The 65,468-nt window shown below is 37.9% G+C and overlaps 1 protein-coding gene and 6 pseudogenes across 2 annotated transcripts in view; 5 read left to right on the top strand and 2 right to left on the bottom strand.

Annotated features, from left to right (window-relative positions):
• Window positions 1-81, bottom strand: part of LOC102186417 — a 1,534-nt pseudogene extending 1,453 nt beyond the window's left edge. Inside the window, exon 1 of the transcript XR_001296604.2 lies at window positions 1-81. This exon is cut by the window's left edge and continues 1,453 nt beyond it. The product of XR_001296604.2 is annotated as a nuclease-sensitive element-binding protein 1 pseudogene (transcript).
• Window positions 13,030-14,085, top strand: LOC102186138 (olfactory receptor 10AG1-like). The gene is given in 3 exon segments (XM_013969991.2): window positions 13,030-13,462; window positions 13,572-13,760; window positions 13,763-14,085. Coding segments are annotated over 3 exon segments (945 nt in total).
• Window positions 21,088-21,976, bottom strand: LOC106502932 (annotated as a pseudogene).
• Window positions 31,594-32,524, top strand: LOC102185853 (annotated as a pseudogene).
• On the top strand, window positions 37,085-39,201 carry LOC102185586 (annotated as a pseudogene).
• Window positions 43,913-44,850, top strand: LOC102185292 (annotated as a pseudogene).
• On the top strand, window positions 51,628-52,554 carry LOC102180521 (annotated as a pseudogene).

Raw genomic sequence — 65,468 nt, 5'->3', positions numbered from 1 at the left:
GCCGGCGGCGGCGGTGGGGCTGCTCAGGGCTCTCTGGGGTCCGCTCTCCGCTCCCGCTACCGATCGAACTGGGGACCTTAGTTTCAAAGAATTAAGGGTTTCTGGGTTATCAAAACACAAATTATCTCCATGGCAATGATCTATTCTGAAGACCTATCTTTCCTCTCACTGGGAAAGAGTGAGTTAAGATTTCCTGAGCAATAAAATGATAGTTAACTGCAATATAACCAATGATCATGGTCATGCCTGTAAGAAATTTGCCTGAAACTTCCCATTCCTTCAGGCATATTCACTGTCATTTTCTGTACTTACGACTGGATTTAGACGATGAGAAAATAACAACCGCATCCAAGCTGGTGGGAGTAGGGGAATCTGAGTGTTTTCTTGCAGTTTTTCCTTCTTTCTCTGTTTTGCAACTGTCCATAACCCTTTCAGAGAACAAACCCTGAAAGGATCCTTTGTTACCTCAGTGCTGGTTGTTCTCTAGTGACGTCATTTCCTCCAGCTTGTCGCTTCAAGGTTTACTTTTGTAGTGTCTCCTTAGTATTAGGAATATTAGGAATTTAAACTATAAACTGCTTTGGGGTGAATGTTGATCCCTCTAAATATGTCAGGTTACAACGTGCAAACCTGAACTTATTAGGAAAATAAAAGCCTTTGCAGGTGTAATTCAGTTAAGGACTTTGAAATAAGATTATCTTAATTTAAGGAAAGGGCACTATATCCTATGATCATTGTTCTTAGTTCCTATAAGGTGGGAAGAGCGATTAAGTTAAAAATAGAGACGCAGCGACACATAGAAGAATATCACGTGAAGATGGAAGAAGCAACGGGAGTGACACAGCCATGAAGCGAAGGAGGTCAGGCACCATCAAAAGCTGCAAGAAGTGAGGGGGGACCATCCCTTCAGAGTCTGTGGAGGAAAACCCTGTCAACACTGTGATTTGGGACACTGGCTTTTAAAGATGTGAGAAAGTCAACTTCTCTTACACCACTCAATTTGTGATAATTTGTTACAATAGATCTAGGAGAGTAATACACTGTGAAAGCAGTTTTTTTTTTTTATGGTGTTTTTATTCTAATCATCTGGAATAAATTCTGTATCTTTTGGGAACAGTGGTTTAAAAAATATGTAGAATTTTTTGTTTGTTTTTACTTCAAAAACTATATCAATGAAGCCTCATAAAAGTATTTGCCCAAGAATGATGGTTAATCGTGTTTTTTCAAGGATGTTTATTAAAAGCTTTTTTTAAATACTGCAAAAGACAACACTAGCAAAGCAAAGGAAAGCTGTTCTCATTTGGAACATAGTAGACACGGGCGCCCGTGTACCATGTGATGCTGCACAGTCTCTTAGGACAATGTTTTAGAGCCACGCCAGTGAGGAAATCCCAAGCTTTTCAGGCATTTAATAAGTACATAAATGTATGTATAAATATAACTCTATTTTTGTAAAACAAAGGAAGATAGCATCCATGTATTCATATAACATTTCACATGAGCATCTTTCTAGTTGGTGTGTATGTATGTCAGCAATATCTGGATGTGTATTAGAAGAGAGAATGGGCTTCTTTACAGTGACAGGAGTTCAGATAATGTCTGACTTATTTACTTATTTATACTTTTTTGCAGTATGGATTTATTACAAAGAGAATACTATGCACATCACAAAAATAATAAATTTTATTCAGAAAGTAAAAACTATATATGGAAGAAAATTACTGCATTTCTTCTTATTGCCTCCCAACATTTTACAGAATATTTAGTAGCTAACAGAAATTTCAGTATCAGCCAAATAATATTTGATGTTTGAAAGAAATAGCACATTTGTTATGAACTAAACAGAGCCAGAATATATAATGTTTGGTCAAGTCTCAAAAAGGACTAAAATGGCTTTAGTCTCATTTTAGTCTCAAAAAGGACTAAAATGGCTTTAATAATAGTTACAAATGAGATAAATTAAAGATTATGATACATATGTATCATAGGATACATATGTACATAGGCACTTTTACATATGTATAATATATATTTTATATAATATAAAGGCATATATTTCAATATTCATTGGAAGGACTGATGCTGAAGCTGAAGCTCCAATACTTTGGCCACCTGATGCAAACAGTTGACTCACTAGAAAAGACCCCGATGCTGGGAAAGACTGAGGGCCAGAGAAGAGGGCATCAGAAGATGAGATGGTTGAGTGGTATCACAGATGCAATGGACATGAACTTGGGCAAACTCCGGAAGATGGTGAGGGACAGGGAGGCCTGGACTGCTGCAGTCCATAGGGTTGTGAAGAGTTGGACATGACTAGAAGACTGAACAGCAACAACAAATATATGTATTTATATATAGCTATACTATATAAAATAAAATTACTATAGAAAATAAAAATAAAAATTGCTGATTTCACTCTTTTCACAGAGAGAACATCAAACACACACACATACACAACCAAAAAGCACATCTCATTTCAATGATAACACTGGTTTTTTTCGATTTTTCTGATTTCCAATGTCTGAGTGTTTCTCTTTGTAATATTTTTCTTTTTTATGTGATTATTCTGGTGAGAAGCAAGAACAATACTCTTATAATCAGAGTTGACAAGGCTCTCAAATTTCCATGTGTTTTTTCCTCAGTAACTTTTCCTTCCTGGAAATCTAGAATATTCATAAACCTTCACAGTCAGAAAAAAAAATATATATATATATAAAATTTTGCATGCTTGGTCTTGACAGTTATGGCCCGTGACTGCTATGTGGCCAACTGTAACTTCCGCAACTTCCCCTACTTATAAACCAGGAGCTGTGTATTCAGCTGATGACGCTTGGCTCTTGGATCAGTGGTGTTACAGTCAGGATAAGGCAAGCATGCCAATTTTCCCTCTGTCATTTTTGGATCTAACTACAAGCTGGCTTGTGGCGATGTTTTTCTGAATGAGATGTCAGTCTCTGTAGTTGTACCATTAGTGAATTGTTTGTCATGATCCCTTTTCAGTTGACACTTGGCTCCTACAGTAAAATCACTTCTTCATCCAGTGTTGCTATCAGCAACAGGATGAGCTAAAGTTTTCTCCACCTGCTCACCACACATCACGCGTGTGCACTAAGTTGCTTTGGTTTTGTCCAATTCTCTGCAACCCTGTGGACCGTAGCCCAGCCGGCTCCTCTGTCCACAGGATTCTCCAGGCAAGAACATGGGAATGGGCTGCTGTGCCCTTCTCCAGGGGATCTTCCCTACCCAGGGATCAAACCTGTATCTCTTATGTCTCCTGCATTGGCAGGTAAGTTCTTTACCATTAGCGCCACCTGGGAAGACCCATAGTTGAGCCTTTATTTTGTGGACCCAGAACCATTACATATTTATGACATGATTCCAACATTTTTGCAGGAAAGATTTTTTTCTCCTTTTTATACCATGTTACCCTGATGTTTAATCCCATGATATATACTCTGAGGAATAAGGATGTCATGACAGCCTTGAGAAAATGACTGCCTTAATGTTTAACATCTTATCCTCTGCTTGGAGCTAGTGATCTTTTCCCCCCACTTAGTTCTACAATTATCTTAATCAGACATTATTTGAAATTTTGCTTCCTGTAGTAATATAAATTGATTATCCTCATGATCCTGCCATTTTATGCTTAACTTTCTGATATCAAGATTATCTCCCTAGTGTTTGTATTTATAAGAAATTATTATTTTTTGTTTTGCTGATCTCATATTAAATGGACTAGTCTCTGTCAGCAAAAATTCACTGCTTATTTGATTTGTTGTTCAGTTGGTAAGTCATGTCCGACTCTGTGTCTTCATAGACCATAGCATGCCAGGCTCGTCAGTCCTCCACTATGTCTGGAATTTGCTCAGCTTCATGTCCATTGAGTCAGTGACATGATTAATATCCAACTGTCTCATACTCTGTTGTCCTCCTTTTTGCCTTCGTCCTTACTAGCATCAGGGTCTTTTACATTGAGTTGGCTCTCTGCATCAGGTGGCCAAAGTACTAAAGCAATATAGTATATTATATCTATCTAATTGGCCTCCCAATATTTTCATCCGAAATTCATAATGTGTATTCTATTTTGTCTCCTTCTGTATTGTTACAACTTACTTAAAACCAAAAGATTTCAGCTAGCAAAATTAGTGCATATGGAAAGCTTTAGAGAATACTTGTTGAATGACTATAGAACATGGGCACACTAGAATAAGCAAAAGTTCATACTGCAGAAAATGTAGAAAATATAGCATTTTAATAAATTATATTAATTTAATTATTAATAATGGTGCATAAAAAGAGAGCTTGACCCTCACTTCACAAAATTTATTTTAAAATGTAATCTCAGATAATTTGTAAACTTAAGTAAAATGCATAACATGAGTCTTTTCCAAGATAATGTGTATTAACTTCATGACGTTGGTTGAGAAAAGTGTTTTTGATAAAATTATTAGTCATAATGTAAAGATTAATCTGTTGCACTTCCTGGACTAAGGAATACTGGTATTCAGAGTGAAGTTTTTCAACATAAAATGTTTAAATACACTATAGTTAAAGGAGTGCTCTAAATCAAAAGCATTAAAAATTCAGGAGAAAAATTGACAACAGACTTAAAGATGCATTTCACAAGACAGAATAATCTAAATGCCCAGAAAAAAGAAGGAAATAACCCATTAGCAACCAGTGAAAGAAAATTAAAACCAGATTAAAATCAAATGAAATCTATGACACATTCATTACAAGGATGAAATAAACAAGAAGACTAACCCTATCACATACGTAAAGGACGTGGAGTAATGAAAGCTCTCCCCTGATGCTGATGTGTGAATTGTACAGCATATTAGCACACAGCCTGCCTTCACCAAGAAAAGCTTACCCTTAGCCAGGTACCAGAAGAAATGTGTGCACATGTGTGCCAAGGGACGCATCTGAGAATGCTCATTTCACATCATTCATAATGTCAGATCTTTATCAAACTAGAATTGACTGTAATTGTGATAATTTCACACAGAGGAAAACCAAGGAGTTATAGAAATGAATAAAATGCAATTACATAGAGCAATGATGAAGCATATTTTTAAGCAAACCAAATCATAATCATAATGTACATATCCTTTTTGTTAAGGTAAAAAGCAGTATTTAGAACACCATTTATCATACCTATATACATAATTCCATTTCTTAAATTTTATTTAATGAGCATATTCTATCATGGAAAAAAGCATAATACTGTCTTACTTTTGGCTATGCTTTTATTTTTTTATGAAACTAATTTAGAAAAATGAATTACCTTTTATTATAAAAAAGTAGTAATCAAGCAACAAAAATATGATTCAAGACTGGTGATGTTACAGAATTGCTTTGTAAAATAAATCAACATCTTTATAAAAGGACATACTTAAAGCCAAGTTTAATTTTCCAACCTCTAAAACAATTAAAAACAAATAACTTTCATTTGTGGTTAAGAGGCACTGGGTCACAATAAGCCAGTCTACTTTCAAGCACTAGAAATTTTTAATAAATTATAGAACATATTTTAAAGATATATAACTGTGGGAGAAAAAAGAATAGATGACAGTATCAAAATCAAGGCTCATTAAGTCATAAAATATTCACACTTTTTCAAGCACAAATTTGTTGCAATATCATGCTACTGCATAACTTAGTATGCATGCATGCTTACTGATTGATTCAAAGAGTGAGCACAATTGTGATACTGGTCAATTGGATATTCCTCTCCACACATACACAATGCATAGGAAAATGTCTCAGATTTTTAACACTGTATCATTATTCAGATTACAATTTACTTTTTATTTTTTTCCTACAAATGAAGCTGTTGTCTGTAGTTGAAGAAATAATTTTCTTCTGTGAATTGTTAATTCATCTGTTTTACCCATTTAAAAAATTTATTCTCTGGACTTTTCCTCTGTATTAAAGAAGGAGCTTTATTTGATTTCAGTTGTAACAATTTTTTCCATTATATTAATTATATTAGATACTTATGGGGTTTGCTACATTTTAGCATCTAGAATCATTTATTTTTACAATTTTTTTTTGTTTGTGTGTGTGTGTGTACTGCCTTCTAAATTTTAATGAGTTAAACTTTTCTTACTCCAAAATTATAAAACCCATTTCTTAGAATACTGTCATCATTTCACTCTAAAATATACAAAATTGTGTATCATTCAGGGTTTATCTTGCTGTGGGATAGTTATCAAAAATACATATACTGTTTTTTTCCCTCTAAGGCTGCCCAATTGTCCAAATAACAGGTATTTTAAATGCCCACGCCTTACCAATTTGGTAGGCTATTTTCAGTTCAGTTCAGTTCAGTTGCTCAGTTGTGTCTGACTCTTTGCGATCCCATGAATCGCAGCATGCCAGGCCTCCCTGTCCATCACCAACTCCTGGAGTTCACTCAGACTCGTGTCCATCGAGTCAGTGATGCCATCCAGCCATCTCATCCTCTGTCATCCCCTTCTCCTCCTGCCCCCAATCCCTCCCAGCATCAGAGTCTTTTCCAGTGAGTCAACTCTTCTCATGAGGTGGCCAAAGTACTGGAGTTCCAGCTTCAGCATCATTCCCTCCAAAGAAATCCCAGGGTTGATCTCCTTCAGAATGGACTGGTTGGATCTCCTTGCAGTTCAAGGGACTCTCAAGAGTCTTCTTCAACACCACAGTTCAAAAGCATCAATTCTTCGGCGCTCAGCCTTCTTTACAGTCCAACTCTCACATCCATACATGACCACAGGAAAAACCATAGCCCTGACTAGATGAACCTTTGTTGGCAATGTAATGTCTCTGCTTTTGAATATGCTATCTAGGTTGATCATAACTTTTCTTCCAAGATTTAAGCGTCTTTTAATTTCAGGGCTACAATCACCATCTGCAGTGATTTTGGAGCCCCCAAAAATAAAGTCTGACACTGTTTCCACTGTTTCTCCATCTATTTCCCATGAAGTGATGGGACCGGATGCCATGATCTTTGTTTTCTGAATGTTGAGTTTTAAGCCAACTTTTTCACTCTCCTCTTTCACTTTCATCAAGAGGCTTTTTAGTTCCTCTTCACTTTCTGCCATAAGGGTGGTATCATCTGCATATCTGAGGTTACTGATATTTCTCCCGGCAATCTTGATTCCAGCTTGTGCTTCTTCCAGTCCAGCGTTCCTCATGATGTACTCTGCATGTAAGTTAAATAAGTAGGGTGACAATATACAGCCTTGACGTACTCCTTTTCCTATTTGGAACCAGTCTGTTGTTCCATGTCCAGTTCTAACTGTTGCTTCCTGACCTGCATATAGGTTTCTCAAGAGGCAGGTCAGGTGCTCTGCATTCCCATCTCTTTCAGAATTTTCGTCAGTTTATTGTGATCCACACAGTCAAAGGCTTTGGCATAGTTAATAAAGCAGAAATAGATGTTTTTCTGGAACTCTCTTGCTTTTCCCATGATCCAGCGGATGTTGGCAATTTGATCTCTGGTTCCTCTGCCTTTTCTAAAACCAACTTGAACATCAGGAAGTTCACGGTTCACGTATTGCTGAAGTCTGACTTGGAGAATTTTGAGCATTACTTAACTGGCTATTTTAGTCAATGACAAATGTTCATGTATATTTGAGCCTTTTCTGGAATTTCTATTCTAATCCAGGAGAAGGCTTCTTTATTTACGCATGATATTGGGCTGAGCTATGCTCAGTCGCTCAGCTGTGTCGGACTCTTTGTCAGAAGCCATGGACGACAGCCCGCCAGGCTGCCCTGGCCTCTCCTGCCTCGGTAGGCAGATTCTTTACCACTGAGCCGCCTGAGAAGCCCTTGCATAATACTGCACTCTGCGAATCACGAGGTCTTGTGACTCCTTCCCAGTACTAGCTATTTCTTGGATGAGCCCCTGCAGGAGCTCAGCCTGGCTGGCCTCTCACTCCCCTTCTGTCCTTTATCACATCCGGTCCCCGTGAGAAGCCTGTCCCACCACCCACTACTCACGGGCCTTCCGTGATATTTGCCGTGAGGCTGCTGATACTTTTTAATTAACCTTCCAAATCACTCGCACTGACACATACTATATGTGTTCCTTCTTGTAAATGTTTTCTCTTCACAATCATAAACCTTGCTGCTGCTGCTGCTGCTGCTGCTGCTAAGTCGCTTCAGTCGTGTCGACTCTTGTGTGACCCCATAGAGGGCAGCCCACCAGGCTCCCCCGTCCCTGGGATTCTCCAGGCAAGAACACTGGAGTGGGTTGCCATTTCCTTCTCCAGTGCATGAAAGTGAAAAGTGAAAGGGAAGTCGTTCAGTGGTGTCCGACTCTTCGTGACCCCATGGGCTGCAGCCCACCAGGCTCCTCCATCCACGGGATTTTCCAGACAAGAGTACTGGAGTGGGGTGCCATTGCCTTCTCCAAATCATAAACCTTGAGTGAGTGAAGTCGCTCAGTTGAGTCCAACTCTTTGCGACCCCATGGACTGTAGCCTACCAGGCTCCTCCCTCCATGGGATTCTCCAGGCAAGAGTACTGGAAAAACCGCTATTTACTAAATAATTGGAACCAATATGGAGAAGGAAATGGCAAACCACTCCATATTCTTGCCTGGAGAGTCCTGTGGACGGAGGAACCTGGTGGGCTGCCGTCTATGGGGTCGCACAGAGTGGGACAGACTGAAGCAACTTAGCAGCAGCAGCAGCAGGAACCAATATCCAATTTTCGGGGTCATGAGAAACTGGCTCTAATTTTAAACAGTCTTTATGTTGGAGAAATTTCTCCATATTTGAAAACATATAACTCACAAACTTTTTGCTTAGCATCTTTACTATGATCTCAGCTGGACTTATTGCAGATTCTCATTTTATTGTAACTAGAGTCTGAAAGTATTCACACCTTGAACACTGTAAAATAAATTTGGGAAAATTTGGTGGTAGGCTGCAAAAGAGAGGAAAAATTTTCTCCTACTATGGTTAACCTTGGGTTAAATTTTAAATTTTTGATGTATGTTTAATACATTCATCAGCTAAATCTCAGGTTGCTGAAGAAATCAACACCACACGAATTTTGCACATAAAAATATTTGCCATCAGAATATGTATTATAACTATTACACAGATCTGTCCTCTAACTAAGAATCAAGAAACATACAGAGACTCTGCATAATGCGTTCATAATAGTTAAGAATTGGATGCATGTCTGTTTTGGATCAACCCAAATAATGCTGTGTGAGTGTACGGGCTCAGTCATGTATGACTCTGTAGCCCACCAGGCTCCTTTGTCCATGAAATTCCCCTGGCAAGGATTCTGGACTGGGTTGCCATTTCCTACTCCAGGTGAATTTCCTGACCCAGGGATCAAACCTCTGTCTCTTGCATCGCCTGCATTGGCCTCTTGTATCTCCTGCACTGGCAGGCCAATTCTTTGCCAGCTGTACCACCTGGGGAGCCCGCAAATAATATTACTTAGCACCCTGTTCACATTTGAGAAATAAAATGCTCTGTGTCCTCTAGTCCCTCTAGAGGCTGAAGAAAAAAATATTCTGAGTAGAGTGAGAGCTATCTGGGAAAATTAAAAAAAAAATGCAAGTCAGAAAATTCACGAAGTGATGATTTAAATTGGAAATTTAAATGTGCTAGGTGGCAGAGATCCCTTGGGTAGAGATAGCTACTTTTAAAGAGTACTTTATGTATAGAAAGAACAGAATATTTAAAGTCCAGTTGAATAATTTTGATGAAACAAGTAATTTCAGTTACAGGAACTTAAATATTCTGACCTTCTCTAGTGAGAAAAATCAGCAACATCTCAAGTAAGAAAGGTAAATATGAAAATAATTATAGTAAAGTTTAATTCTTATTTTAAATTTAAAATTAATAATTTTAAATTTAAATGTGCAAATTTTAAATTTTAACATGGTAGCAAATGTTTCAATTCATTAAAGCATCTTTTATATATTTCTTATTCTATTAAATAAAATTTGCAATTAAATAATAATAAATAATGGTACTAAGTCCCTTTGAAATGTCAAAAATATAATAATTAAAGTGTAGGTATAGATGATATTAAAGAAAACTTCATTTGAGTCAACATATTGTATCAAAAAAGTTAAATATGTTTCTTCAGTTTGATATTACAATGAGAGATTTTAAATAACATAACACATAAAATAAAGTTACAACCATTGAGGAGTTCAAAGAACAATTATTTTGAAGAAAGAAACTTTTTGAATTCAGGATTTATAAAATAATAAAGATAGCTTTAAGTCCAACATTGTTTTTAAATCATTTTCAAGGATTACATTGCTAATTTTTATCAGATATACAAATATACTTGAAATACACCTTGTTCTACTCTTGAAAAAATTCAAACTCAGATATTACCTATTTCATGTCATACAAGAGTTGATCACCAAAATGTCTTATCTGTACAATTACAAACTGTAGTTTATATAGCACTGGAAATAATTTTATTCAAGTAATAGGTGAAATTGCTCATACTAAATGTTTTTATTCATAAAATGATAAAGATTAAAATTGTATTCTTTTGTATATTAATCTTTTCTCCCTTTTCAGATTGACAATTTTAAAAGTGTCTGTTTCTTTTCTCAATTTCAGAACCAAATAATGAACACCATAGTAAGTAAGCAAGCGTTTTCTATGTTCTATACTGTTCCCAAGTAGGAAAATAGCCTCAGTGCTTCCATCTCAGATCATGTAATATCAGTGGGAAAATAAAAGTAAATGAAAGGACTGAGCCAAATTGCAGCACTATGTGCTACAAAGTTGTGTGTGTTCTCCCTATTAGTTCTACAGAGTGGAGGTGATACTATTATTGCAATTACTGGCAGAAAATTCTTGGAGAATTCACATCTAAGAGTCTTGGATTTTTATATCACTGTGATGATTGTTTTAATATCTTATTTTATTCCCTCATTAACCATGTGATACAAAGTCAAGGTAAATTAGAGAGCAGTTTTTCATAATGGTAAGACAGAGAGTGAAATTTAGAAGAATAAAATTTAGTTTTTAATGAAAAAATAATAGCTAGCTTTTGAATAGACTTTCTATGAATGCCAAAACATCTTTAATTGGCTTTACATGTATCAAATGAATTAATTCATATAGCAATCCTAACTGCTGGTACAACTGTTAGTCAGTTTTACAGCCAAGTGATCTATGGCATGGGGAGATTAAGCAATTCACATTGTCAAAAAGCAGGCAAGTGAAGCCATGATTCGACTGCAGGCCATCTTGTCAGGATTGTATTTTCTGTCCATGACACAATATTTAGACTATGCTTGCATGGAAAAACTCAAAACATAAAGGATGGGGAAATGAGAAGCAAGGCTGGGAGTGATGTTGAGTCAAGTGATGCCTGGAGTGTAATATTTAAGGAGGCAGTCACTTTAACAATGGTACAATGCAGAGTCAGCCCTGAAACTCTGAAATTCTGTACTAGAGGAGTCTCATTCCTTATTTAGCTAAGACCGTATTCTACTCCAGGCTCTGATGAAAGGAAAAAAATGCAAAAATGTAATCATCAGCAAGTAACTCAATAGCTCTACCAAAAACAATTTTTCTAGAGAGTGTGTTATAACCCTGGCAACTAAAGATTTAAGAACATTGTACCATATTAATAATTATAATCATAGGACCATAACTTATACATAAACATATTAAAAGTGATAGGTAATTTATCAATAATATCATATCTAATTATCTCAAATAAGAAAGCAAAGAAAATTTAAACAATTACTTAATATAACAGATGATAAATAATGGAGTTAGGATTCAAACTTCAGTATGATTTAAAAAATAAGCACTGATTTGCAATCACAAAACCAATGCGCAAATGATCAATGTATCCATCATTGCTAAATCTCAGTATCCTAGCTCAAGAAAAGTGAGTTTAGAAACTGTTATCTGAATTATTATTATTTTCTGAGGAACAACAAAGGCATCAGAGAGGCGCGCTGAGCACAGGGTAAAGCATGGCAGGCAGCATCTCACACAGCTAGTGAACACAGCCCGGTGACCCGTTTTCCCAGAGTGACCCTCTTAATTGCTTCTATCTGTATCTATTCCCACACGACTTTTCCAGAATGAAACCCTCTGATAGCCCCCACATAGTATCTTACTGAAACATGTATTTTATTCCCCTATGTACAATTAAATAAAATATTCTCTCATTTTTTAAAAACTGCCTGATAATGTGAATTGTATATAAGAACATGTATGGTCAAGATCATCAAGTGACGGGAGGGAAATGAAGAGTTGAAATATGTAGCTGAAAATATATAAGGAAGATAATTTCTGTTATATTAATAGTTCTACTGACATATGTAAAGAAAAGTTATAGAGAAATACAAAATTGCCAAAATTGCCGGAAAAATGTAAATATTTAAGGGAATTCCCTAGAAGTCCAACGATTAGGACTTTGTACTTTTGCTTCAATCTCTGGTTGAGGTACTAAGATCCCATTAGCCATGAGACATGGCCACAAAATAATGTAAGTATTTAAAACTGAGATAACATAGCAAGACTGTGGGTCTACCTTCAGTGATTATCAATTTGTCCAATGCCTGTGCTGATCAGGGCATTTGGGGCTTCCCTGGTAGCTCAGCTGATAAACAATCCACCTGCAATGCGGGAGACCTAGGTTTGATCCCTGGGTGGGGAAGATCCCCTGGAGAGGGGAATAACAACCCACTCCAGTATTCTTGCCTAGGAAATCCTATGGACAGTCAAGCCTGGTGGGCTACGGTCCATGGGATCACAGAGTCAGACAGGACTGAATGACTAACACTTTAACTTTTTTGACTTTGGACTGTATTCAGAAAGAATGCCCTAAAAGATATTTCAAGGGAGAGTGTATGGTGATAACACATGGATTATAAACTGAGAAAGGAGAAATGCATAAATAATAAAATTCTTAAATTAGAAACAATTGCATTGATCATAGAAATCAATCTGGATATCCTGATACAATTTATAAAACAGGCACTGACCCTTGATGGTAAAAATAAAAAGCAGATAATACATTTCTGCCTTTTCACAGATGCAACACCAAGAAAAAGCACCAGAAGGTAATCTCACTAAATTGACGGAATTTGTTCTCCTGGACTTTGCTGATGTTCCTCATCTCCAGGGGTTTTTATTTGGACTGTTCTTACTCATCTATATAATTATCTTGATAGGCAATGGGATCATATTTCTGATAACAAAACTAGACCCTGGTCTCCAGGCCTCCATGAATTTTTTCCTTGGAAATTTTTCCCTTTTGGAAATCTGCTATGTGTCTGTTACGCTCCCCAGAATGCTCACGAGTCTTTGGACACAAAGAACGATTTCTTTAGTTGCTTGTGCCACACAAATGTGCTTCATTCTTATACTTGGGGCCACCAAGTGCTTCCTTCTGGCCGTGATGGCCTATGATTGCTACGCGGCCGTTTGTAGCCCTCTGCACTATCCTCTGGTCATGTCGCTCAGTCGTGTTCAACTCTTTGCGACCCCATGGACTGTAGTAGCCTACCAGGCTCCTCCATCCATGGGATTTTCCAGGCAAGAATACCGGAGTGGGTTGCCATTGCCTTCTCCAAGTCATGAACTACAAGGTGTGTATCCAGCTAATGGCTGGCTCCTGGATCAGTGGAATCCCAATCCAAATAGGCCAGACAGGCCAGATTTTCTCTCTGCCATTCTTCTGTGACATCCCTCCCATACTCAAGCTGGCCTGTGGGGACGCTTTTCTGAATGAAATGCTGGTCTTCACAGTTGCTGCGCTGTTTGTTTGGCTCCATTTCTGTTGATACTTGTCTCTTATGGCAAAATCATCTCCACAATCCTTAAATTGCCATCAGCCACAAGCCGAGGCAAAGCCTTTTCCACCTGCTCCTCTCATCTTACGGCTGTGGCATTGTTCTTCAGATCAGGCCTTGTCACATATTTAAGACCCAAGACCCAAGGCTCAGCAGAAAGTGACAAAGTGCTTTCTCTCTTCTACACGATTGTGACGCCTGTGTTTAACCCCATGATATACAGTCTAAGGAACAAGGATGTCATGATGGCACTGAGACAATGGCCATGCAAATATCTTAGTTCATTGAAAAACTGACTTGTATTTCAGAAGTTGATTTCTTATATATTTGTTATAAATTTTCAATATTTATCTTAACTCAATTTATCTGTCTATAAAGTGGTAGTTATTACCAAAATAAAAATTCCTTGTAACACTGAGAAACCTTTCTGTCTCCAGTTATACAGTTTTGTATGGGTCAACAAATAGCAAATCATTCACTTGGGAATTCTATAACCTTCTTGTGAAATGTTCTCTTGTAGTAAGAACTTTAGACAAGAATTGCTATAATAGGCCCAGTTGTAATACAGACTCAAGTTATATCACTTATTTGAAAGCATATTATTCAGTTCCACAGAGTTGTCACAGGAAATTTTTAAAACTAAGTTAGTAATGGGCATTAATTAAAATGTTATGTATAGTTTGGCCTAGCAATTATTCTACAGAGAAATAATTTCTTAGAGTGAAAAATGCCTCTCATTGGGAATGTAGTTTAATAAATGATGTTGTACAATGATATTAGTAATTATTAGGCATCATTTATGTGTATATCAGATTAAATAATAATATGATTTGTTGAGTTGATAAAAGATATTGAAGTCTTTACATATAATAAGATGAGCTTGGAAAAAGTGATGGGAATATTCACAAGTCATGATTTTTTTAATATATTTTCCTAGAGATGATAGTGAGGATAGGAAAGTTAGGGGAAAAGGGAAAGGATTTAAATTTTTGTAAAAGTAAGTATCTGCCATAAAAGCACAAGTATTATACACCTTAAACCTTACATACATACACATATTAGAAATGGTCAATAAAAAAATAATCATCGTTAATTATGGAAATCACAGAGTAAATCATTCTATTTTTCCTTTGTTTTATTGAAATTGTGCAGTTTATTACAATAAGCTTGTGCTATTCAGGTAATCAAAATAACAAACAATTTGTATTCATTCTGGACAAGGAAAATCACAATTATTAGTCGTGTCTGCTATTTCTGTAGTTATATAATTTTCAAAATTCCATATATATATATATATATAATAATAATCCTTCCTATAGACAGGCAACAGATCATTGCAGAAATATGACCTGTAACCAGTACTCAAAGTTAAAAAATATGATGAAGCTTGAACAGTTGCTTTTAAAGTTTATTCCCATAAAAATATATGTCAGTTTTGTTCACATTTATATGGAGCTGGCTATTTCCAGATGGATAGGGAGGTGCAGTACCACTTTCTCCTTGGGAAAGCAACCAGATGACATGTGACCATTTCTGATAATAAAGTGAAGAAGGAAAAACCAACTGTTACTGAGAACCAAGTAAACAATCAATCACCAAGATTCTCAGATAATACAGCCATCATAACCTACTAAAATCTAATGGGGATGATTGAACACAGGGGAGATTAAGAGAAAGAGAACTATAACAACAACAACAATAATAACAAAATTCCAGGAAAATTTCTAGGCAGAAGTTGGATAAATCCTGAAACTATCATATACTGAAAAGATTGAGACAAAAATTAAGAAATCCTCTCTTTTTTCTCTCCCTCCTGCCTAATTAAAAAAAAAAAAAAACCTTTTTAGAGAGAAGAGATAACTAATTGGGGGTGGGCAACATTTAAAAATATTGATAAATTGAACAGATGTGATTGGATCTCTCTCCTTTTATAGAGAAGGGCAAATAAGAGTGATATCTTGGAGCATTATGACTTTTTTTGGGTAGATACTGAAGTTCCAAGCTAAAATTGTCAGTGGACAGCCTCAGAAATTATTTTCTCTCTGGCTTGGCAACTAACAAACCATATCTAAACTAGTTACCACATTTAGTGGTAATAGCTTGCCAAAAATCTGTATCACTTGTTTTTAAAACACAATGAATGTGTGCAAATACTACCACTGCTTTGTAAATCATAAATATCTTTATTAGCAAGATAATCTTTTGTTACTACTTTGCATTGTACTATTTCCAGATTTCCAGAATTATAAGGCACTTATAATTCTGAGAAACTAAGCACACACAATTTTATTATTTAGAAACATGAAAACAGATATTCATTTACATAGGTATGCACGCTTGTCTGTGTGTGTCAGTGTGTGCACTTTAGGAGAATATTGCTCTTGTGGACTGAAGTCAACTGACAACGAAGGACGGGAAGGTCAATAATATGTGCAAAATCTTTCCGAGATTAATAGCCTGATTCGGGGAAAGTGAAAAGTGAATATGTCTTCATTGTGCATCTGGGTTGTGTTAATAGCTTGGATTCTTTGCTGGAAAGGAATATTCAGGGAATAATGGTAGACATCTTCTGTTTCTTTCCTTCTTTTAAAGGTATCTGCATATTTCTATTTATATAGGTATCATACCTATAATTGTTTCTTGGAATAGTGTTTTGCTCTATGTAACCCTTATATCGATAAACTATTTCTTTAGCTGTGACATGAAAGCATGTAAGCTTATTTCACTATCATATAATTAGTATAGAGAACATATATAGAAATAGAATAATAGAACTGGAAGATAAAGAGAAGGTGAACATATGGTCTAAGGGAAGAGTTGGAAAAAATATAAGTTATGAAACAAACTTTTAGAGAGATAATGTTGAAATTTCAAAAAGGAAGATGATTGAGCTTTGCCATAATAAGCTTTACACACAAAAGATATACATATTTATATATGTACATTTACATTTTGTGTTTAAAGCATTTAGATAGATGATACATAGATAAAAAGTTTGTGTATGTGCATGCAATAACACAGATGTGAACTTTTCCAGGTGGATTCATTGAAGTAATTATATTTAGAATGATTAAGGTTGTCATATATGGCCTTCCCCAGTGGCTCAGCAGTAAAGAATCTGCCTGAAGTGCAGGAGCTGCAGGAGACATGGGTTTGATCCCTGGATTGGGAAGATATCTTGTAGAAGGGCATGGCAACCCATTCCAGTATTCTTGCCAGGAGAATCCCATAGATAGAGGAGCCTGGCTGGCCGCAGTCCATAGGGTGGCACAGTCAGACACAATTGAAGTGACTTAGCATGCACACACAAGGTTGTCACAGATTTATATTTTTGTTGCTATTCAGTTGCTCAGCTGTGTTCACTCTTTGTGACCCCATGGACTGCAGCTTGGACTTCCCTGTCCTTCACCATCTCCCGGAGCTTGTTCAAACTCATGTCCATAGAATTGGTGATGCCATCCAATCATCCTGTCCTCTGTCGTCCCCTTCTCCTCATGCCCTCAATCTTTCCCAGCATCAGGGTCTTTTCTAATGAGTCGGCTCTTCGCATCAGGTGGCCAAAGTATTGGAGCTTTAGCTTCAGCATCAGTCCCTCCAATGAATAATCAGGACTGATTTTGTTTAGGATGGACTGGCTTGATATTCTTGCAGTGCAAGCTACTCTGAAGAGTCTTCTCCAACACCACAGTTTAAAAGCATCAATTCTTCGGCACTCAGCCTTCCTTATAAAATGTGTCCTTGAGGGTCATTATTCTGTGACAGCCAACATACTTGAAAAAACAGAGAATCAATTAATAACTGCCTCATATATTGCATTTCCATACTGAAAGTATGGGTAAACATTAGCAAACCACTGAATATCTGAGATTAAATAAAAAGAGAAAGAGCCTTGAGATAATCTCTGTTTCTTTCTTTCACGTGAGGTCTCGTTTAGAATTGTAAGTAAAATCAAATGACTAACAAAGAACTATCTACTCTTTATCAGTGTGATAAAGAATGATAGATGACAATGAAAAACATATTAGGAAAAAATAGTTAATTGAATTAAAGAATGTTTCTAGAATCTTGAAAATCAAGTGATGAGAATCAAGAAAGGAAAGGAGATAGAGGAATATGCGTTCTATGTAAATTCAGAGCCAAATTAAATGTTCCATGTCAGCAAATAGTGGCAGGTTCTGTAAGCCAAGGACAGAGCAAGTATTTATTCATGCATGTGTAGATCATGAGACACCAAGGCAGAATGAACTCTGCCTGAAGGTTTAAGAAGGCAGGGAAGTGTGAACATTGTTGTAAGAGAATTTGTATTAATAATATTGTTAAAATAATTTCAATATTTAAATGAGTAGCCTTTATTCTATGGAAAACTAGATGTTGACAAATGCTTCCTTCTCCAAGATTTTTAAAACTTCTGAAAAGGCTCCTTGAATCCAAGATATTGTGTTCATTGCTTTGACATACTTAATGATAGTAGATGTTATTGCTATTTTATAGACAGAGAAATTGATACAAAAGAACAGTTGAGATACTTGAGAATGCACAGATGATAATAAATTCAAAACAAAAATCAGTTATCTTAATTATAGGACTGATACTATTTCATTTCATTACAATTTGCTTATCTAAGAGTTCAGGGAAAGAATGACTTTGTTGTTCAGTCTCAAAGTCATGTCCAACTGTTTGTGACCCCATGGACTGTAGTATGCCAGGCTCCTCTGTTGTCCACTGTCTCCCAGAGTTTGCTCAAGTTCATGCCCATTGAGGCCATGATGCTATCTAATTATCTCATTCTCTGCCACTTCCTTTTCCTTTTGCCTTCAATCTTTCTCAGCATCAGGGTCTTTTCCAATGAGTTGATTCTTTGCATCAGGTAGCCAGTACTGGAGCTTCAAATTTAGCATCAGTCCTTCCAATGGATATTTAGGGTTGATTCCCTTTAGGACTGATTGGTTTGACCTCCTTGCATCCAAGAGACTTCTTTAGCATCACAGTTTGAAAGGGAAAGAATAGCACTCCCATAATTATTATATCTTCACTTTCTTTATCACCATCAGTAATGTATTTAATTTTTGACACATTAAAAAAATAGATGAAGTAGGTTAAGGTATTTACACTCGTGTGTGCCATGTGTGTGTACTCAGTCACTCAGTCATATCTGACTTCTGCTAACCCGTGGACTATATAGCCCACCAGGCTTCTCTGTCCATGGAATTTTTCATGCAAGAATATTGCAGTGAGTTGCTATTTACTTCTCCAGGGGATCTTCCCAACCCAGGAATTGAACCTGCATCTCCTTCATTGGCAGGCAAATTCTATACCAATGCACCACCTAGGAATCCCCACAAGCCCTAGAAAAACAAAAATCCAAATTTATAAATCAAATGTTATAATTAAACTGTTAACTCTTTTAAAGAGAAATTAACCTGAAGGAACAAAATCTACAAAAAAAAATTAAACCTATAAAGTGACAGTATCATTAAATAAATAAATGATGTTTACAAGTATTAGCAATAATTTTTAGTTATAGAGACTGAGTATCCCTTGAGTTACACATTTGAAAGAGAGAAGCAGGTGTATAGTGAAGTGTTGATTTTTTTTTCTTTCCTGTCAGGATATTTATGATGGATTAATTCTTGATTTTATCTGTCAGTTCAGTTAAGTCGTTTAGTTGTGTCCGACTCTTTGCAACCCCATGAATCGCAGCATGCCAGGCCTCCCTGTCCATTACCAATTCCCACAGCCTACCCAAACCCATGTCCATCAAGTTGGTGATGCCCTCCAATCATCTCATCCTTTTTCCTCCCTTTCTCCTCCTGCCCTCAATATTTCCCAGCATTAGGGTCTTTTCAAATGAGTCAGCTATTCACATCAGGTGGCCAAAGTATTGGAGTTCCAGCTTCAACATCAGTCCTTTCAACGAACACCCAGGACTGATCTCCTTTAGGATGGACTGTTTGGATCTCTTTGCAGTCCAAGGGACTCTCAAGAGTCTGCTTCAACACCACAGTTCAAAAGCAGATTTTATCTGTACCCTCTGGTTAATTTCATATACATTACTGAAAGATCAGCCGGTAAGGATTAGTTGTATTCATACTAATTTAAATACAGCTTATAGACAGACAGTGTTAGGCATTTTTTATGGCTATATTACTATTTGTGATATTTAGTAATTGTGTGTGAATCTTTGCTTGGAAAGTGAAAGTCACTCAGTTGTGTCGGATTCTTTGCAACCCCATAGACTATACGGTCCATGGAATTCTCCAGGCCAGAATACTGGAATGGGTTGCCTTTCCCTTCGTCAGCGGATATTCCCAACGTAGGGATTGAACCCAGGTCTCCCGCATTGCAGGCAGATTCTTTATCAGTTGAGCCATAAGGGAAGCCCAAGAATACTGGATTGAGTAGCCTATCCCTTCTCCAGGGTATTTTCCTGATCCTGGAATCAAATTGGGGACTCCTGCATTGCAGTGGATTCTTTAACAACTGAGCTATCAGGGAAGCTCTTAATTTTCATCTAAATTACTAATCTGTTCCTTGATATTAAGTGTAAAAAAAATCCATACATAGATTTTTTTTCTTTGCAACTCTGTTAATTCAAGTAAGCTCCAGCAAAGATTCTAAGTAGGAAATGCATTTTGGAAATCGGTATGAAGCACAGTAATGAAAGCTGTATGACAGCGCTGTGTCAGATGTTTGGTATTCAGTTTTTATCACTCTTGGAAGAAGTGGGAAGAAAAGAGCCAGATATTCAGCTCCCTCTGGTTACACATGGAACAATTTTCTTAATTTATACTGAGAAAATAGATGTAATGAAAGGTTTTCATTCTATTTTAAAATTATTGTTCACAAACATATGACTTATAATTTAGTCTTGTGTTCATTCCTCATCACATATCTAATAAAAATTCTCCCATTTGAAATGAATGTGTCACAAATACATATGGCGGTACCAGCATATTTGTAAATAATTTATCAGTTTTCAAGGCAAAGTATTTTTTTTCTACACATTTTAAGCAAAATTCTAGCGATTTGCTTATCTGAAAGTGTTAGAGTTGGGTAAAATTTAAATGGCTATGAAAAAGTGGATTTGTTTTAAAGAATAAAACAAAATTAATTGATTTTCTTATTTAAAATGTAGTCAAACTGACTTCAGACAGAAAACCTCAAAATGCGTAATAATAGTAAACGACAACATAATAATTGGGAATAATTACGCTATCAGTAAACAATGGAAGAGTGAAATTAAATCGTATTTCTGTGCGTCCTCTGAGACAAACATTAAAAAGCGACCTTTCACATCTTCACAGTGTTTTCTTAAGTAATAATTTTTTCAAAGCTGCAAAGACATCCTTAGTCCTAAGACTGTATAGCAAGGTGTTAAACACTGGCGTCGCAGCAGTGTAGGAAACAGAGGGCATTTTGTCGGTTCCTGTGGAATGATTTGGTTTGGGGTGTAAATAGGCAATAGTCACGGAGCCAAAGAGTAAAAGCACAACGGTGAGATGGGAAGAGCAGGTGGAGAAGGCTCTGGACCGGCCTGTAGCTGAGCGCGGCTTTCAGACGGCAGAAATGATTTTGACATTTCAGGAGGAAACGAATCAGGAGGAAAGGAATCGTGGCAAACAGCGCAGCAACCGCATAGACACAAATTTATTAAGCGCAGTGTCCCCACAGGCCAAGGTGATCAACGGGGGATGTCACAGAAGAAGCGGTCGATCTGGTCTGAAGCACAAAGGGGCAGTGAGGACACCCGGCGTGTCTGTGCTGTCGGGACTGGAATTCCCGCACCCAGGCGCCAGCAGCCGACTGCGGGCCCGTCCTGTGATTCGTGAGCAGAGGGCGGCGCAGAGGCTGCGCGTGGACGCACAGGGCTCAGGCCTCGCTCCCAAGAGGAGCGTCCCCGGAGCAAGGAAGAAGCGCGTCCGATGGCGCAGCTCAGTGAAGAAACGCTTCTGTCCTGAGTCCAAAGGGTCACTAGAATCCTAGAGTGACAGATACGTAACAGATTTCCAGTGACGAGAAATTTGCAAGGGAAAAATACAGGGGCGTCTGGAGCATAGGGTCTACCTTCGTGATTATTATGATAAGACTATTTCCTGTTAAGATGAATATGAAGATGAGAAAGAAAATTCCAAATAGAAGTCCCTGGAGGTTTGGAAGATCCGAAAATCCCAGGAGAACAAACGCCATGACTGAAGAGAAATTGCCTTCTGCTGTTTGGTCTCCTGGAAGCATCTGCTATATGTATAATTAATGTAAAGTCCTCTATCTCTCTGAGTTGCAGTTTGCCAAGTGATAAAATGCGTGCACTGCACTTTCGAAACTCACCAATTTGAGTCCTAGAAAAGCATCTAAATTTGATATTAAGCCGTAATTTAAAGAAGTTCATTCTTTCACAAAAAGTAATCCATCAGAAAAGAGTAATATCAGGAATTGGGTCTGCTGATAGATGGCTGTATTTTCCTGTTACTGATAATGAAATAATTGATGCTGCATTTTGTTATTCAGCTTTGTGACATGAATATATAGCTATAGCAAGAAATTTGACAATTTTATTTAGAATGACCTTTCCATCAATTCTTTCTCATGTTATTTCTTTTAAATTAATTGTATTTATTTATATTTTGATTTAAGCTATCCAAATATTTTTGAGTCATCATGCAACTATAATTTAAAAATAAGCCAGAAAAAGTGATTTGGGGGATGATCTTTGTGATTTTTTTTGTGTTATAATAGTTGGTATAGCCAGTTTATTTCAATTGAAAGAGTCATAAAGAACTCAGCCAAAGAGGTTTTTATCAAATCTCAAACACTGCTTTTGCATTAGTGATAATTCCTGCAATCGACAGCCATGCTTTCAATAAATTTCAACATAAAAATGTTATATAAATCGGCTAAGATCAAAGCAAGTAAAAGGCATTATTAAAGACTGAATTTTAGGCATGTACAACTCAAAATCTGTTACTTTTACTGCAACAGATAATTTCAGGGGAACATAGAATGTATCATTTATATATACTTCTCCTTCCTGGGAACTAACATATATAAATAACCCAATAAGTATTTGATTTACAAATGGATAACAATATTCAATATTAATTAGATTACTATATCCTCCACTAATGATTGGTATGGGATGCACTATTCTCATTATTGTGTTTTGTGTTCACCTCTCTCTCTCTGCACATTGAAATCTTGTCTTAATTCTTCTCCAATATTGTGATAATATCCTTCTTTCATATTTTTCTTAAGTATTTTGGGGAAAACAAATCAGAGAAAAGAAAAAATAACAATTGAAAAACAAATTGGAAATTAGCAGTCTATAACTGAGTATGAATTTGCTTGACTAAGATTTGTGACAAGTTCTTAATAACATGCAATGATAAGTAATTTTTGAAATTTCCACATGTATTGTGAATATTAAATAGAAATTGCATGATAAAACCTTTTGAAATGTAGAGAAGTTATTAAGCAATTTCTATCCAATTTCTAATTCCCTCCTTAAATATTATAGTAGCATAAAATCTTTCCTTCATATAAAGATACTGAGGATTTCCTCCATGAATTTGGAATGTTTTCCAGGTGGTGTCAGGGATACCATTCATGCATGGCTTAATTATAATACTGAAAAATATTATGTATTCATCTATGACAGTTAAAGACATATATACTGACAACACGTTGTGTTGGACTCATATTATTTCTGTTTTAATAACCTAAAAAAGTGTACAAACCAAACAGTTGGTGACTACAAATTCCATTCTAAGTCCACTTTTCATTTCAGACTTTAATTAACAGTTTCTATTTGTGTTAAATGATTTTATGTTTACTTTCCAAAACAATTTAATTGAAATTACAGTGTTCTGCAATACAGAGGGGTTTCCCACATGCCGTTAGTGGTAAACAATCTGCCAGTGCAGGAGATGCAAGAGTTGCAGGTTAGATCCTGGGTCTGGAAGAGCGCCTGGAGGAGGAGATAACAACCTTCTCCAGCATTCTTGCCTGGAAAATTCCATGGACAAAGGAGCCTGATGGGCTACAGTCTAGGAGACTGCAAAGAGTCAGACACAGTTGAGCACGCATTCATGCATGCAATACAGAGATGGTGTTATTATCCACCACATCTACTATAAGGCTCTCCACATTTTATCTTCTCAAATGATACTTAAGCAATAAAACGATTATGAGCTGGATGAAATTCAAGCAACATAAACAGAGAAGAGAAAGAAGAGGATGAGAGAAAGAGAGGGAGAGGGAGGAGGAAGGAGGAAAGAAAGAGGGAAGAAGGGAGGGAAGGAGAGAGGGAGGGAAAGAAAGAAGGAAGAGAGAGAGATATGGAAAGTCAACCTATGAATTATTCTCAATATTTTCATAACAAAATATTCACCTTAGTGAATCCCTGGTGGCTCAGAGACAAAGAATCCACCTGTAATGCAGGAGACATGGGTCCAATCTCTGGGTCAGGAAGATCCCCTGGAGAAAGAAATGGCAACCCGCTCCAGTATTCTTGCCTGGGAAATCTCCTGGATAGAGGAGCCTGGTGGGCTGCAGTCCATGGGGATCGCAATCAGACAGGACAGTGACTAAACCACACCAGTGTTTTCAATCTACGCCTAATACTGGAGATGAGATTAGTATTGTGATTTGATTGTATACTTATATCCCTTCACTATAGATAGAGAAAGGCAGTATCATATCACTACTCTAAAATTAATTCTACTCAAACTTTTCTTTCGCAGAAGTCCTTCCAAGTGAACAGTAAACAGGCTTGATTCTTTTGAGGCTTTTTGTTCGTTTGTTTGTTTGTTTTTCCTTTAGGCTGGCTTCTTTTCTTAGGGACACAGGCCAATTTCTCTTTTACTTAGCTAATGACCTCAAGGCTCTAACTCCCTCTGGATGAGGACAAAGACAGTTATATTTGTAGTCTGATTTTGTAGTATTTGTTTAATCAGAAAAGTATAACATCAATGATTTTTCTTTTAATGCCCTAAAATGTTAGCTTCCTTTTCAAGAGGACTTTCCTGTTGGTTCAGATGGTAAAGAGTCTGCCTGCAGTTTGACCTGGGTTTGACCCCTGGGTCAGGTAGATGCCCTCGAGAAGGGAATGGCTACCAACGACTCCAATATTCTTGTCGGAAAATTCCATGGACAGAGGAGCCTGGCGGGCTACAGTCCATGAGAACAAAGAGTTGGACACAACTGAGCAACTAATACTTTTCAAAGTAGTGTTTCTTCAGAAATAATACTGTAGTTCATTGATTGTAGTATGCAAACACTTTTAAAACATTTAAAAAGAAGCCAGTTACTGCTTTCTTCAGTAAGTTTTCCTACATTTAGAATTTTCTTCAAAACTGCCTCAACTATTTTAATAACTTGTTACATTAAAACTAATAATACATTTTAAAATTCTTTTAGTCATTTATCTCACTAATTTTCTAACAGAATAATGAAGATGTTGCCTGAAATATAGTCTAACTATATATATTATCTTAATAGCCTATAAATATTTGGGTTTATAAACTTTGATATTTAAGATGTGATTAGCTAAGAGAATCAATCTAAAATGTAAAGAACACTTTTGATGTAAGAGTTCACACTTACCTTCCTGGATTGGAATGAAGTTATTTCTTTCTTTGATACGGAGTATTTTAAATGTTCTATTGATATTCAACTTTAAATAATTTGAATGTTAGGTGTTGCAAATGTCTTTCTAAATCATTTTTTCCCTCCAAAGCAAATAGTGCTCTTTAAGTAGAAATAGATTTCTTTCGGCCTTGGGAATTAGTTCCCTCCCGTATAAGTGTAAAATTGAACCAGCTCATTGTACTAGCTATTCAGAAATTTTGGAAAGCAACCAAAAATGTCCCTGGCCATAGCATTCCTTTTCAGTGATGTCTTACTCTATTCTGTAGTGCTTTAAATAACAAGGCAACTGACTTCAGGATTCTTGCTGGGAGAATCCCATGGACAGAGGAACCTGGCGGCCTACAGTCCACTGGGTCACAAAGAGTCAGACATGGCTGAAGCTACTTAGTGCACAAGTACATAAATATCCTAGGGGAATTAAGACATCTAATGTTGATGGAGCAATGGAATCTAAGACATTTTAAAAAATTCCCAACACAAATATGACTAACTGATTTTTGACAAAGGTTCAAAATCATTCAATTTATTTAAGAAAAAATATATTGTCTTAAAAAAGTTATTAAAACATTGCACATGCAAATCCAAAGAAATAAACAACAACAAACCCTGAAGTTCTATATAAACCATAAAACCTTATTTAAAAATTAACTCAAAATTGATCAAATGAGGGAGAGAAATGGTGATGCCATCCGCCCATCTCACCCTGTGGCTCCCTCTCCCTCTTGCCCTCAGTCTCTTGCAAACAGGCGCACAGACACACAAGCGCACAGAGACGCGTCTCCAGAAAGTGGGTGTGTGATTCCAGGGGCTGTGTGCGCGTGCATGTGTGCTCAATTGCTTCAGTCGTGTCTGATTCTTTGTGATCCTCAGGCTGCCCTAATTGGTTTGCTGTAGTTTCTCATTAAATTTAACAATTGAATATTTTAAAATTAATATATATGAACAGATATAGACATAGATTAGATATACAGATACAGATACTGATATAAATATCCTGCAGCTTCCCGGGTGGCGCTAGTGGTAAAGAATCTGTCTGCCAATACAGAAAACCTAAAAGATGCAGGTTCAATCCCTGGGTTGGAAAGATCCCCTGATAGTTTGTGAGTTTTGAGGAATCAGTCCATTTCATCTTATTGGCAATTTTATAGACATAGAGTTATTAAAAACATCTTTATTAATCCTTTAATAATATCTATAGATTTCAATGTGCCAACTCATTCTTTGTGTTTAATACACGTGATATGTCTTTTTTCATTGTCTATTTTTTAAAAGTCATATCTACTTTATAAAATTTACAAAGTATCAGCTTTTTACTTGATTGCCTTTCTCTATTTTTTTTTTTTTTTTAGTTTTGGTGATTTCTATTCCGTTTTTTTCTTCCATTTGATTAGATTTATTTCACTATGACTTTTAGAATTTATTGTGGTGAAAATTTAATCTATTGACTTAAGATGTTATTTTAATGTTCTAAATGTTCAGTGCTATGGTATTTTAATGTTCTAAATGTTCAGTGCTATAATATTTTGTTTAAGTACTGCTTTGGCTGGATCTCATAGATTGTGATATGTGATATTTATATTAAGTAAAAATGTAGATCAATAAGAGGAAGACCTCAGATACTTGAAAAGTTACATAACATATAACTCTTCAATAGTGATAGCTTTCAATGCATGGATGAAATATCTCTGAAATGTGTTGTTCTAACTCTCTTTCCATTATTCTTTATACAAGTCTGTTTATTCCTGCTTACATGTGTGCATGCTTAGTCGTCTCTGCGACACTTTGGACTGTAGCCCACCAGGCTCCTGCTTTCAGCTTGTGCACCTGAAAAGGAGTAAGTGTGTGTTCCCCTTCCCCTCACTCCCCTTTCTGCAGTCTAGGAGACGGTGAGGTCGACCTGGTTAATGTGAATGTGGAGATGGAAAATTCCTGTTGAACATGACCTAATTGTCCCAAGTCTTCTAGATTTCTTACTTTTGAATTTTTAATGACAAAGACAATTCTCTTCAAAACATTATTCATTTAAATCTTTTATAGAACATTTTTATAGCATCAGTAATATGTAATCATAAATTTCTGATTTTACAATACTTCCATTTCTTAATAATCACAAAATACAGGAAAAGAGGTAGAAAATTTTAAGAAATACTATGGACAGATATGATTTTGATTGTTGTATGAAACTCCTCCAGTGGCGGACAGAAAGGTTTAGTTTAATTAAGAAATGACATGGGGAATAAGCTGATCCCAAGGGTAAAGAATATTTTATATTTAAAGAGCACTATTTTTTATGACAAGGAGTATATTATAGACTGTGATTAGCCTCTGTTCCAAATAAATGTAAATTGCCTAACTGCCAAAACAAAAAAGGTCTCACTTTTTTTCTGTCTTTTAACTCTGTCTATAAAGGTAAGCATTGCATTTAGCTTCAATTCAAACAGGTAAGCATGAATCATTTTTTCCAAAGCAAATTTAGCTTTACAAATATCTATGTACATTTAGCATCAGCAAAAAAGGCATTCATTTCAGAAGAATTAAAAATAAATCCTTTCTTCTTACTGTTAATTAATTTAGAAAACCTTGATTCAGATAATCTTTACTTTTCTAATTCTCATCATTATATTACAAAGTGAGAAATTACAGAGTACTATGTACTATGCATGTGTGCACTCAGTCGCTTCAGCCTTCTGACTCTCTGGGAACCTATGCGCTGTAGGAGCCCACCAGGCTCCTCTGTCCATGGCGTTCTCCAGGCAAGAGTACTGGAGTGGGTTGCCATGCCCTCCTCCAGGAGATCTTTCTGCCGCAGGGATCGAACCCATGTCTCTCATCTCTTACATTCCAGGCAGATTCTTTACCACTGAGCCACAGGAAATGTCTTGTAATATATTTGGCCAATATATTAAATATTACAACTTCATTATCATTATCATCAGTCATCTTAAGTATTAAGATTTATTAAGTGATTATTACATAGTAAGCATATATTTAAGTAGTTTGCATGTAGTATTATATCAGGATATATCACAAAAACATTTTAAAAATTATTTAACTAAGTTGTACGATAGTAAAAGGAGTTATTAAAATGTGTTCTCATCCAATACCAAGGGAATCATTTGTTTGTTAAAATTAAATTCTATGGCAAATGAATGAGAAAATATTAAAGTAATATTGGCATGTTTTCCTTTTTATCCTAAAGGAAGCAGGCTTCTGAACTGTATTCACCAATTTTAGATTTTCATTTCCTATTTCAAATTGATTTCATAAACTTTCTCTAAACAGTAATAAATGCATTATGATATAGCTGATTTACATATCATAATCCCTACATCAAAGAAAATTGTCATTTCAGTGGAAATACTGGAACAATAAACATGAATTATTTGAGCAAAAACAAAAGTGGCTCTATTTAGATGAATTATATAGTGATTTTCTCTTTGAGTTGTATAAAGAGAAGCATTGACAGTTTTCAGAAGTCAGAGAAACCAACAAATATGTCACAAGATTTGAGGAAATCTTTAAACCTGAGATTGAGTTTAGAATATAAGTACAGTTTATACAGAATTTGAATAATTATAATGTTTCTTACTTTAGAAATGGTTTTATACAGACAATTCTATTTATTATTCATAAAAAGTTTCCATTTGATAAATAAAAAGTTGAGACAAGAAATATTTTAATAAATGTGGAACACTCCATTCTTGATATTAAGTTTTGCTTTCTTACTTTTTCTGGCTTTTCTTTGACATCTTAGTTTCAGTATGCTTTTCAAATGTACTGTCCTACCTGAACAGGAAGGAATAATTTGTAAAGGGGATTAAAAAATGAGAGAAAACCCTTACATACATAAACAGCAGATACAATAAAAAGAATAAAGCAGATGGCAGTTTCTGTGGGAAATGGGTGGCTCCACAAATGTAGGTGCATGCTCCTTGCTAAAAAGATTGATGATTCATTCAATAACTAATTTTACTCAGTACCCAAGTACTACACTCTACATTGATTTAAGTATGTGAATAAAATTTGGTAAAGGTGTTGGGACAAGGTATTAAAAAAAGGAGGCATGAATGCATAGACTCATATATAATACATCTGTCAGCCACTAGCTTCTGACCAATAACAGACTCATTCATAGCATTTTTGCACTTCTAACAATCACATTTTTATTGAGAGAATTGTATAAGAATGGAAAAAGTTTGAATATCTTTAGTACTGTAATGTGTAGTTTAAGATATTGTAGATGGTACGTATATAAATAGTGTATGGCTTCCCTGATGGCTCAGATGATTGAGAATCTGCCTGCCATGCAGAAGACCTGGGTCTGACCCCTGGGTGGGGAAAATCCCCTGGAGAAGGGAATGGCAACACACCCCAGTATTCTTGTTCTTGTATGGACTATTGGTTCTACCCCATGTTTGTTTACATTTTTGCAGCAGAAATCTTGACTTTTGTCCTTACTTAATACCCTTAGAATATGTAGTTACTTGTGTATCTTATTTTCAGTGACTTATTTTCTATTGGCTTTCAAATAAGTTAACACATAATATGAAAATACCTGTGTAACATGCTGAAAAAAATGAAGCAATTTACTACTTCTGCAAGAATGAGTAAAAAGAGTATAATTTCTAAATATACACACATTCTGCTGCTGCTGTAGCTAAGTCGCTTTAGCTGTGTCTGACTCTGTGTGACCCCACAGACGGCAGACTACCAGGCTCCCCGGTCCCTGGGATTCTCCAGGCAAGAACACTGGAGTGGGTTGCTATTTCCTTCTCCAAATACACACACATGCATGCCCCACAAAAAGTATGCTTGATCTCTAACAGGAAAGAGAGGAAGGAGAGATTTACATTTTCAGTGGGAATCCATGTTTTACTTTGGAAATGAAGTGAAGTGAAACTCTCTCAGTTGCGTCTGGCTCTTTGTGACCCCATGGACTATACAGTCCATGGAATTCTCCAGGCCAGAAAAAATGAAAGAATCTAGTAATATAGTTAATGCAAAAAAGATGGGAAATCTCAACCTATCACATTCACATGCCTGACTAACACAAACACATGCGAAAAGGAGGAATGAAAAAGTTGAATGGGATCATCAGTAAAACAGCAATTGTTGAGGATGTGCATAATATAAGAAGATCTCACAGATGAGTTGTGGGTGGTGTCTCTTTGATGCAGTAAGTGAGTGAGAGGTGAACATTCTAGCCAGAACTGCGTTTGTGAACATAAACCTGGATGTACTTGCCTCTTACATCTCGAGTGTTCCTGGACCAAAAGAACAGCTTAAAATTCCTTTTCTCTCAACTGAGAAATCTGAATAGAACTTATCAGTACTGATTTATGGACTTTACACTGAAATACACATGTTTGAAAACTAGTAACATCCCATAATGTTATATAGTCAGCTCATCAATTTTATTTATAAGAAAAAAATGAAATATGTAGACTGTCAGTGCCAAACCAGACTTTGGAAATACCACAGGAAAACCAACACTTTAAAAGTTAACTATATTCTTCCTTAAAACTATCTTAGGTCACTTACAATATATTTCACCATACAATCAAATTAACTTTCAATCGACAATAATTAAACACAGAATTAAGTTGAGAGGTGAAGAGAAAAACACAGGCTATAAGAGCAAAATCACTAATGTAAATGAATTTAACTCAATTTTTTGCATTTTTGAGCATTCAGATGAAGAAGTGAAGTCGCTCAGTTGTGTCCGACTCTTTGCGACCCCATAGACTGTAGCCCACCAGGCTCCTCTGTCCATAGAATTCTCCAGACAAGAGTACTGGAGTGGGTTGCCATTTCTTCCTCCAGGGGATATTCCCAACCCAGGGATTGAACCCAGGTCTCCTACATTTCAGTCAGACACTTTACCATCTGAGCCACCAGGGAAGCCCAAATTATAATCACATATCTTCAGAAAAAGTGATAATTCATGGCAGAAAATGAAGATTAAATGGATAACTTTTCTTACAAATTGATTTAATAATGATGAAAAATGTAATTTCCAACCTGTTAGACACCTAACAATTATAGGTTTGTTTTCTAATAGAATTGGAAAAAATGAATGGTGTACCATCTTTTATATATATAAGGAAACAAAAGCCAAAGAAAGTGAAATAACAGTACTTTTGATTGAATCATTTCCGCAGATGAAATATGAAGAGATGGAAGCAGAAGACAATGTATCCACAGTTATACAGTTTGTACTCCTGGGGTTTTCTGACCTTCCAAACCTCCAGGCGTTACTATTTGGGGTATTTTCCATCATTTACATCATTATCTTAACTGGAAATAGTCTCACAATAATACTAAGTAGGCTTGACCCAGCTCTGCAGAAACCCATGTATTTCTTCCTGGCAAACTTTTTCTCCTTGGAAATATGTTATGTGTCCATCACTCTCCCTAGGATTCTGGTGAACCTTTGGACTCAGGACAGAAGAATATTTGTCCCGGACTGTGCCACCCAAATGTGCTTCTTCCTTATCCTCGGAGCCACTGAGTGCTTCCTCCTGGTGGTGATGGCCTATGACCACTGTGTGGCTGTCTGTGGCCCTCTGCACTATCCCCTGGTCATGACCCCAAAGGTGTGCCTCCAGCTGGTTGTGGGCTCCTGGGTCAGTGGAATCCCAGTGCAGATAGGGCAAACGTGCCAGATCTTCTCTCTGCATTTCTGTCATTTTAACGAGATTAACCACTTCTTCTGTGACACCCCCCCTCCCATTCTGAAGCTGGCCTGTGGAGACACTTCTGCACACGAGCTGTCAGTCTATGCAGTAGCTCTGTTGTTTGCTGATCCTTGCCTCTTATAGCCAAATCATTCCCACTATTCTGAGGTTGCCAATAGCCAGAGGACAGGCTAAAGCCTTCTCCACGTGTTCTTCTCACCTGCTGGTTGTGGTGTTATTCTTCAGATCTGCTGCCATTACCTATTCAAGACCAAAATCCAGTCATTCTGCAGGAACTGACAGACTCCTCTCTCTGTTCTACACCATAGTGACTCCGATGTTCAATCCCATGATATACAGCCTTCAGAACAAGGATGTGATAACAGCGCTGAGAAAATTATTACTGAAAAAATAATGTGATGAGTTTAATTATAAATGTTTTAATTGTTTGCTAAACAGTTAACAGAGAAACATTTTCAGCTTCTATCTTCCCTGTTTAAGGAGTTAGCCACTTCTATTCTCAGATGCACTTATGAATACTTTAGAAAACTAATCCACAGTTTACTGGGTTTGGATAAATACCAGATAAATGAGTCGTCAATCCTCCATGCCTAAGGAATAATCCTGCCTGATGAATTACATAGTAATTTACACATTAAAAAAGCTAAAACAAAATTGAATCCATTAAGTTTTTTGGCTTAAATATACTGGAAAATATGTTTATTTATCTAAATAATTATCTCTATCTCCACACTTGCATTTGTTGGCATTCTTTGATTCTATAGCACAGAAAAGGAGTATAGGCAGTTGAAAATTGGATGTTTGAAGGAGGGATTGAATGAGTGAATGGGTAAATGAATATTGCTAGTGCCAACATCAGACTGCTAGCAAAAAAACCTAGATTTTTCAGAGAACCAATAATATTGGGAGCATATTTGCTTATCCACTATAAACTCACATGAAATTATTGCAATCATAAAACCAAAAGAATAGCATTCATAGACTTTGTTTTCTTCCTAAGTGCATGATAAAACAGTACCTTCCTACTCATCTTAACTGGTTTATTTTGCACATACTTGCATGTTCTACTTAGCAAATTTGATCCAAAATAATTTGCTTTGCATTATTTCATCCTTTACGTAACTGCATTCTAACAGCTAAATCTATGTCCATTTGAATTTTAAAAGAAAATATATATAGATATAAAAATGAAGAAAAGTTTTAGAAGTTATTTTCAGAATTACCCACAGTCCGTACAATTGCATTACATTAGTGTGTCTGGACTAACTTCCCATGTCTTTATCCCCTCCTTTAGTGTTGAAAACTTTAAATCATTGACTGATATAATCAAGGAAAGTGAACATATCTCACTAGGATTATTAGTGACCATCTTCCCAATTCCATCCTCAAATCAGCAACATTAAGAGATGATTTGTTGTAGCTGTCCCTGAGAACTTCTGCTATAGTTCTTTTGACAATTATTCCATTCTGTAGTTTTAGTTTCAATTATAATCTAACTGTCTTTATCCTGGGATGTACTATTATATGATGTATCAGAGAATAATTTATGGATGTTAATGGTTCAATCAAATGAAGACCACATAGGCCGGTCATGCTATTTCATTGGGAGATTGTGATAGATATCTCTCCAGGTGAGATGAACTAGAATCCCTGGAAACAAGTGCACTATATTAGTTGACAAAATGGACTTTATAAATATGATTAATATCATAAATCATTGAAATGGGGAGATTATTCAGGTAGAACAAATCTGATCACATAAGCCTTAGAAACAAGAAGAGAAAGAAAAGCAATATTCAAAAAATGGGTTATCACAGATGGAACAGAGAAAAGGAGGGCTCATTCTGTCAGTGATGGCTCCAGAGTCCGTTGAGACAAAGAGCAAGGACTGTCCTGATCTCTAGAAAGTGAACATGGCATTTGACCAGTTGCCAGCAAGGACTCAGTCCTCTGTCCGACAACCTCAAAGAAGAAAATTCTGCCAATAATTTAATTGAACAAGAAAGATGGAATACTCACTAAAGCAAAAAAAGAAAGAATGTGGCCCTCCCAACAGTTTTGACCTATCATCTACAGACCTCCAAGATAATAAACTAAAACTGCAAGAGACAACTAATACACAGAAGATAATGATATCTTTCACAGAAAATAATATGAGATGGTGTAGCCCTGCTCAGGATATGCAAATTCAAAACTTCAATCTCATAACCAATTTAACTGTACTATAAGAAGAAACTTCCCTGGTGGCTCAGATGGTAAAGCATCTCCTACAATGTGGGATACCCGGGTTCAATCCCAAGGTCAGGAAGATCTCCTGGAGAAGGAAATGGTAACCTACTCCAGTATTCTTGACTGGAAAATCCCATGGATGGTGAAGCCTGGTAGGCTACAGTCCATGGGGTCGCAAACAGTCGGACACAACTGAGCGACTTCACTTTTCTATGAGGATTTGAAATATTCAATTTCTCAGCCTCCTTTCCAGCTGAGTATGAAGCAATGACTCAATTTTGGCTAATAACATGAAGATAGATGTTAACAAGTGTTCAGACTTTTGTTTCCACTACTTTTATCCTTTGTGTTAGTCCCTCAGTCATGCCCAACTCTTTGCGACCCCATGGATTTCAGCCCACCAGGCTCCTCTGTCTATCAGATTTTCCAGACAAGGATACCCTTCATCCTTGGAAGGGTGCAGAAGTCATATCTAAGAATGGGAAAGCAGGAAAGCATAAGGAACCTGACACTCCGATGTCTTTATTTTTAAAGTATAAGACTAGTCAGACCACCCCACCAGAAGTGCTCTGTGAAGCAAATAAATGTGTTTTATTTCACAGACTTAAATAAAATTCTAAAGGAGAGTATATCTGCATACATAATAATGTTTCACAATGTTTGGTGGTAGTAGATAGTACCTCTTTTGTGTCTGTTCATCTGGTGAAAAGCTGTATTGTGGCAGGAAATGTTTCTCAGGAATGTAGATTTTGGTGCTTTTTTATTTTGATTTTTTAAATCGGGGAATAATCGCTTTGCAATGTTGTATTGGTTTCTGCCACACAACAAGGTGGATCAACCCTACGGCTACATAAGTCCCCTCTCTCTTGAACCTCCCTCCCATTCTCCACCCCATCCCACCTCTCTAGGTTGCATTAGAATACCGGGCTGAGCTGTGTTATACAGCAGCTTCCCATTAGATCTTCTTTGCACATGGTAATGCAAATGATTCAGTGCTACTCTCTCAATTTTCCCCATCCTCTCCTTCCCCTGCTGTGTTCACAAATCTGTTCTCCATGTCTGCCTCTCTAATCCTGCCCTGCAAATAGATTCATCAGTACTATTTCTCTACATTCCATTTTATTTGCATTAATATACAATATTTGTTTTTCTCTTTCTGACTTCCTTCACTCTATATAGCACTTCACCCTAGATTCATCCACCTAATTAGAACTGACACAAATTCATTACTTTCTATGACTGAGCAATATTCCAGTATATATATGTACTGTCTTCCCTCGTGGCTCAGATGGTAAAGCATCTGCCCACAATGCGGGAGACCCGGGTTCGATCCCTTGGTTGGGAAGATCTCCTGGAGAAGGAAATGGCAACCCACTCCAGTACTCTTGCCTGGAGAATCCCATGGATGGAGGAGCGTGGTAGGCTACAGTCCATGGGGTCGCAAAGAGTCGGACACGACTGAGCGACTTCACTTTCACACCTTCTTTATCCATTCATCTGTCAGTGTACATCTAGGTTGCTCCAATGTCCTGGCTATTATCTATAGTGCTGTGTATTTCTTTGAATTATGGTTTTCTCAGGGAATATACCCAGGAGTGGGATTGCTGGGTCTTATGGAAGTTTTCATGGGGATGATTTTGATCACCACCTCCTTTACGTTACATACCTCCATTTATAGTTCTTTAGGCACTCTGTCTATCAGATCTAATCCCTTGAATTGATTTGTCACTTCCACTGTATAATCAATCATAAGGGATTTGATTTAGGTCATACCTGAATGGCCTCGTGGTTTCCCCTACTTTTTTCAGCTTAAGTCTGAATTTTGCAATAAAGAGTTCATGATTTGAGCCACAGCCAGCTCCCAATCTTGTTTCTGCTGCCTATATAGAGCTTCTCCATCTTTGGCTGCAAAGAATGTAATCAATCTGATTTTGGTATTGACCGTCTGGTGATGTCCATGTGTAGAGTCATCTCTTATGTTGTTGGAAGAGAGTGTTTGCTATGACCACTGCATTCTCTTGGCAAAACTCTGTTAGACTCTGCCCTGCTTCATTTTGTACTCAAAGACCAAACTTACCTGTTACTCCAGGTATCTCTTGACTCCCTACTTTTGCATGATAGTCCCCTATAATGAAAAGGACATATATTGGGTGTGTTAGTTCTAGAAGGTCTTGGAGGTAATAATAGAACCATTCAATTTCACCTTCTTTGGCATTAGTGATTGGAGCATAGCCTTGGATTATGTGATACTGAATGGTTTTCCTTGGAAACAAACAGAGATCTGTCATTTTTGAGAGTGCACCCAAGTACTGCATTTCAGACTCTTTTGCTGACTAGGAGGGCTACTCCATTTCTTCTAAGGGATTCTTGCCCACAGTAATAGATATAATGATCATCTGAATTAAATTTACCCATTCCCATCCATTTTAGTTCACTGATTACTAAAATGTCAATGTTCACTCTTGCCATCTTCTGTTTGACCACTTCTAATTTACCTTGATTCATGGACCTAACATTCCAGGTTCCTATGCAGTACTGTTCTTTACAGCATCGGGCTTTACTTTCACCACCAGTCACAGCCACAGATGAGTGTTGTTTCCACTTTGGCTCAGCCTCTTCATTCCTTCGGGAGCTTTTTCTTCACTCTTCAGTAGCATATTGGGCACATACCAACCTGGGAAATTCATCTTTCAGTGTCATATCCTTTTTCCTTTCCATCCTGTTTATGGTGTTCTCAAGGTAAGAATGCTGAAGTGGTTTCCATTCCCTTCTCCAGTGGAACGCACTTTGTCAGAACTCTCCGCCATTCAGTTCAGTCACTCAGTCCTGCCCAACACTTTGCGACCCCATGAATCGCAGCACACCAAGCCTCCCTGTCCATCACCAACTCCCGGAGTTCACTCAAACTCTTGTCCATCAGGTCGGTGATGCCATCCAGCCATCTCATCCTCGGTCGTCCTCTTCTCCTCCTGCCCCCAATCCCTCCCAGCATCAGACACTTTTCCAATGAGTCAACTCTTCTCATGAGGCAGACAAAGTATTGGAGTTTTAGCTTTAGCATCAGTCCTTCCAATGAACACCCAGGACTGATCTCCTTTAGAATGGACTGGTTGGATCTCCTTGCAGTCCAAGGAACTCTCAAAGAGTCTTCTCCAACACCAGAGTTCAAAAGCATCAATTCTTCGGCACTCAGCCTCCTTCACAGTCCAACTCTCACATCCATACATGACCACAGGAAAAACCATAGCCTTGACTAGACGGACCTTAGTCAGCAAAGTAATGTCTCTGCTTTTGAATATGCTATCTAGGTTGGTCGTAACTTTTCTTCCAAGGAGTAAGCGTCTTTTAATTTCATGGCTGCAGTCACCATCTGCAGTGATTTTGGAGCCCCCCAAAATAAAGCCTGACACTGTTTCCACTGTTTCCCCATCTATTTCCCATGAAGTGATGGGACCGGATGTCATGATCTTCGTTTTCTGAATGTTGAGCTTTAAACCAACTTTTTTACTCTCCTCTTTCACTTTCATCAAGAGGCTTTTTAGTTCCTCTGCACTTTCTGCCATAAGGGTGGTGTCATCTGCATATCTGAGGTTATTGATGTTTCTCCTGGCAATCTTGATTCCAGCTTGTTTTTCTTCCAGTCCAGCATTTCTCATTATGTACTCTGCATATAAGTTAAATAAGCAGGGTGACAATATACAGCCTTGACGTACTCCTTTTCCTATTTGAAATCAGTCTGTTGTTTCATGTCCAGTTCTAATTGTTGCTTCCTGACCTGCATACAGATTTTTCAAGAGGCAGGTCAGGTGGTCTGGTATTCCCATCTCTTTCAGAATTTTCCACAGTTTAATTGGGATCCACACAGTCAAAGGCTTTGGCATAGTCAATAAAGCAGAAATAGATGTTTTTCTGGAACTCTCTTGCTTTTTCCATGATTCAGTGGATGTTGGCAATTTGATTTCTGGTTCCTCTGCCTTTTCTAAAACCAGCTTGAACATCAGAAAGTTCACAGTTCAAGTATTGCTGAAGCCTGGCTTGGAGAATTTTGATCATTACTTTACTAGCATGTGAGATGAGTGCAATTGTGTGGTAGTTTCCTATCCTTTGTAGACCTTTCCTATTCTTCAGTCATCATTCCCAAAATGCCGGTCAGCTTTCTCTCAGAACAAGTCCATTTCCTATCACAGCTGTGCCCAGCAGTTCTATATTTTCTGTGCTTTTGCAGATACCAAATCCTTTATCTTGGCTGCCATGGCGTATGACCACTATGTCGCCATCTGTACCCCTTTACTGTACACGGCTGTGATGTGTCGGGACATCTGCATGTGGTTGATCGTCTTGTCATACTTTGGAGGCAATATGAGTTCCCTGGTGCACACATCCTTTACGTTTATTCTGAAATACTGTGACAAAGATGTCATTAATCATTTTTTTTTCTGTGGCCTCCCTTCCTTGCTTAAGTGATTGTGCACAGACACGTCACTTATTGAGTGGCTTCTCTCCACATACAGCAGCTCAGTGGAAATTATCTGCTTCCTTGTCATCATCATCTCCTACTTTTACATTCTCCTCTCCGTCTTAAAGATACATTCTTCCAGTGGGAGGAAGAAGACCTTCTTTACATGTACCTCTCACCTGACCTCCGTGGCCATCTACCAGGGAACTCTGCTCTTCGTTTACTCACGACCCAGCTACCTGTATTCTCCCAACACTGATAAAATCATCTCAGTGTTCTACACCATCATCATCCCAGTGCTGAATCCCTTGATTTATAGTTTGAGAAACAGAGACATAAAAGATGCTTCTAAAAAAGTCTTAAAACCAAAGATAAATCCCTCCTGAGATATAAGGTTCCAGGATTCATCTAAATCCCTGATCACAAACTCCAGCTGTGTGTATGCTCAGTTGTGTCCAACTCTTTGCACCCCATGGACTATAGCCCGCCAGACTCTTTTGTCCTTGGAATTATCCAGACAAGAATATTGGAGTGGGTTGCCATTTCCTCTTCCAGGGAATCTTCCCCACCCAGGGATGGAACCTGTATCTCTTGCTTATCCTGCATTGACACGCAGATTCTTTACCCCTGCAATGCCTGGGACAAACTGTAGCTCAGAATCTGCAACAACCTTGCCAGCACATACACAATTTCTCACACAAACATTTTTATCAAACACTTGTTTTCACAGAGCCAAATACATTTCATAGCTCCAAGATAAAGGAAACACTTAAAAGTTTCAAAATTGCTGCAAACTCAAGATTGCTGAAACATCAAAACCTCAGATATGCAGATGACATCACCCTTATGGCAGAAAGTGAAGAGGAACTTAAAAGCCTCTTGATGACAGTGAAAGTGGAGAGTGAAAATGTTGGCATAAAGCTCAACATTCAGAAAACGAAGATCATGGCATCCGGTCCCATCACTTCATGGGAAATAGATGGGGAAACAGTGTGAAACTTTATTTTTGGGGGCTCCAAAATCACTGCAGATGGTGATTGCAGCCATGAAATTAAAAGACGCTTACTCTTTGGAAGAAAAGTTATGACAAACCTAGATCGTGTATTCAAAAGCAGAGGCATTGTTTTGCCAACTAAGGTCCGTCTAGTCAAGGCTATGGCTTTTCCTGTGGTCATGTATGGATGTGAGAGTTGGACTATGAAGAAGGCTGAGCGCCGAAGAATTGATTCTTTTGAACTGTGGTGTTGGAGAAGACTCTTGAGAGTCCCTTGGACTGCAAGGATATCCAACCAATCCATTCCGAAGGAGATCAGCCCTGGGATTTCTTTGGAAGGACTGATGCTAAAGCTGAAACTCCAATACTTTGTCCGCCTCATGCAAAGAGTTGACTCATTGGAAAAGACTCTGATGCTGGGAGGGATTGGGGGCAGGAGGAGAAGAGGACGACCGAGGATGAGATGGCTGGATGGCATCACTGACTCGATGGAGGTGAATCTGAGTGAACTCCGGGAGTTGGTGATGGACAGGGAGGCCTGGCGTGCTGCAATTCATGGGGTCACAAAGGTCGGACACGACTGAACGACTGAACTGAACTGAACTGAATAGTTGAATAACTTTCCAACTATTCAGTTCAGTTCAGTCACTCAGTCGTGTCTGACTCTTTGCAATCCCATGGACTGCAGCATGCCAGACTTCCCTGCCCATCACTAGCTCCTGGCGCTTGTTCAAACTCATGTCCATCGAGTTGGACATGAGACATGTCAGTTCAAAAGCATCAATTCTTTGGCACTCAGCTTTCTTTATGGTCCATTTTTCACATCCATACATGACTACTGGAAAAACTATAGCTTTGATTCGATGGACCTTTGTTGCTACATGACAGTTCAAAAGCATCAATTCTTTGGCACTCAGCTTTCTTTATGGTCCATTTTTCACATCCATACATGACTACTAGAAAAACTATAGCTTTGATTCGATGGACCTTTGTTGCTAAAGTAATGTCTCTGCTTTTTAATATGGTGTCTAGGTTTGTCATACCTTTTCTTTCGTGGAGCAAGCGTCTTTTAATTTCATGGCTGCAGTCACCATTTGCACTGATATTGGAACCCCCCAAAATAAAATCTGTCACTTCCAACCATTAGGAGCTGGGAGTTAATTCTAGAACAGATTGTAATAGGTTGTCTTAAAAGATATAGTAAGAACCTCAGAGATTGTGTCTGTGTGTGTTTTCATGTGTAGAATATTTCATTAACAAGATTGCATTTACGAAATTGCTGGATTAGGGAGGAAGCCAGATTCCTTTGGTTTCCCTTGCTATCTCTTGTACCCAACTAGTCAGTTGCACTTTGATCAAGTTGCTTAATTTTTCTGTCTCAATTCTCTGACCTGTAAAATGAAGAGAATATAGTACCTACATCAGTGACTGTTGCATGTTTGACTAAATGCTGAGAATTATGCCTGAATCATTTTAAACACTTGATAGATCTTAAATACATATATTTCTTTAATCAATTTAAATACATAAAGTGTAACATGATGGTGTAAGGCAGGGATGCTAGGAAAGCAATAATACAAAATCAAATACCTTTTCTTAAGTGCTGTCCAATACCAAGTCAAGAACCTTCTATATCCAATCGAATTAATTTGGAAACTTTTTCTAAGTGGCATCTTTAGACTAAAGGTTAATTGCAAGCAAAGTGTTTGTTTTCCTCCCTATCTTTTATCTTTATGTGTGAAAGTATTACTGAAAGTATGGAACATCCTTCTCTGCTATCAGAAACACAATGAGCTACTAAGCATATAGCCTGTGTCTTCAGTAGCTGATCAACTGACGTGACATTGGGAAGCACCAGAGAGAACATTCACTTGAAGCCTGGACATAAAAGGACATGTATAATCGCAAAATATATTTCTATAACTTATGTTTTTGCTGTTTATTATTATTTTCATCATTATTATTTATTATATCATTATTTAATAGCCATTTATATATCTATTGGTGAGGTATCTGTTCAAATCATGTCCTTATTTTTAATTGGATTGTGTTTTTATTATTTATAAACATTTTTGTATAGTCTAGCTACTAATTCTTTGTTGCAAAAATGTTTTGCAAATATTTTCTTCACTTCACCTATAAATCTAACATTTATATTACATAATAATACATAGCATTACATAATAATACAAACATTAAAAATGATTTCATAAAATTATGTAATGGGAATAATTAATAATCAATAAAACATTTTTCCCCCTGCTTATATTCTATTCATACTGCTTCAGTTTTCTTTTGCTATATAACCACTATCTCAAAATGGCACAGGTTAAATAACTTGTCTGTATACTGTTATTCTTCATGTTGACCGTGGTCAGATGGTATCAAACTGTACAGCATCCTATGGACAGAGGAGCCTGGTGGGCTACAGTCCAGGGGGTCGCTAAAGTTCCAAACATGACTTAGTGACTAAACACCACCACTACCAAGTATAAACATTAGTTGGAAGGTTCTTGTTGCTTTATTTCAAAAGTAGTTGAGGTTCCATCTTACAAATAACAACCTGTGAAAAAATGAACCTCATGTGAACAATATGTCATATTCTTTAGGTCTAAAAAATATACACATCACTCACATTCCAATTTTCACATATTATCCAAGACACACACACATGCAAACATGTGACACACATATAAATGCATGCAAACACAATGGAGATAAGTCTATATATTTCAGAAACAAGAAAGTGAAAGTCACTCAGTCATGTCTGACTCTTTGTGACCCCAGGAACTATACAGTCCATGGAATTCTCCAGGCTAAAATACTGGAGTGGGTAGCTATTTCCTTCTCCAAGAGCTCATTCCCAACCCAGGAATCAAACCCAGGTCTCCCTCAATGCAGGCAGATTCTTCACCAGCTCAGCTATAAGGGAAGCCCACAGCATTTATTATCTCTCATCTCATTTCCATTTTATAAAGAAAAAGTCTTTTTTAATATTTCACCAGAGTGGATAGCTGTCCTTTTCTCCAGGGGATCTTCCCAACCCAGGGATCGAACCCAGGTCTCCCATATTGCAGGTAGATTCTCTACCATCTGAGCCACCAGGGAAGCACAAGAATATTGGAGTGGGTAGCCTACCCTTTCTCCAGGGATCTTCCTGGCACAGGAATCAAACCAGGGTCTCCTGTATTGCAGGCTGATTCTTTGCCAGCTGAGCTACAGAGTAGCTCAAGAGATAAAAATATATGTGTTAAATAAGTTTGTAGAAATGTTTCCCTTCAATGAGTAAAGTGATTCTTTCTTTGGCACCAGACAATTCCCACAAAAAGGTAATTAATATTATGACAAAACAAAAATACACATCTAGAGAACTTCTCATTAATACTTGCTTAATGTCTCACCAAACACTGAACATAATATAAACCAAAACCAGAAACATAATTACTTTATTATGATCAACCCATGATATGCTCATTATTTCTGGAACTGACACAGATACTCTTAAAACAATCATGGTTTTGAGAAATATTAAAATTACTACCTTGTTTTGCATCCACATGAATATCCATAGAAAATGCTTAGTCCTGACACAGCCAGATACCTCTAATATTAGAGTCTCACCCGCATTATTTTGAAGAGGAGAAGACAGGTAAATTCATCAAATGTATTCTCTGAAGTAAAGAAAGGAAGGCTCAGGGACAAGCTTGTAGAAAGTAACATGCCTCAAAAATTACATTTAGATTTGGTTCAATTTCCCAATGTTCTATACCAGGTATTTTTTTTAAAAAATCATTTGGAACTGTGTGTCCTTCAGTGCAACTTTATTTATTTTTTTCTTTTTGTAGAATTTATCATTTTTTTTTAAATTTTACTTTACAATACTGTATTGGTTTTGCCATACATTGACATTGTTTTTATTGAGTAATAACAGTTATGCCTTTTTAAAGAGTGTGTGCATGAATGTATAATCTTCTGAATATAAAGACAATTGCAGATAGAATTGTGTTCTATCTTATGATATATTGCAGATGTGCAGAAGTGTTACACATCCATGTGTTCTTTTCTTGATCATTTTCTAAAAGCTCAGACAAGAACAATGAAAAATGGATGGAGGGAATTGCTCCTCCGTAACTGGATTCATTTTCTTGGGAATTACTGATAACACTGAGGACAAAGTGACCATATTTATCATGGTTCTAATTGTTTATCTCATTGGCCACTTGGCAAAACTTGGGATGATATTCCTGATTAAGATGGATCCCCAGATGCACACACCCGTGTACTTTTTCCTCGGTCACCTCTCCTTCTGTGTCCTCTGCTTTTTCCACCGCAATTGACCCCAAGATGCCAAGAACAAATCAATCCCCTTCTATGGCTGTTGCTGTGCAAGTCTTGGTCTTCTGTATCTCTGCCAATTCTGAGTGTCTCCTGCTGGCAGTGTGGCCTATGAGCAGTACAAACCTGTCAGCAGCCCCTTGCTCTATGTGGTCGGCGTGTCCAGCAGGGTGTGCTCCCTGCTCGTGGCTGGGGTTTACCTGGTGGGGATGACAGATGCTCTGATACACACGACATTAGCATTCTGCTATGTTTCTGTGGGTCAAATGAGATTAACCATTTCTTCTGTGACTTACCTCCACTTTTCTTCCTTTCCCACTCTGATATACAGGTCAATGAATGGGCATTATTCACTGTTTTGGGTTTTATTGAGCTGAGTACCATTTCAGGAGTCATTTTCTCTTACTGTCATATCATCCTATCAATCTTGAAGATCCACTCTACTGAGGGGAGGTTCAAAGCTTTCTCCACCCTCACCTCTCATTTAAATGTTGTGACAATTTTCTAGGAAACTGTACTTTTCTTATATTTCAGGCCAACTACTTCCTACTGTCCAGATCAAGACAAAATGACCTAATTGTTCTACACCCTTGTGATCCCTATGTTAAATCTTCTGTTATATAGCCTACAGAACAAAGATGTGAAACAGGCCCTGAAAAACTTGAAGATTAAAGGTGGTTTTAAAGGGTGTACTATAAATATATAGACACACATACATATGTCTGTTGTTTGTAAAATTATATTCATGATCCAAGGGAAATGAAATTGTTTAAAATACTTTAAAGGAGTAAATAAATATTTGTAATAAAATGTCATCTTTAAAAATACTACCGTTCCAAAACACAGCATGCTTCATTGTGTATATACAACTAATGTATAGCACTTCCTCTTTGCTGAATACTTCCAGAATTTTGCAATTTTGTCAAATATTATGGTTAATTCTTTAATTCAAATATTATTTCAATTACACTAAGATTTATTGTATATTTACTGAGAGATCATTGAACATTTAGGTCCTTTATATTCTATGATACACACTGCATTTTCTATACTAATAACTATAAGCTAGAGCTAATAGCAAGTATTAATTAACTACATGGTCAAGTAATTCCTAACAAGCCTCAAAATCACTCTGAAATAAAAATTGAGGACTATAAATCCAGCGGAGGCAAGATTATCAAAAGAGAAAAGGCAGTCTCTTCAATAAGTGGTGCTGGAAAAATTGTACAGCTCATGTAAATGAATGAAATTAGAATATTCTCTAACACTGCATACAAAAATAAATGCAAAATGAATTAAAGACATAAATATAAGATGAGGCATTACAAAGTTCTTAGAGGAAAACATAGGCATAACAGTCTTTGACATTCATCACAGAAATATTTATTTTTTTGTATCCACCTCCTAAGGCAACAGAAATAAAAACAAAAATAAACCAATGGACCTAATTAAAATAAAACAACAACAAAAACTTCTGCACAGCAAAGGATAGCATAAACACAATGAAAGGACAACACATAGAATGGGAGACAATATTTTAAAAGATGTGAGCAACTAGGGATTGATTCCAAAATTTACAAACAGCTAATGCAGCTCAGTTGGAGAAGGAAATGGCAACACATTCCAGTGTTCTTGCCTGAAGAATCCCAGGGAAGGGGGAGCCTGGTGGGCTGCTGTCTATGGGGTCGCATAGAATCGGACACGACTGAAGCAACTTAGCAGCAGCAGTTGCAATGCAGCTCAGTATACAAAACAAATAACCCAAACAAAAATATGCACAGAAAATCTGAATAGATATTTCTCCAAACAAAACATACAGATGGCCAAGAGGTACATGAAAAGATTCTCAACACGTGAATCATTAAAGAAAAGCAAATTAAAGCCACAAAGAGATATTATCTCACACTGGTTAAAATGGCCATCAGCAAAAAGCCTACAAACAATAAATGCTGGAGAGAGTGTCAGTTCATTTCAGTTCAGTTGCTCAGTCGTGTGCAGGCCCATGGACTGAAGCACACCAGGCCACCGTGTCCATCACCAACTCCCAGAGCTTACTCAAACTCATGTCAGTTGAGTCGGTGATGCAATACAACCATTTCATCCTCTGTCATCCCCTTCTCCTCCTGCCCTCAATCTTTCCCAGGATCAGGGTCTTTTTAAATGAGTCAGCTCTTCGCACCACATGGCCAAAGTATTGGAGTTTCAGCTTCAACATCAGTCCTTCCAATGAACACTCAGGACTTATCTCCTTTAGGATGGACTGGTTGGATCTCTTTGCAGTCCAAGGGTCTCTCAAAGAGTCTTCTCCAACACCACAGTTCAAAAGCATCAATTATTCCAGCTTTCTTTCTAGTCCAACTCTCACATCCATACGTGACCACTGGAAAAACCATAGCCTTGACTAGATGGACCTTTGTTGGCAAAGTAATGTCTCTGCTTTTTAATATGTTGTCTAGGTTGATCATAAATTTTCTTCCAAGGAGTAAGCAGCTTTTAATTTCATGGCTGCAGTCACCATCTGCAGTGATTTTGGAGCCTAAAAAAATGAAATCAGCCACTATTTCCACAGTTTCTCCATCTGTTTGCCATGAAGTGATGGGACTGGATGCCATGATCTTTGTTTCCTGAATGTTGAGCATTAAGCCAACTTTTTCACTCTCCTCTTTCACTTTCATCAAGAGGCTTTTTAGTTTTTCTTTGCTTTCTGCTATAACGGTGGTGTCATCTGCATATCTGAGATTATTATTATTTGTCCCAGCAATCTTGATTCCAGCCTGTGTTTTATCCAGCCCAGCGTTTCTCATGGTACTCTGCATGTACGTTAAATAAGCACGGTGACAATATACAGCTTTGATGTACTCCTTTTCCTATTTGGAACCAGTCTGTTGTTCCATGTCCAGTTGCTTCCTGACCTACATACAGATTTCTCATGAGGCAGGTCAGGAGAGGGTGTGGAGAACAGAAAAACCTCCTACACTGTTGTGGGAATGTAAACTGGTACAGCCACTATGGAGAACAGTATGAAGGTCTGTTAAAAGCTCAAAAATGGAGCTAGCACATGATGCAACCATCCCAATCCAGGGCATATATTCAGAGAAAACTGAAGTTTGAAAGGATATATGTACCCCAATGTTCACTGCAGTGCTGTTTACAATAGCCAAGACATAGAAGTAGCCTAAATGTCTGTTAACACATGAATGGATAAGAAGATGCAGTACATATTTATAATGCAGGATTTGTTGTTGTTCAGTCACTTAGTCATGTCCAACCCTTTGCGACCCTATGCACTGCAGCATGCCAGGCCTCCCTGTCCTTCATTATCTCTCAGAGCTTGCTCAAACTCATGTCCATTGGATTACCATCCAACCTTCTCATCCTCTGTCATCCCCTTCTCATCCTGCATTCAACCTTTCTCAGTATCAGGGTCTTTTCTAAAAAGTCAGTTCTTTGCATTAGGTGGCCAAAGTATTGGAGTTTCAGCTTCAGCATCAGTTCTTCCAATGAATATTCAGGACTAATTTCCTTTAGGATTGACTGCTTTGCTCTCGTTGCAGTCCAAGGAACTTCATACTCAAAGTTTGCTCTAAGATCTTCGCATCTGGTATGATTGGGCTACATCCAAAGATACCAGGACTATGGCTCACTGGAAAATGAGTGTCCAATGACTATGATTGTCATTGGAAAAGACCCTGATGCTGGGAATGATTGAAAGCCAGAGGAGAAGGGGATGACAGAGAATGAGATGGTTAGATGGCATCACCAAGTCAGTTCAGTTCAGTTCAGATGCTTAGTCATGTCTGACTCTTTGCAACCCCCTGGACTGCAGGATGCCAGGCTTCCTTGCCCATCACAAACTCCCAGAGCTTACACAAACTCATGTCCATTGAGTAGATGATGTCATCTGGTCCCATCACTTCATAGCAAATAGATGGGGAATCAATGGAAACAGTGACAGACTTTATTTTCTTGGGTATCAAAGTCACTTATTCAATGGACATGAGTCTGAGCGAGCTCCCAGAGTTGGTGATGGACAGGGAAGCTTGGCATGCTGCAGTCCATGGGGTAGCATAGAGTCAGATACGATTGAGTGGCTGAACTGACTGACTGAAAGAGTTCCGTTGCTGTCTAGAAGGGAGAATTTGGGAGGATGTAATATTGAAACTTCTGTCTCATAGAATGAATGTGGATAGTAGAAAACAAATAACTTGTTTAAAAAAATTATGAACCCTGTTTATTTAGAAAAATCATTTGTGTAAAATTTTTGAAATGAGTCATCTTTGCATGTATGAACTTATCAATAGAAAATTCTGATCACAGTTACATTCTTATTTTTTGTTCCTCAGCCTCTGCTTTAATAGACAGGAACATTAGTACTATACTTAGTAGTAAATAAATATTTAGATAGTATTACCTTTTCAAATTCTTGCACTAGAAATTTTAGGAAATGAAAAAAAATCATTGATTTCATTTCTGAGGTCTTAAATGTAATATACATATTCTTATATAAATAAAACATAATTCAGAAAGAAAAAGTACATTATTTAGGAAATGTGAGGGAGTCATAAAGTCAATGAAATGCCTGTAAAAAATGTGGTAGGATGAGAATAAGACAGTGTGTGGTGATGAAAGCTATGTTGAAAGGTAGCATTGTTACTAATGTTATAGCATCATTATTTATAGTAGATAAAAAGTAGAAAAAACCTGATAGTCACTTAACTGAAGAGGGGATCTACAAAGTGCATTGTATTTTTAAAATAAAATATTGTCCCCAAATGATGAAACAAAATACTGATAAGTGGAGCAACATGGATGCAACTTGAAAACACTATCTTCAAGGAAAGAAGGCTGACAGGAAAATAAAATAAACATATGAACAAAACATATTAGAAAAAACAGGTATCACATGATTCTGTTTGTATGAGACATCCATAATAGGGAACCACATAGAATTAGTTGTTACTATGGGCTAAGGAAGGAGAACTGACGGGTAGCAGGTGGGGGTTTCTTATTGAAGAGATGAAAATATTCTGGATTTAGATACTGGAGATAATTGAACAATCTTGAAAGTATAATAAAAAACAATAAAAACAAGAACTGCATACTTACATAAGAAAGATCAATTGTATGGTATATGCCTCGTATTTCAATAAAAAAGAAAATATGGTCAAAGTGTAGCCATATTCCTAAATAATCCAGTGAAGGAGACTGTTTCAAAGACACAATGACCAATCCAAAGGAGCTGAAAATGATGGAGGGAGGATCTTTTTGAGTTTCATTAGGTTTCCTCTTTGACTGGAAAAGGAGGAGACAGTTTCAGGGTAACTGCAAAGCACTCCATACAAACAAATTGCTATATTCTTCTACCATAGATCAATTTGGCAGCAATAGTGAAGCTTTAAATCTCAGCCTTTGCAAAGTTGTTTCTGAATTCACAGGGGAATACACAGAAGCAGAAACATAATTAATGAAATGTTTGCTAACATCAAAACTTAGGGGCAGTAACTCAGGGATTTAAGTCCCCATATACCTGGTAAAATAAAAGACCATCTGCTTATTATCATTTAGCTACCCAAGACCTGCCCATTTCAGGTAGGTTTCCAGGTCCTATCTTAAAGAATATAAGAGGAAATAACTTTTTGAGAAAGAAAAAATGTATTTGTAAGTGAAATGTTTATGCCTTACTCAATTAAATTAACTCTGCATTTATTTGCCAGAAATGATATTGATTTCTCTGATTGGGAACTATCTCCCTGAACTTGTTAATAACCACAGTATAACTTCTCAATGATTTTATTTTCTTATTGGCTCACAAAAAATCTTTTACTCCTTTTATCATTGGATAAGTGTATACATGAATTGAAGGTTTGTTTCATTTTGTTTAAAAAATAATACAACTACCACAGTAAAAATAAAAACTTGCAAATTAATTCTCATGTGAAAAAATGTCATATCTATTTAGGCTTAAGAAGAATTTCATTAAATGCATTCTATTCTGATATACATAAAATATATATACAAGTCAAGAGGGAGGTGATATGTTTATAATTGCAGCTGAGTTGCTTTGTTGTATGGCAGAAACCAACATAACACTGTAAAGCAATTTTACTCCAATTAAAAAAAAAAAAGGCCTTTCAAGCATGACACACACGCAAAGACACATACAGAGAGGGTATGTGTCTATCTCAGACGAATTTGTCTCTCATCTCATTTCCATTTTGTAATATTAGAGCCCATTTAAAATCCAAAGAGATGCAAATGTGTTCTATTGTTTTCAATTCCTTTTAGATCTTTTCTTTCCCTCATCAAGTGACTTGATTTTTGACAACTATCTCTGCAAAGGGGTAATGAGTATTGTGACAAATCAATAATAAATTATTAGGAATAAAGGTTGGTAACATTTAGATGTCTCAGTAACTATTAAACACAACATAAAACCAGTAACAAAATAGAGATCATTATTATTAGTCAGTGACATGGTCATTATTTCAGGAATTAATACAAATATTCTTAAACCAATCATGTAATGAGAAACATTAAATCTGTAATCCCATTTTGTTTCCATGTAAATACTTTCAAGTGTAGAGACTCCTTAGCCCTGTCTTACAGCTCAACATCTCTAATACATTAGAATCTTGTTCATATTATTTTGAAGAGGAAAAGAGAGGTAAATTAATTCAAATGTATCCATTGAGATAAAGTCAGACTCCGACATGACCTTGTGGGAAGTAACATGCCTCATAAATGACATAATAGATTTGGTTCATTTTCTCAACAGTCTATTCTAGGTGATTTTTCTTATTGGATAATAGATAGCTGAAGAAGTGTTAGTCACTTAGTGATGTTGGACTCTTTGTGACCCCCAAAACTGTAGCCCACCAGGCTCCTCTGTCCATGGAATTCTTCAGGCAAGAATACTGGAGTGAGCAGCCATTCCCCTCTGCAAGGGATCTTCCTGACTTTGGGATCAAACCTGGGTCTCCCATGTTGCAGGCAGATACTTAATTGTCTGAAGCAACAGAGAAGCCTCAGTAGATAGTTTTGCCTCTTTAAAGAGTGGGCACATGACTGGATGCTTTTCTGTTATTGAAAGAAATGTGTTCTGCTTTACGATATTATGCAGATGTGCAAAAGTGTTACCTATCCATGTATCTTTGTTATTTATTTTAAAAATATTTTTCTGAGAGTATGTTACTGCTAAATCACTTCAGTCGTGTCCGACTCTGTGCGACCCCATAGATGGCAGCCCACCAGGCTCCCCCGTCCCTGGGATTCTCCAGGCAAGAACACTGGAGTGGGTTGCCATTTCCTTCTCCAATGTATGAAAGTGAAAAGTGAAAGTGAAGTTGTTCACTCGTGTCTGACGATTAGCGACCCCATGGACTGCAGCCTACCAGGCTCCTCCACCCATGGGATTTTCCAGGCAAGAGTACTGGAGTGGGGTGCCATTGCCTTCTCCATCTAAGAGTATAGACAAGAACAAAGAAGGATGGACAGAGACAATTGCTCCTCCGTGAATGAATTCATTTTCTTGGGAATTACTGAGAACACTGAGAACAAAGCGATCCTACTTACCATGTTTCTCCTTGTGTATCTCATCAGTCTTCTGGCAAACCTTGGAATGATAACCCTGATTAGGATGGACCCCCAGCTGCACACACCCATGTACCTTTTTCTCAGCCACCTCTCCTTCTGTGACCTCTGCTATTCCACAGCCGTCAGCCCTAAGATGCTGGTGGACCTATTTGCCAAGAAGAAGTCAATCTCTTTCCATGGCTGTGCTCTGCAGTTCTTGGACTTCTGTATCTTTGCAGATTCTGAGTGTCTCCTACTGGCAGTATGGCCTATGACCGGTACAAGGCCGTCAGAAGCCCCTTGCTCTATGTGGTCAGCATATCCAGTGGGGTGTGCCCCCTGCTCATGGCTGGGGTTTACCTGGTGGGGATGGGATGCTCTGATATACATGACATTAGCATTCCACTTATGTTTCTGTGGGTCAAGTGAGATTAACCATTTCTTCTATGATTTACCTCCACTTTTCCTCCTTTCCTGCTCTGATATACAGGTCAATGAGTTGGCATTATTCCTTGTTTTTGGCTTCACTGAACTGAGTACCATTTCAAGAGTTCTTGTCTCTTATTTTTATATCATCCTTTCAGTCTTGAAGATACATTCTGTAGAAGGGAGGTTCAAAGCATTCTCTACCTGCACCTACCACCTAACTGCAGTGGCAACTTTCCAAGGAACTATTCTCTTTATGTATTTCAGGCCGAGTTCATCCTACTCTTTAGATTAAGACAAAATGACTTTGTTGTTTTATACTCTAGTGATTCCAATGTTAAACCCTCTGATTTACAGCCTAAGAAACAAGGATGTGAAACAAACCCTAGAAAAAATAAAACTTAAAAGATGATGCTAAATGTTTATATTTCACACACAGAAAAAGGCACACATTGTGGTTTTTGTATTTGTAAAATTATGTTGCATCATACAAGAGAAAATAAATTGTCTCACTAAATACATAAATTAATAATAAGCATTGGTTATAAAGCCCAAATTTTAGAAACGTTACAACCCCCAAATGCAGCATGCTCATATGTGTCAAGAATTTATATATGGCATGTTCTCTTCATTGAAAACTTTCCTGAGTGTTCTAATTTTGTCCCATTGTATTGATTCATTCTTTCATTTATGTACTATTTCAATTACAGATACTTCTCATGTGTTTACTGAGAGATGTTTGAACTTTAAAAAAAATATTCTATGATACGTACTATACTTTTTGTATTAATGAGTATAAGTGAGAGGAGCTACCCCACGTTCTAGGTCAGGGAACCCATGCCTGAGGGGCGATGGCCAAGAGGAGTTCCTCACATCTGAGGTCAGGGGAGGCAGCCGAGAGGAGCTACCCTGCATCCAAGGTCAGGGGCGGAGGCCAAGAGTGCCAGGCTGCGACAGCGCAGGAGCAGCCAAGAGGAGCTACCCCACATCTGAGGCCAGGGGCGGCAGCTGGGAGGAGCAACCCTACATCCAAGGAGCGGTGGCTGCGCCAGTGCAGGAGGGCCTAGAGGAGCTATTCCACATTCAATGTCAGGAGGGGTGGAGATACCTTTTGTCTAAGGTAAGGAGCAGCGGCTGCGCTTTGCTGGAGCATTCGTGAAGAGATACCCCACGCCCAAGGTAAGAGAAACCCAAGTAAGATGGTAGGTGTTGCAAGAGGGCATCAGAGGGCAGACACACTGAAACCATAATCACAGAAAACTAGTCAATCTAATCACACTAGGACCACAGCCTTGTCTAACTCAGTGAAGCTAAGCCATGCCCATGGGGACACTCAAGATGGGTGGGAAATGGTGGAGAGGTCTGACAGAATGTGGTCCACTGGAGAAGGGAATGGCAAACCACTTCAGTATTCTTGCCTTGAGAACCCCATGAACAGTATGAAAAGGCAAAATGGTAGGATACTGAAAGAGGAACTCCCCAGGTCAGTAGGTGCCCAATATGCTACTGGAGATCAGTGGAGAAAAAATTCCAGAAAGAATGAAGGGATGGAGCCAAAGCAAAAACAATACCCAGTTGTGGATGTGACTGGTGATAGAAGCAAGGTCCAATAATGTAAGAAGCAATATTGCATAGGAACCTGGAATGTCAGGTCCATGAATCAAGGCAAATTGGAAGTGGTCAAACAAGAGATGGCAAGAGGGAATGTCGACATTCTAGGAATCAGCAAACTAAAATGGACTGGAATGGGTGAATTTAACACAGATGACCATTGTATCTACTACTGCTGGCAAGAATCCCTCAGAAGAAATGGAGTAGCCATCGTGGTCAACAAAAGAGTCTGAAATGCAGTACTTGGATGCAATCTCAAAAATGACAGAATGATCTCTGTTCATTTCCAAAAGGCAAACCATTACATGTTGCAATAATCCAAGTCTATGCTCCAACCAGTAACTCTGAAGAAGCTGAAGTTGAACAGTTCTATGAAGACCTACAAGACCTTTTAGAACTAACACCCCCCAAAAGATGTCCTTTTCATTTTAGGGGACTGGAATGCAAAAGTAGGAAGTCAAGAAACACCTGGAGTAACAAGTAAATTTGGCCTTGGAATACGGAATGAAGCAGGGCGAAGACTAACAGAATTTTGCCAAGAAAATGCACTGGTCATAGCAAACACCCTCTTCCAACAACACAAGAGAAGACTCTACATAATGTAATCAGCAGATGGTCAACACCGAAATCAGATTGATTATATTCTTTGCAGCCAAAGATGGAGAAGCTCTATACAGTCAACAACAACAAGACCAGGAGCTAACTGGCTCAGATCATGAACTCCTTATTGCCAAATTCAGACTTTTTAATAGCTGCATAGCTACTAATTCTTGAATCTCAGTTGCTGACATAATTTATAACATGAATTTGCATTTTAAAGCTCCAGCTTACTTGAGATAATACTTTAAAATTTTCTTAATTTACTTAGTAATAAACCTCAGTCAAGCTTCTTATTTGAATGGTCCCTATTGGTTCAGCCATACAGAAATGCTGGTGCTATTTAGTAATTTCTGTTTAGATAGTAGTTATACCTGTTAATAATAAGAAATAAAATTAGTGAATTAATTTTCTGGTTGAGGAAAGTGAAAGTGGGAAGGTGTGTACAACTGAGACAGCCCTCAAAACAGTTGTGCTTCTACTTGGGGCTCAGGTGGGAACAGACCGGGGGAGGACAAGACCATCTGGGCCATTAAACTAAAGTAACATGAAACAGAGAACATCTCCATTCATCCTAAATATTCTCATCTACATGTGTGGATTTACTGGGATGTGTTTTCTTTAATGCTGTATATTTAGACATTAAAAAAAATGTATTTCTACTGACTTTGGTCTCTCTGTCTAGGACAATAGTCGAAACTTGTTGTCATATATAGTGTCATATTATCTTTGCGATTTTGACGCGGTGAGATAACGTTCACAGAGTCACATTTTGTTATTTTTTGTTGTTGAGTGATGTGGTCGTGTTTGATGTTGTCATTGCTGCTGCTGTTCTGTCCTCATTTAACTAAATGTTCTGTGCTTCGTGCTGACCAGGACGCTGGGAAAGAACAGTGTGTGTTTCCGCTACACGAACCCCAGGACCTCTTTCAGGCCTTGCAGATGAAGTTTGAAGATTTTCAAAAAGATCTTAGAAAACTCAAGAAAGACCTGAGAGGTAACTTACAATCTTAAGGATACTCAGTTGTTATTTATGCTTCTTTAATGACAGAACAGATTTTTCAGTGTTTCTAAAGAAAATAAACATCGATGTAAATAAACATTTTCATATGTGGCAAAACAAAAATTTTAATATGCCAGCAAATTTGGAAAACTCAGGGCCACAGGACTGGAAAAGGTCAGTTTTCATTCCAATCCCAAAGAAAGGCAATGCCAAAGAAAGGCAATGCCAAAGAATGCTCAAACTACTGCACAATTGCACTCATCTCACACACTAGTAAAGTAATGCTCAAAATTCTCCAAGCCAGGCTTCAGCAATACATGAACCATGAACTTCCTGATGTTCAAGCTAGTTTTAGAAAAGGCAGAGGAACCAGAGATCAAATTGCCAACATCCGCTGGGTCATGGAAAAAGCAAGAGAGTTCCAGAAAAACATCTATTTCTACTTTATTGACTATGCCAAAGCCTTTGACTGTGTAGATCACAATAAACTGTGGAAAATTCTGGAAGAGATGGGAGTACCAGGCCACCTGACCTGCCTCTTGAGAAATCTGTATGCAGGTCAGGAAGCAACAGTTAGAACTGGACATGGAACAATAGACTGGTTTCAAACAGGAAAAGGAGTACATCAAGGCTGTGTATTGTCACCCTGCTTATTTAACTTATATGCAGAGTACATCATGAGAAACCCTGGGCTGGAAGAAGCACAAGCTGGAATCAAGATTGCCGGGAGAAATATCAGTAACCTCGGATATGCAGATGACACCATCCTTATGGTAGAAAGTGAAGAGGAACTAAAAAGCCTCTTGATGAAAGTGAAAGAGGAGAGTGAAAAAGTTGGCTTAAAGCTCAACATTCAGAAAACAAAGATCATGGCATCCGGTCCCATCACTTCATGGGAAATAGATAGGGAAACAGTGGACACAGTGTCAGACTTTATTTTTGGGGGCTCCAAAATCACTGCAGATGGTGATTGCAGCCATAAAATTAAAAGATGCTTACTCCTTGGAAGAAAAGTTATGACCAACTTAGATAGTATATTCAAAAGCAGAGACATTACTTTGCCGACTAAGGTCCGTCTAGTCAAGGCTGTGGTTTTTCCTGTGGTCATGTATGGATGTGAGAGTTGGACTGTGAAGAAGGCTGAGCGCCGAAGAATTGATGCTTTTGAACTGTGGTGTTGGAGAAGACTCTTGAGAGTCCCTTGAACTGCAAGGAGATCCAACCAGTCCATCCTGAGGAAGATCAGCCCTGGGTGTTCTTTGGAAGAAATGATGCTAAAGCTGAAACTCCAGTACTTTGGTCACCTCATGCGAAGAGCTGACTCATTGGAAATGACTCTGATGCTGGGAGGGATTGGGGGCAGAAGGAAAAGGGGACGACAGAGGATGAGATGGCTGGATGGCATCACTGACTCGATGGACGTGAGTCTGAGTGAACTCTGGGAGTTGGTGATGGACAGGGAGGCCTGGCATGTTGCGATTCATGGGGTCGCAAAAAGTTAGACATGACTGAGCGACTGAACTGAACTGAATACTCCATTGTGTATATGTACCACAGCTTTCTTATCCATTCATCTGCTGATGGACATCTAAGTTGCTTCCATGTCCTGGCTATTATAAACAGTGCTGCGATGAACTTTTTGGTACACGTGTCTCTTTCAATTCTGGTTTCCTCGGTGTGTATGCCCAGCAGCGGGATTGCTAGGTCATAAGGCAGTTCCATTTCCAGTTTTTTAAGGAATCTCCATACTGTTCTCCATAGTGGCTGTACTAGTTTGGATTCCCACTAACAGTGTAAGAGAGTTCCCTTTTCTCTACATCCTCTCCAGCATTTAGTGCTTATAGACTTTTGGATCACAGACATTCTGATTGGCGTGAAATGGTACCTCACTGTGGTCTTGATTTGCATTTCTCTGATCATGAGTGATGTTGAGCATCTTTTCATGTGTTTGTCAGCCATCTGTATGTCTTCTTTTGAGAAATGTCTATTTAGTTCTTTGGCCCATTTTTTGATTGGGTCATTTATTTTTCTGGAATTGAGCTGCAGGAGTTGCTTGTATATTGTTAAGATTAGTTGTTTGTTAGTTGTTTTATTTGCTATTATTTTCTCCCAATCTGAAGGCTGCCTTTTCACCTTGCTGATAGTTTCCTTTGTTGTGCAGAAGCTTTTACGTTTAATTAGATCCCATTAGTTTATTTTTGCTTTTATTTCCAATATTCTGGGAGGTGGGTCATAGAGGATCCTGCTGTTATGTATGTCGGAGAGTGTTTTGCCTATGTTCTCCTCTAGGAGTTTTATAGTTTCTGGTCTTACGTTTAGATCTTTAATCCATTTTGAGTTCTTTTTTGTGTATGGTGTTAGAAAGTATTCTAGTTTCATCGGTTTACAAGTGGTTGACCAGTTTTCCCAGCACCACTTGTTAAAGAGATTGTCTTTAATCCATTGTATATTCTTGCTTCTTTTGTCAAAGATAAGATGTCCATAGGTGCGTGGATTTATCTCTGGGCTTTCTATTTTGTTCCATTGATATATATTTCTGTCTTTGTGCCAGTTCCATACTGTCTTGATGACTGTGCCTTTGCAGTAAAGCCTGAAGTCAGGCAGGTTGATTGCTCCAGTTCCATTCTTCTTTCTCAAGATTGCTTTGGCTATTCGAGGTTTTTTGTATTTCCATACAAATTGTGAAATTATTTATTCTTGCTCTGTGAAAAATACTGTTGGTAGCTTGATAGGGATTGCATCGAATCTATAAATTGCTTTGGGTAGTATACTCATTTTCACTATATTGATCCTTCTGATCCATGAACATGGTATATTTCCCCATCCGTTAGTGTCCTCTTTGACTTCTTTCACCAGTGTTTTACAGTTTTCTATATATAGGTCTTTAGTTTCTTTAGGTAGATATATTCCTAAATATTTTATTCTTTTCGTTGCAATGGTGAATGGAATTGTTTCCTTAATTTCTCTTTCTATTTTCTCATTATTAGTGTATAGGAATGCAAGGGATTTCTGTGTGTTGATTTTATATCCTGCAACTTTACTATATTCATTGATTAGCTCTAGTAATTTTCTGGTGGAGTCATTAGGCTTTTCTTTGTAGAGGATCATGTCTCTGCAAACAGTGAGAGTTTTACTTCTTTTCCAATTTGGATTCTTTTTTATTTCTTTTTCTGCTCTGATTACTGTGGCCAAAACTTCCAAAACTATGTTGAATAGTAATGGTGAAAGTGGGCACCCTTGTCTTGTTCCTGATTTTAGGGGAAATGCTTGCAGTTTTTCACCATTGAGAATAATGTTTGCTGTGGGTTTGTCATATATAGCTCTTATTATGTTGAGGTATGTTCCTTGTATTCCTGCTTTCTGGAGGGTTTTTATCATAAACAGATGTTGAATTTTGTCAAAGGCTTTCTCTGCATCTATTGAGATAATCATATGGCTTTTATTTTTCAATTTGTTAATGTGATGTATTACATTGATTGATTTGCGGATTTGAAGAATCCTTGCATCCCTGGGATAAAGCCCACTTGGTCATGGTGTATGAACTTTTTAATGTGTTGTTGGATTCTGATTGCTAGAATTTTGTTAAGGATTTTTGCATCTATGTTCATCAGTGATATCGGCCTGTAGTTTTCTTTTTTGGTGGTATCTTTTTCAGGTTTTGATATTAGGGTGATGGTGGCCTCATAGAATGAGTTTGGAAGTTTACCTTCCTCTGCAATTTTCTGGAAGAGTTTGAGTAGGATGGGTGTTAGCTCTTCCCTAAATTTTTGGTAGAATTCAGGTGTGAAGCCGTCTGGACCTGGGCTTTTGTTTGCTGGAAGATTTCCGATTACAGTTTCAATTTCCATGCTTGTGATGGGTCTCTTAATATTTTCTATTTCTGCCTGGTTCAGCTTTGGAAAGATGTACTTTTCTAAGAATTTGTCCATTTTATGGGCATATAATTGCTGATAGTAGTTTTTTTTTTATGATCCTTTGTATTTCTGTGTTGTCTGTTGTGATCTCTCCATTTTCATTTCTAATTTTATTGATTTGATTTTTCTCCCTTTGTTTCTTGATGAGCCTGGCTAATGGTTTGTTAATTTTATTTATCCTTTCAAAGAACAAGCTTTTGGCTTTGTTGATTTTTACTATGGTCTCTTTTGTTTCTTTTGCATTTATTTCTGCCCTAATTTTTAAGATTTCTTTCCTTCTACTAACTCTGGTGTTCTCCATTTCTTCTTTTTCTAGTTGCTTTAGGTGTAGAGTTAGGTTATTTATTTGATTTTTTTCTTGTTTCTTGAGGTATGCCTGTATTGCTATGAACTTCCCCCTTAGCACTGCTTTTACAGTGTCCCACAGGTTTTGGGCTACTGTGTTTTCATTTTCATTCGTTTCTATGCATGATTTGATTTCTTTTTTGATTTCTTCTGTGATTTGTTGGTTATTCAACAGCGTGTTGTTCAGCCTCCATATGTTGGAATTTTGAATAGTTTTTCTCCTGTAATTGAGATCTAATCGTACTGCATTGTGATCAGAAAAGATGCTTGGAATAATTTCTATTCTTTTGAATTTACCAAGGCTAGATTTATGGCCCAGGATGTGATCTATCCTGGAGAAGGTTCCGTGTATGCTTAAGACAAGGGTGAAATTCATTGTTTTGGGGTGAAATGTCCTATAGATATCAATTAGGTCTAACTGGTATATTGTATCATTTAAAGTTTGTGTTTCCTTGTTAATTTTCTGTTTAGTTGATCTATCCATAGGTGTGAGTGGGGCATTAAAGTCTCCCACTATTATTGTGTTATTGTTAATTTCCCCTTTCATGCTTGTTAGCATTTGTCTTATACATTGCGATGCTCCTATGTTGGGTGCATATGTATTTATAATTGTAATACCTTCTTCTTGGATTGATTCTTTGATCATTATGTAGTGTCCTTCTTTGTCTCTTTTCATAGCCTTTGTTTTAAAGTCCATTTTATCTGATATGAGTATTGTTACTCTTGCTTTCTTTTGGTCTCTATTTGTGTGGAATATCTTTGTCCAGCAGTTCACTTTCAGTCTGTATGTGTTCCCTGTTTTGAGGTGGGTCTCTTGTAGACAACATATATAGAGGTCTTGTTTTTTTTTAATCCATTCAGCCAGGCTTTGTCTTTTGATTGGGGCATTCAACCCATTTACATTTAAGATAATTATTGATAAGTATGATCCAGTTGCCATTTGCTTTATTGTTTTGGGTTCGAGTTTATACACCCTTTTTGTGTTTCCTGTCTAGAGAATATCCTTTAGCATTTGTTGGAGAGCTGGTTTGGTGGTGCTGAATTCTCTCAGCTGTTGCTTGTCTGTAAAGCTTTTGATTTCTCCTTCATATTTGAATGAGATCCTTGCTGGGTACAGTAATTTGGGCTGTAGGTTATTTTCTTTCATCACTTTAAGTGTGTCTTGCCATTCCCTCCTGGCCTGAAGAGTTTCTATTGCAAGATCAGCTGTTATCCTTATGGGAATCCCCTTGTATGTTATTTTTTTTTCCCTTGCTGCTTTTAATATTTGTTCTTTGTGTTTGATCTTTGTTAATTTGATTAATATGTGTCTTGGGGTGTTTCTCCTTGAGTTAATCCTGTTTGGGACTCTCTGCGTTTCTTGGACTTAGGTGAATATTTCCTTATCTATTTTAAGGACGTTTTCAACTATTATCTCCTCGAGTATTTTCTCATAATCTTTCTTTTTGTCTTCTTCTGGGACTCCTATGATTCGAATGTTGGGGCGTTTAATATTGTCCTGGAGGTCTCTGAGATTATCCTCATTTCTTTTAATTCATTTTTCTTTTTTCCTCTCTGATTCATTTATTTCTGCCATTCTATATTCTACTTCACTAATCCTATCTTCTGCCTCCGTTATTCTACTATTTGTTGCCTCCAGAGTGTTTTTTATCTCACTTATTCCATTAGTCATTATATATTGACTCTTTTTTATTTCTTCTAGGTCTTTGTTAAACCTTTCTTGCATCTTCTTAATCCTTGTCTCCAGGTTATTTATCTGTGATTCCATTTTGATTTCAAGATTTTGGATCATTTTCACTATCATTACTCGGAATTGTTTATCAGGTAGATTCCCTATCTGTCCCTCTTTTGTTTGGTTTGGTGGGCATTTATCCTGTTCCTTTACCTGTTGGATATTCCTCTTTCTCTTCATCTTGTTTATATTGCTGAGTTTGGGGTAGCCTTTCTGTATTCTGGCAGTTTGTGGAGTTCTTTTTATTGTGGAGTTTCCTCACTGTGGGTGGGGTTTATACAGGTGGCTTGTCAAGGTTTCTTGGTTAGGGAAGTTTGTGTCGGTGTTCTGGTGGGTGGAGCTGGATTTCTTCTCTCTGAAGTGCAATGAAGTGTCCAGTAATGAGTTATGAGATGTCAATGGTTTTGGGGTAGCTTTGGGCAGCCTGTATATTGTAGTTTAGGTCTGTGTTCCTGTGTTGCTGGAGAATTTGTGTGGTATGTCTTGCTCTGGAACTTGTTGGCCCTTGGGTGGTGCTTGGTTTCAGTGTAGTTGTTTGATGAGCTCCTGTCGATTAATGTTCCCTGGAGTCAGGAGTTCTCTGGTGTTCTCAGGACTTGGACTTAAGCCTCCTGCTTCTGGTTTTCAGTGTTATTTTTGCAGTAGTCTCAAGACTTCTCCTTCTATACAGCACCGTTGACAAAACATCTATGTTAAAGATGAAAAGTTTCTCCACAGTGAGGGACACCCAGAGAGGTTCACAGAGTTACAAGGAGAAGAGAAGAGGGAGGAGGGAGTTAGAGGTGACTCAAATGAGATGAGGTGGAATCAAAAGAGGAGAGAGCAAGCTAGCCAGTAATCACTGCCTTATGTATGCCTCCACAGTCTGGACCACTCAGAAATGTTCATGGAGTTATACAGAGAAGAGAAGAGGGAGGAATGAGACAGAGGTGGCCAGGAGGATAGAAAGGGGGGAATCAAAAGGAGAGAGACAGATCCAGCCAGCAATCAGTTCCCTAAATGTTTTCCACCATCTGGAACACGCAGAGTTTGGGTAGAGAAGAGAAGGGGGAGGGAGGAGACAGAGGCGACCTGATGGAGAAAAAGGAGAGCCCAAAGGGGGAGAGAGCAGTCAAGCCAGGTAATCTCGCTCCCAAGTAAATGGGTACTGAAGATTGGGTTCTTAAAGGTACAAAATTGATAACAAATACCAAAAAGCAGAGATTAAAAATCTAGAGTAGAGGTTGGATTTTCAAAACAGCATTATTAAAGAAAAGAAGAAGAAGAAAAAAAAGACAAAGTCACAAAAATTATATCATATATATATATATATATATGAAGTTTGCTTTAAAAAATAGGGGTTTTTTTTGCAAAGCAATAAATAGGTTATAAAAAATGAAAATTAAAGGAGTAATAGAGGATTTAAAATTTTTTTAAAAATTAAAAAAAAGAATGATCATAAAAATAGTAAAAATATATCTAGGACTTTTCTCTGGTGTTGTGGGCAGTGTGGGGTCAGTTCATTTTCGGATAGTTTTTTGGTCTGGCTTATATTTGTCAAGATCTATAGGCCCCTTCCTATGTAGTTGGTACTAACTACAGGGTTTTAATCTATTGCACCTGTCACTTCCAAGGTGGTTCCCTCTGTTTTAGCTTCTTCTGTTTGCTGGTCTCTCCAGTGTCTGACTTCTGCCCTGACACAAAGGGGGCCATGGTGGACACTTTTTTAAGGCTCACTTATTCAGTCGTGCTGTGGGGAGGGAGGGACGCTGCAAGCGAATAACACTGGCACACTGGCATGTGCTCACAGTGTCTCAGACATACTGGGCCTGCCCCCACTCACGGTGCATGTGCCCTCCCTCCCGCACTGCTCAGGCTGTAGGTTGCTCCCCCGGGAACTGCCTGAGGCCGGCCCTGGGCTGCATGCACCTCCCAGGTCTAAGCCTCTCAGGTTCAGGCACTTGGGTAGTCCTCAGAAGCACAGACTTGGTTGAGCCTGTGTTTTGTGCCCTTCCCAGGTCTGAGCAGCTCAGGTGATGTGGTGTTTGGCAAGCACGGTTACTGTGACTTATCGCCTCCCCTGTCCCTGACGCTTAGTTTTCTGGGTGTACAACCAGCACACATTTTTCAGGTGGATGTGACAGTCCAGAACCCCAAGAAGTTCTTAGTTAGCAAAGAAGCCTGCTTGCAGTTTGGTAGATAATGTCTCTCTTGGGCTGTGATTGCCCCCTTCCGGCTCTGGCTGCCTGTCACTGGAGGGGGTTGGTCTGCAGCCGGCTATCTCTGTTCAGTCCTTTGTTCTGTGTGCAGGCCTGGCGGTGTCTTAGGTTAGGACTTTTCACGTGGTAGCTATCACTGTCTGGTTTGCTAGCCCAAGTTAGTTCACTCAGTTTGCCCTCGGGGCATTCAGGCCAGATCCTTACTCTAAGCAATGCAGCCTGCCCCTCCCTGCCCAGCCCCCACTTGCTAGCAGTGGGTGCAGGCATCTGCGCTGCTTCTCCACTGGGGAAGTTATCGTTGGGCTCGTAATCTGTGGGTTTTAATTATTTATTTATTTTTCCTCCCTGTTATGTTGCCCTCTGTGCTTCCAAGGCTCGCCACAGACTCAGTAGTGAGAATGTTTCCTGGTGTTTGGAAACTTCTCTCTTTTTAAGACTCCCTTCCCGGGCCAGAGCTCTATCCTACCTCTTTTCTCTCTCTCTCTCTCTTTTTTTTGTGGTCTTTTATATTTTTTCCTACCTCCTTTTGAAGACAATGGGCTGCTTTTCTGGGTGCTGATGTCCTCTGCAGCATTCAGAAGTTTGTTTTGTGGAATTTACTCAGTGTTTAAATGTTCTTTTGATGAATTTGTGTGGGAGAAAGTGGTCTCCCTGTCCTATTCTTCCACCATCTTAGGACCGCCCCTCATGTCTCAGCTTTTTTAATACACTGTCTATGTTTGTCACTGATAAAGAATCTGCCTGCAATACTGAAGACCCCGGTTCGATCCCTAGGTCAGGAAGATCCCCTGGAGAAGGGCATGGGAACTCACTCCAGTATTCTTGCCTGGAGAATTCCATGGACAGAGAAGCCTGGTGGGCTACAGTCCATGGAATTGCAAAGAGTTGGACACGACTGAGTGATTATCACAATAGGTTTGTCAAAGCTTTCCTTCCAAGGAGCGAGTGTCTTTTAATTTCATGGCTGCAGTCACCATCTTGCAGTGACTTTAGAGCCCAAGAAATAAAGTCTGTCACTGTTTCCATGTTTCCACATCTATCTGCAGTGAAGTGATGGGACTGGATGCCATGATCTTAGTTTTTTGAATGCTGAGTTTTAAGCCAGCTTTTTCATTCTCCTCTTTTGCTTTCATTAAGAGGCTCTGTAGTTCCTCTTTGCTTTCTGCCATAAGGGTGGTGTCATCTGCATATCTGAGATTATTGATATTTCTTCTGGTAGTCCTGATTCCAGCTGTGCTTTATCCAGCCCATTATTTCACCTGATAGATGGGGGTAAAATGGAAACAGTAGGAAATAGATGGGAAAATAGTAGAAAGTGGAAACAGTGACCAACTTTATCTTCTTGGGCTCCAAAATCTCTGCAGATGGTGACTGCAGCCATGAAATTAAAGGGTTTTGCTCCTTGGAAGAAAAAATGTGACAAACGTAGATACCATATTAAAAAGCAGAGACAATCACTTTGCTGACAAAGGTCTGTATAGCTAAAGTTATGGTTTTTCCAGTAAGCATCAGAAATATGGATGTGAGAGTTGGACCATAAAGAAGACTGAGTGCCAAAGAATTGATACTTTTGAACTGTGGTGCTGGAGAAGACTCTTAAGAGTGCCTTGGACAGCAGGACATCAAAAGAATCAATCCTAAAGAAAACCAATCTTGAATATTCATTAGAAGGGCTGATGCTGAAACTCCAAAAACTTTGGCTACTTGATTTTAAGAGCCAACTCATTGGAAAAGACGCTGATGCTGGAAAGTTTGAAGGCAGGAGGAGAAGGGGTGACAGAGGATGAGATGGTTGGATGGCATCATCGATTCAATGGACATGAATCTTGAGGAAACTCCAGGAGATGGTAAATAACAGGAGTCTGGCTGTGCTTGCAGTTGATGTTTCAAAGAGCTAGACATGACTAAGAATATTCACCTATTGAA

Source organism: Capra hircus, chromosome 16, assembly GCF_001704415.2.
Source record: "Capra hircus breed San Clemente chromosome 16, ASM170441v1, whole genome shotgun sequence".
Classification (NCBI taxonomy): domain Eukaryota; kingdom Metazoa; phylum Chordata; class Mammalia; order Artiodactyla; family Bovidae; genus Capra; species Capra hircus.
The sequence above is the reverse complement of the archived record's forward strand: the minus strand, read 5'-3'. Positions and strand labels throughout refer to the sequence as shown.